The sequence below is a fragment of the Callorhinchus milii genome, unplaced genomic scaffold (genome assembly GCF_018977255.1).
Source record: "Callorhinchus milii isolate IMCB2004 unplaced genomic scaffold, IMCB_Cmil_1.0 Scaffold1, whole genome shotgun sequence".
NCBI classification, from domain to species: domain Eukaryota; kingdom Metazoa; phylum Chordata; class Chondrichthyes; order Chimaeriformes; family Callorhinchidae; genus Callorhinchus; species Callorhinchus milii.
Window position 1 is genome coordinate 57,717,694 of NW_024704742.1, and position 71,534 is coordinate 57,789,227.

Consider the following 71,534-nt stretch of genomic DNA (forward strand, 5'->3'; position numbering starts at 1 on the left):
ACCCACCCCCGGGGGGGAACCCCTCCCTCCCACCCACCCCGGGGGGAACCCCACCCCTCCCCACCCACCCCCGGGGGGAACCCCCCCCTCCCCACCCACCCCCGGGGGGAACCCCCACCCACCCCCGGGGGGAACCCCACCCACCCCCGGGGGGGAACCCCCCCTCCCCACCCACCCCCGGGGGGGAACCCCACCCACCCCCGGGGGGGAACCCCACCCCTCCCCACCCACCCCGGGGGGGGAACCCCTCCCCACCCACCCCCGGGGGGGAACCCCACCCCTCCCCACCCACCCCCGGGGGGAACCCCACCCCTCCCCACCCACCCCGGGGGGAACCCCACCCCTCCCCACCCACCCCCGGGGGGGAACCCCACCCACCCCCGGAGGGGAACCCCACCCCTCCCCACCCACCCCCGGGGGGGAACCCCACCCCTCCCCACCCACCCCCGGAGGGGGGGGGCAGTGGTCGCAGTGTCCGGGGCGGTGAGCGAGGCTGTGCGCGTGGCTCAGACTGACCGAGGTACTTGATGCCGAAGCTCTCGGGGGCTCTGAGCGACCTCCTGGTCCACGCTTCCCTGAGGGTTTCCAGGTGCGCCTCCTTGCCCTGGATGAGGAGGACGTGCTCGTCGATCCAGCCCAGGAAAAAAGCCTCGGAGATGGCGTCCGTCACTCGCTTGTTCCAGAAGTGCTGCATGTTTGCGGCTTTGAAGTCCGCAAAGATCTCGTGGCCCGAGTGCTGTCCGCGCCGGAGCCGCTCGGCCGTCCCGGTGGCACCCGCACCCGCACCCGTGCGGGTCAGCACGACAGCCAGAGAGTGGGGGGCGATCTGCAGAAACTTGTCCGTCTTCTGCGGCATTGCTCGGGCTCCGCTGCTCTGCGGCAGAGACGCCACCGACCGCTGTGCGCCACAGAGCGGCCGCACTCCGTGTGCGGTCAGTGTCCCGGAGTGTGAATCCCGCGGCATCAACCAATCAACCAATCAATCAATCAATTAATTAATTAATTCCCCGCAACACAACCCGATAAACGCATTCACACGAGCGGTGGGAGAGCGGTGTCTCCGCTTCGGTGCAATTGAATTCTCTAACGGCATTAACGCAAAGCGATCAATACGCACCGAAAGTTCACTCGGCGTCTCGGTCTCAGGTAAAATCCCTTCACTGGCGATGGATGCGACCCCCGGCCCCGGCCCCGGGTTACTCGCTAAGCGCCTCCCCCTCGCTCCGCGGCGTCGAGGTTGGGGCAGGGATTTTGCAACTATCTCCTGGTGCAAATGATAACATTGCAGAGCGGCGCCGACCTCCTCCACAGGTGCTGTACCCTCATCACAGTCTCTCTCTCTCTCTCTCTCTCTCTCTCCCCCCACACCCCACTCCCCGCCTTGTGTGGACCTGACCCTCACGGTGCAACCTCACAGCCAGTTTCTGACTCTAATTGCACATCCTCCCTCCACAACCCGCTTTGCGCTCGTCCTGACGGGGAGACTGAGCCCGGGTCAGGCTGCAGCTCTCGCTGCTGACCAGCGGCACAGCCCCGGGACACAGGTGTGCTCAGGTGAGCCAGCGAGCATGCGCGGGTGGGCACAGGTGTGCTCAGGTGAGACAGCGAGCATGCGCGGGTGGGCACAGGTGTGCTCAGGTGAGCCAGCGAGCATGCGCGGGTGGGCACAGGTGTGCTCAGGTGAGCCAGCGAGCATGCGCGGGTGGGCACAGGTGTGCTCAGGTGAGCCAGCGAGCATGCGCAGGTGGGCACAGGTGTGCTCAGGTGAGCCAGCGAGCATGCGCGGGTGGGCACAGGTGTGCTCAGGTGAGACAGCGAGCATGCGCGGGTGGGCACAGGTGTGCTCAGGTGAGCCAGCGAGCATGCGCGGGTGGGCACAGGTGTGCTCAGGTGAGACAGCGAGCATGCGCGGGTGGGCACAGGTGTGCTCAGGTGAGCCAGCGAGCATGCGCGGGTGGGCACAGGTGTGCTCAGGTGAGACAGCGAGCATGCGCGGGTGGGCACAGGTGTGCTCAGGTGAGCCAGCGAGCATGCGCGGGTGGGCACAGGTGTGCTCAGGTGAGACAGCGAGCATGCGCGGGTGGGCACAGGTGTGCTCAGGTGAGCCAGCGAGCATGCGCGGGTGGGCACAGGTGTGCTCAGGTGAGACAGCGAGCATGCGCGGGTGGGCACAGGTGTGCTCAGGTGAGCCAGCGAGCATGCGCGGGTGGGCACAGGTGTGCTCAGGTGAGCCAGCGAGCATGCGCGGGTGGGCACAGGTGTGCTCAGGTGAGCCAGCGAGCATGCGCGGGTGGGCACAGGTGTGCTCAGGTGAGACAGCGAGCATGCGCGGGTGGGCACAGGTGTGCTCAGGTGAGCCAGCGAGCATGCGCGGGTGGGCACAGGTGTGCTCAGGTGAGACAGCGAGCATGCGCGGGTGGGCACAGGTGTGCTCAGGTGAGCCAGCGAGCATGCGCGGGTGGGCACAGGTGTGCTCAGGTGAGACAGCGAGCATGCGCGGGTGGGCACAGGTGTGCTCAGGTGAGCCAGCGAGCATGCGCGGGTGGGCACAGGTGTGCTCAGGTGAGACAGCGAGCATGCGCGGGTGGGCACAGGTGTGCTCAGGTGAGACAGCGAGCATGCGCGGGTGGGCACAGGTGTGCTCAGGTGAGACAGCGAGCATGCGCGGGTGGGCACAGGTGTGCTCAGGTGAGCCAGCGAGCATGCGCGGGTGGGCACAGGTGTGCTCAGGTGAGCCAGCGAGCATGCGCGGGTGGGCACAGGTGTGCTCAGGTGAGACAGCGAGCATGCGCGGGTGGGCACAGGTGTGCTCAGGTGAGCCAGCGAGCATGCGCGGGTGGGCACAGGTGTGCTCAGGTGAGACAGCGAGCATGCGCGGGTGGGCACAGTTGTGCTCAGGTGAGCCAGCGAGCATGCGCGGGTGGGCACAGGTGTGCTCAGGTGAGCCAGCGAGCATGCGCGGGTGGGCTCAGGTGTGCTCAGGTGAGACAGCGAGCATGCGCGGGTGGGCACAGGTGTGCTCAGGTGAGACAGCGAGCATGCGCGGGTGGGCACAGGTGTGCTCAGGTGAGCCAGCGAGCATGCGCGGGTGGGCACAGGTGTGCTCAGGTGAGCCAGCGAGCATGCGCGGGTGGGCACAGGTGTGCTCAGGTGAGACAGCGAGCATGCGCGGGTGGGCACAGGTGTGCTCAGGTGAGACAGCGAGCATGCGCGGGTGGGCACAGGTGTGCTCAGGTGAGCCAGCGAGCATGCGCGGGTGGGCACAGGTGTGCTCAGGTGAGACAGTGAGCATGCGCGGGTGGGCACAGGTGTGCTCAGGTGAGACAGCGAGCATGCGCGGGTGGGCACAGGTGTGCTCAGGTGAGACAGCGAGCACGTGCACTCAGGTGGGATAGCAGGCAATGCAGGCGCGCTCAGGTCAATGGCAGGCAAAAGCAAAACACCCGCATGTGCATTCAGGTGAGCGGCAGATGAGAGCGAGCACGCAAAGACCCTCAGGTGACTGGCAGGTGAGAGAGGGCAGACGTGCGAGGGTGGGCTCAGGTGAGTGGCTGGTGAGAGAATAGCACAAACATGTGCGTTAATTTTTGGGGAGGGTCAGCCGGGTGTCTGACACCGTGAGGAAACCCATCACCGTGCTTAAGAGTATCCAAACCAAGTTGAGAGTTCCATGCATCCCACTTACATTTGAAAATCCCAGAGGTAGATTGTTGCAATGGAATGCGCACTGTAAGAATTTGGCTTAAAATCATTATTTTAATATCTCAATTTGTATAATAGAATTGATAAGAGACATTTTGGTTGATCTTAAGGTATGCGAGGGAGAGTTCCTTTCCAAGTCTTCTGGTTTTAGGTTCTGTGCCACATTTGATATGGATATGATATGGATTTGATATGTTGTTCCTTTCCTTATTTGGAAGATTGAGGTCTATCTGTAATGTGTGATATCCCTTGGATAGGACATTGTCCTGATTAATTTGAACTCTTGGTGGTCTGGTTGGGAGAAGATTTTATGACTTCAAGGTGTCAATTAAAACAATTAACTGGAGACGAGAAATTTTCACATTTATTATTGGAGGCTTGGAGAGGGAACTCCCAAATTCCTAAGATTAAACCTGGATAACCTATGGGGTACCCTGAGTAAGGAAATGTGATTGGATGAACCCAGTCTGGGGATACGATTGGCTATTCAAACTTTGGATTTGATCGGACAAAACAACCTTTCAATTCCACTTTTGGTTGTAAGGGTCACATGAGCTAAATTGGGACATAAATGAAAGAGGTAACTTTGGAATTATTGCAGTTGTGTGAAGGGTCAGCGCACTTCCCAGTGGAATCAATATTGATTCTACTGCATCTATGGTCTCAGTTTTAGGAATAAATTAAGCTATTTATATTACTTAATAAACCTTGGATTATTACACAACCGTATTGGTTGACTCCATCTGAAACTCTTACAACACTTTCTCCCTGGAGGGACGCAACCTGATTACCCAATTCTGGAACCTTCAGGGGTGAGAGTGGTTCCAACTAAGCCGGATGCACACAGTATAAATACACAGAGTGAGATCCACTCTGAATGCTGCCTTAAACTTCTTGGGTAGCCCCAAGGAGGTTAACAATGCAGTCTAATTTTCAAGTTGTATAAAGTATGCAAATGCACATGTAATTTCCAGCCTTTTGAGAAGGATTCCAGAATTAGTAGTGATTTATTCATTGCTTGCTAGTTAAACAATTCAAGGCACTTGTAATTCCCTCTGTTCCCAAGTAAACAGCTTATACCCTATTATTGATGAGGCAGTGGGATAATTTCAATAAACAAATAGGAAAGTTAAAAGTTAACCAGCTTGCACAGAGCTTTGATTGTATTCAGAGACAAATGCAGTCAGCAGCAAAATTCCAAATTGTTAGTCATTATTATTGGCGCAGCATATGAAACAAGTAACTCAACTACCAAATACTGTATTGCTGAAGAAGCAGTGCAGTTCTGGTGTTGATTACTTTCCCAGAATAAAGTAATTTTCTCCAAATTCATAATTCTTTTATTTAAAAAAGAGTGTATTGCAGCTGAATCCAGACAGCTGTCGAAAAATACTAACATTTTCAAGAAAGATTTCTCAATAGTGGTGTTGACAATTGTTGTTACCCGGATGCTCACCTTATCCTATCTTACTAGATATTTTATTGTTTTTAGAGATTAAAAATTAATTTTCTTGTAGTTTTCTTTATTCCATAAGTTACCTTGATTAAAGAGAACAAGAATGAGGATGGACTTTTCAGACTATCAATTATTGCTTATTAGTAGGTTGACATATGGGAGTTTTGCTGCAAATGGATAGCAAGTTTATAATTCTAGCAAGTTTTTACTTTTCTTCTTCATGCAAATCCAACCAACTTTACTGCACAAACTAGCAGTAAAAGCAATCATCACTGGTTCAGTGCAGTGCTTGTAGTAGAATGATGTAGACTACATTAGGAGGAACTCTGGCCCTTCACAAGATTTACTGTAAAACGTAGTGTGTATGTATTTTATAAGCAAATGCCAATTTACATATAGCAAATGTCCTATTGACCAGCCAATCGTGATTAAGTTTTTCAAGCAGTGGCCCACCAAAACACTTGCACCAGTCCAGACAAGTTCATGCCAAGTTTCCAGTAGCTACCGAGCCGAGATACTCCAAGGCACGGCCATAGATGGAGAAAAATTAAATAAAGAAAAATGAATTTGGTTGGCGACCAATGTGTTATGAGTACAACCAAGCCGAACTTGATACATGTTAGTTACATTCAGATTCATGCTTCAAGGGTAGCTATTCAAGAGGGCAGGACATGCCGTTTTCACCTACCTCCTAAGTCTGGGGTACTGAGTGAGACTGAGCAGAAGTTACCTGCAGAATTGTAGAATCCTGCAACTGCTACGTTAGTCTCCAGCAGTACCCCAATACACACTCTGGGGTCTCCAAGCCTTGGCTCTTGCCAACCTGCGCCTACAACAACAACAACAAAATTACATTTGTATAGCGCCTTTCACATCGGAAGGACGGCCCAAGGCGCTGGACAGTTAGAGTTTCGGAACCAAGCTGGGGGTCGGGATTGGGGAAGGTGGAAGACGGGGGGGGAAGCAGAATGATTGTGTTCAAATCCATTCACTCCCTGGCACCTTCCTACCTCTCCGACCTCCTCATTCCCCAGTCCATCACAGGGCACCTCCGCTCAAAAGCACTGGTCTCCTGCTCGTCCCTCGCACATTCCGCTCCACCATCAGCGGTCATGGTTTCAGCCACTATGCCCCAAAACTCTGCAACACACTCCCTCAATCCCCCGCCTTGGCCCCATGCCCCTCTTCTAAATCCTGCCTGAAAAATTTCCTGTTCGAATTTGCTTATGGCCACCTCCTCCTTCCCCCTGGCTCGGAGTCAGGCTCTGCCACTGTTACGCGCTACCCTGTATGGAGGATGCTATATAAGCGCAAGTTGTTGTTGTTGTAGATCAAAAGCACAGTCGAAGAGGAGGGTTTTGAGATGGGTCTTGAAGGAGGCAAGGGAGGAGGCAATGTAGAGGGATGGCGGATTGGCATTCCAGATGGTGGGACCAGAGTGGCAGAAGGCCCGCCCGCCAATAGGGGTCAAGTGACGTGAAGCAGGGCAGAGCCCGCTGAGCGGAGGAAGTGAGCAGGATGGTAGTGGGTTAGGAGGTCGCAGAGGTAACAGGGAGCAAGACTGTGGAAGGCTTTGAAGATGAGGACCAGGATCTTGAACTGTATCTTCTGTATTGGGAAGCCATTGGAGGCGGGCGAGGATGGGGGTGATAGTCATGGAGTCTGGTGCGGGAGAGGACGTGAGATGCAGAATTCTGGATGATCTGCAGCCTATGGAGGGAGGAGTTGGTGAGGCCGACAAGCAATGAGTTTGGATAGTCAAGCCTCGATGTAATGAAAGCATGTTTGAGAGTTTCGGCGGCCCTGCGGTGTGAGACAGTTTCGGAGCTGAGCAGTGTTGTGGAGGTGAGGGAAGGCAGAGCGGGTCATGGCACAGATGTGGGGTAGAAAGGATAATTGAGGGTCAAACAAGACACCAAGGTTCCGGACTGGCTTAGTAAGGTGTAGCTCAGTGGTTAGAGCACTCGCTTTGCAAGCGAGAGACCTGAGTTCAATTCCAGGCAGGGCGAAACCTTGGGCAAGTTTCCTTACTCCACACGCCTAATAATAATCCCCCCAAACCAAAAACAATAATAAATTGGTCATTTTCAATCCACGACTGTTTGTGGGACATTGCTGTGCGCAATTGGCTGCCGCGTTCGCCCACAAATATACAGTCAGTTCACTTTACAGTATATTCTGTGAAGCGCTTTGGGACGTCCTCCCGACGTGAAAAGCGCTATATCAAATGCAAGGATTATTATTATTATTATTATGGTGATGCTGTCAGCACCTGTGATGTGGAGGTGCTGACAGGATCCAATCAGGAGAACCTCGGTATTGTTGATGTTCAACTGAAGAAAACTAGCTCTCATCCAGGATTTGATGTCCATCAAGAACAGCAGTGGAGTCCTGGAGTCTAGGGTGGAGGCAGAGAGGTAGAGTTGGGTGTCATCCGCATACATGTGGAAGTTGACCACATGTCTGCGGGTGATGTCACCAAGAAGGAGAATATAGATATTGAAGAGGAGGGGACCAAAGACAGATCCCTGAGGAACGCTGCACAAGACGGTGTGGTGGCTAGAGGAGAAGCCGTTTTTTGGAGATGAAGTGGAGACGGTATGAGAGGTACGATCTAAATCAGTCAAGGACAGAGCCATGAAGGTTGAGGTGAGAGGAGAGGCGGTGGATGAGGATAGAGTGGTTGATGGTGTTGAAGGCAGCAGAGAGGTCAGGGAGAACATGGAGACAGAGGAAGCCCTGGTCACAGATAGCCAGAATGTCATTTGTCACTTTGACCAGGGCTGTTTTTGTGCTGTGGGTGGCACAGAAACCTGATTGGAGGGGTTCGTGAAGGGAGTGGCGGGAGAGGGAGCAAATTTGAGAAGCAACAACTCGTTCCAGGACCTTGGAGAGGAAAGAGAGGTACGAGACGGGCAGTAGTTTAGGAGTAGAGAAAAAAGTTTTTTTTAAGGATAGGAATGATGATGGTGGTTTTTAGTGGGGTGGCAACAGTACCAGTGAACAGGGAGAGATTTATGATGTCTTTGAGTAGAGGGGCAAGGAGGTGGAGCTGGGAGGTAAGGTTATGGGTAGGGATGGGATCGAGGGAACAGGTGGTCGGTTTCATGTGAGTTATAGTGGTGTTGAGAGAGGAGTGGGAGACAGGGTCAAAGGTGTGGAGGGAGGGAATTGTTAGGGGCCGGAGTGGGAGATGAGGAAGGCATAGCAGATGGAATGGTAAAGGCAACTGAGCGGATCCCCTCGATTTTGGATTAGAGGAAGTCCAGCATCGCCTCGCAATTGGTATTTGAGTTGAGGATGGGTGAGGCATGAGAGGGTAGGTGGAGGAGCCTGTTGGTGATGGAGAAGAGGAGCCTGGGGTTGTCCCTGGCCTCCAAGATTGTCTTGGAGTAGAACAACGATTTAGCGGAGGCGAGGATGGAGCAGTAAGATTTGATAAGGTCCAGCCAGATCTGTTGATGGACCATTAAGTTCGATTTAAGCTGGGTGCGTTCAGCGGCACACATCAGTGCTTTAAGGGAGCAGAGGAGGCTGGTGTACCATGGTGACTTGCACGAATAGGAGATGTTTCGAGAAGAGAGGCAAGCAAGGGAATCGAGAGTTGAGGAGAGGGAGCTGTGGAGAAGAGTGACCGAGGAGGATAGGTCATTGCGGGAGGAAGCCCAGTGGGGAAGGAGTTTAGATGACTTCAAGGCAGCCAGGGGATAGGGGAGATTTTTTTCCAGGTGCGGATTGGAGATGGAGGTGGATTGGATTTTGGTGGGGAGAGAGATTGAGGAGTTAAGGGAGATGAAGTGATGGTCCTAGATCGTTTTGCCGACGATGGGGAGATGAGATACGGTGAGGCCCCGAGTGATCACCAGGTCAAGGGGGTGACCGTGAACGTTGGTGGTGGAGTAGATGTGCAGGGAGAGGTTGAGGAAGGAGATAAGGGAGGAAAAGTCAGCAGAGGTAGAGCAGGAGGCATTGAAAGTTGAAGTCGCCTAGGATGACGAGGCGGTCAGAACAGAGGGAGAGGGATGATAGAAGCCTGGAGATATCGGGGGTGGAGGTGGGGGAAGGCTTGGAGGTGATGATAGATAAGGAGAATTTTGAGGGAAAGGGTGGAGGGGTGATAAAGGATAAGGTGCTCAAAGGAGGGGAAGGTTCCAGACGAATAAGGGTATAGGCTGAGTGGGGACCGGGAGATGAGAGCCACACCACTACGGCAGTTAGGTCGTGGGGTATGATGGAAGGTGTAACCAGGTGATGTGGCCTCTATCAGGGGGAAGGTGTCTCCTGGAGTGATCCAGGTTTCAGTGAGGGGGAGAATGTCTGTGTTTTTGTCGACAATGTCTTGGATGGTGAGTGTTTTGTTGGAGAGAGAGCGGACATTTTATAAGCCGATGTGGAGGGGACAGGGCGAAAGTGGGGGGTGAGGGGCATTGGGGGGGTGGGGGGAACTAACAGGGAGGGTGGGGACGTGGATCAGGGAGGAGAGGTTGGCCCCCATGGTCAGGGACCGATGAACCTTGCGGCGAGAATGGGGGACAGGCAGTCAGAGTGACTGCTGTTGGACAACCAGCGGCGTCTGCCACGGTGGGCCCGACGGAGGATTTGCAGACTGGAGGAGTGGGAGGCTGTGGGACGGTCGAGCAGGGATAGGAGTCGGAGGGCGGTGGGAGAGGAGGACCAAGCGGGAGTAGTGGAAGGTAGAGGACAGGGGTGGGAGCATTTTGGAGAAGCAGCTCGGGTCGGTGGCGAGCATGCCGAGACTAGGAGCGAATGGCGGGTGTGGTAGGGCCTAATACTTGGAGAAAGGAAAATTAGTTAATGTTTCAGGGTAACTGATCCAATATCATACCAAGTGGAGAATTTACAACAACAACTTGGATTTATATAGCGCCCTCCACGCCGAACAGTGTCTCAGAATGCTTCACAGTAACGGATCCTGGGGCCGAGCTAGGGGGAGGAAAGTGACCAAAGGGGCGGTCGAAAAGAAAGGTCTTCAGCAGAGACCTGAAAATAAGAGAGGGAGAGAGGCGAAGGGAGTGAGTTCCAGAGCCTCAGGGTGTAGTGTCTGAAAGCACAGCCACGAAGGATGGAGCGTAGGACTCTGGGGACAAGGAGGAGGCCAGACCCAATTCTATATCTGTGTTGAGTCAAGGTAACAAAATTTAAACCGATATTATAATAATAATATAATAATCCTTGCATTTGATATAGCGCTTTTCACGTCGGGAGGACGTCCCAAAGCGCTTCACAGAACACACTGTAAAGTGAATTGACTGTATATTTGTGGGCGAACGCGGCAGCCAATTGCGCACAGCAATGTCCCACAAACAGTCGTGGATTGAAAATGACCAATTTATTATTGTTTTTTTTTTGGGTTTTGGAGGGATTATTATTAGGCGTGTGGAGTAAGGAAACTTGCCCAAGGTTTCGCGCTGCCTGGAATTGAACTCAGGTCTCTCGCTTGCAAAGCCGAGTGCTCAACCACTGAGCTACAGGACTCCACATATTAAAAAAAATTGTTGTCTTCAAACAACAATTGTTGTTTCAAAGACAATTGCTGTCTTCTTGTCTTCAAATCCCTCCACTCCTCTGCACCCCCCCCCCCCCCCCACCCACCCCACCTCTCTGATCTCCTCTCTCCTCTCAACAGTGCCTGTTAACGTTCGTTCCACCGGGTCTGGCCTCCTCCTTGTCCCCAGAGTCCTTGCCCCACATATCACAGACATGGTCAACCTGTCCCTCTCCTCTGGGTCTGTTCCCGTTCCCTTAAAAACTGCCACCATCACTCCCACCTTGAAAGAACCATCCCTTGATGCGTCGCAGCTATCAAGCTACCGGCCCATCTCCAATCTCCCCTTCCTGTCCAAGGTCCTGGAACGAGTTGTCGCCTCCCAGCTGCGCTCTTTCCTCTCACCCATTCATTATTCGAACCCCTTCAGTCGGGTTTCCGTGCTGCCCATAGCACAGAAACTGCCCTGGTCAAGGTCACCAATGACATCCTGACCAACTGTGACCAGGGCTCCCTCTGCCTCCTCGTCCTCCTCGACCTATCGGCAGCATTAGATACGGTCGACCATGCTATCCTCCTCCACCGCTTGTCCTCCCACCTAAACCTTCAAGGCCCTGTCCTTGAGTGGTTTAGGTCGTACCTCTCCCACCGTCTTCACTTTGTCTCCACGAATGTTTTTTCCTCCAGCCCCTGCACTGTCTCGTGCGGTGTCCCTCAAGGCTCTGTCCTCAGTCCCCTCCTCTTCATCCTCTATATGCTCCCCCTGGTGACATCATCCGCAAACATGGGGTTAACTTCCACATGTATGCGGATGACACCCAACTCTACCTTTCCTCCTCTACCCTCAACTCCACGACCACCGATGTCCTGACAGCTGCCTGTCCGACATCGAGTCCTGGACGAGAGATAACTTTCTCCAGCTCAACGTGCGCAAAACTGAGGCCCTCCTGATTGGCTCACGTCAGCGCCTCTGCACCTCAGGCGCTGACAGCATCAGCATCCAAGGCTGCACTCTCCACCTCTCAAAGCCGGTCAGGAACCTCGGGGTTCTGTTCGACCCTGAGCTGTCCTTTCTCCCTCATATCCGCACCACAACTGGCACCACCTTCCATCACCTCCGGAACATCGCCAGACTACGGCACTACCTCACCCCTCACGCGGCTGAAACCCTGGTTCACGCCTTTATCACCTCAAGGCTGGACTATGGGAACTCTCTCCTCGCCGGCCTTCCCGGCACCTCCCTCCACAAGCTGCAGGTCATTCAGAACTCTGCAGCTCGTGTACTGTCCCGCACCAGGACCACATCACTCCCACCCTCGCTCGCCTCCACCGGCTCCCCATCCCCCAGAGGATTGAATTCGAGATCCTCATCCTCACCTACAAGGCCATTCACGGCCTTGCTCCCTCCTACCTCTCCGACCTACTATCCCCCTACCTACCTGCCCGTAACCTCCGTTCCTCTGGCTCCAATCTGCTCCACATCCACCGCCCCAACCGCCCTACCATCGGTGGCCGGGCCTTCAGCCTCTCAGCCCCGAGGCTCTGGAACTGTATCCCCCAGTGCCTTCGCCGCCTCCTCCCTTTCCTCCTTCAAGGCCAGTCTCAAGACCTTTCTCTTTGACCGTGCCTTCAGATCCCCTCTCGACTCTCTACCCCCTCCTCGCTCCTTCCCTCCCCTCACCCTGACCATTTCCCCCCTGCTCGGGTCCTGACCCAACTGTACAGCGCCTTGGGACGTCCTCCCAACGTGAAAGGCGCTCAATAAATGGAATCTTGTTGTTGCTGTTGTTGTAAGAGCAAATTAACACAAAGAACTTTATTAATTTATTAGTTTTTTGTGCCATGAACAATAAAAAAACTTATCGTAAGATTTCTATTGTTTAAAATTCAATTGTACACAGGAGTTAAATAAACAATTGGCAGACAACATATGACCAATTAGTACATTAGTACTGACCAAAATTTCAATTAGAAAGGCTGATTCTCATTTGTGTTATAATTAGATTAATGTCACTGAAACATTATTTAGATATGTTTAAATTATGAAGCTCACATTAGTAAACATTTCATACGGACAGACTAATACAGGATATTGTTGTGTGCCAATTGGCTGCCATCTTTGCAGTCACTACTGTCTACAATAAATCCTTTGAAGCACTTTGAGACGTTTCAATGAAAAGTTAAGGCTCTATATCAATTGCAAGAATTCATTTAAATATTCACGTTGAAGGGGTGAAAGAAATACATTTCACAAGAAGAATGTAAGCTTCGGCATCCGATTAAAGTAAAAACAAAAACAATTCCAACTTTATTAGAATTTACATCTGAAGAGCAAGCTTTCTAGAAAAATGCAATGCAAGATATTTTGACTGGAAAGGTTATTGTACCAGGAACCGTTTCATTGCTTTACCTTTCATAAGCAACTAGCAGATGTAGTTTGCTTGAAATAATTGCGTATGTTAACATGAAGATAAAGCAGTTTTGCCCTGAAAACCAATGAAACGGATCTAGAATACATCTAAGCACTCTTAAGTAGGAATTTGTAAAATAAAAATTTATATCCCTTTGGGCAAATTCTGATAACAAGCTGACCAGGAGATCTAAGCATCAATACAAGATATATTATGGTTGGAAGAGGTCTTTATTTTTCAGCCATACCACCAATTTCTTTTACTATCTTGCTACGTAAGCCATCTCGTCATTCAAGGCCAATGATGGCAATGGTGTCTTGATTATAGCCAGAAGCATGTTTAGACGATGAAATATCTGATGTTGTATTAAGTACATTTGTGCGTCTCTATTTCTAAACAATTATATAATAGCAATGTACAGGATTGCAAAATACTGTCAGTCAATCTATCTGGTTCCAAAGTAAACAGTAATTCATACACTAACATTATTTCTTTCCAAATAACAATTTAATTCCCTCTTGAATTTTCTGAAACCTACCACAGCTTCTCTGGCTAGTCACCTCCACAATCGGTGTGTGAAGTAACTAAATACATACTGTTTGTTTATCTTCCCTCTTGATCTCAAGTCCATACCTTTTAGTAGTTTGTGACTATTCATAGAATCATACAGCACAGAAAGAGGCCATTCGATCCATCGCATCTGCGCCGGCTCCTAAAAGAGCAATCCAACTCAATTCCACTGGCCCGCTTTCTCTCCATAGCCCTGTAATCCTGTCCTCTTACGGCAAGTCTTTATCATATATAATGTATGCAAATAAGCCAATATTCCTGATAAATATGATTATATGTAAACATATTTATATAATATAGTAGTGGGATCTGAAACATGACTATTTTTCAAATCGTGTTCAATAATTGAAAAACCCAAGTGTACATCACCTCAATTTATGGGAATTCACTCAGACACCATCTATCTTCAGATGGACTTCACTTGAGTCATCATGATTTACTTCATTAAGTTACCTGAAGGCATTTCCATTTGAATCCCATTTGAAGTTGCAGCATAGACATTAAATTATTACCGAGTTCCATCATGGTGGTTCAGTGTGTAATTTGATACTAAAAGTAGCGTGGAGTCCAAACTTCGCTGATTGCTTCTCTTTGAAAGAGACACCATTAGTCTGGAACAGCACCTAATAAATCCACAGAATATGCTTGGACACATCTGTATCAGTCAATTATTTAGAGAATCATATAACACTTATTGCATAGCTGTCTATGGTGAGGCTTATTATCTTGTGCCATGCTAATAAACATTGTGAAGCCCTATTGACAAAAATAATTTGATTATTTTATGTGATTTTTTTCCCCCCAAAACATATACTATTCTAGCTTTTAAGGATACATTCCTGTGCCTACAACTATTGCAAATCTTAGCTCCAATTTTCACTAAGAATGCAAAATAGACGCCATGCTCTGGTGTTCAATTGTTGATCTTTTTCAGTTCTGCCTCATTGTTGGTCTCAATGATCATTGCTCTGATTTCAGGTTATATCTCTGTGAACAAAAATGTAAATACAGAAAAATTAATTATTTATTATGCTCTTAGCAACTGGGGAAGGTAAAGCACACTATTAAATATAATTATTTTACCACTGATTTTTTAAAAATATAAATGTTCTAAATTTAATGTGTCCAATTTGTTTTTATCTCCACTCGCATGTGCTTCTCTGCTCCTTGTCCTTAGCCTCCTCTTACTGGGAGGCAGTTCCATGGGCAGTTGCCCTCCAGTAACTCACCCAAATATCCAATGTTCATCTGGTATGTCTTTGTGAAGTGTCAATAGGACATTCAGCTGTAGAGGATGTCACAGCCAAGCCTAACCTCTCTTCATCCAGCAACCAAATATACACTCTACTACTTGTATGTTGTAGAGGATGTTGTAGAAAGACAACAATAATAAAAAATTGAATTAAATACCGCATTTCACATCAGGAAGACGTCCCAAGGGGCTGGACAGCCAAGGTATGTTTTTACCACGAGCACTGAGGCTGCCCTGCGTATAATTTTTTTTATTTGACTAATTCTAACACATAAAAAGTAATTGTGTTTGTTAAAACTGATGCACATAATATTTTACCTGAAGGCAAAGGCATTTTTAAAATTTTCCATTATTTGGATAGGTTAGATGAATAAAACTGCCCTTAGCAAACTAAGATAAAAGTATGGACAGAGCAAACACTCATGAAAGCAGATCCTTTGTGATGTTTTTGACGGGTTTGGAATTTGCCAATAGTGAAAGAACCTTCACGGTTATGCTATCCAGAGCTGTCAACTCAGCACAATAGCAATCACTGTCATGCATGCAAGGCAACAATACTGTAAATATAGACCAATGGCACAGGATTACAGCCCTCAAGTTGCTGAAATTTTTCTGCATCTACTCCACCGAATAGCGTTAAAATGAATTGAATGAGTTTTATTAAGGATTGGTTCAGCATAACGGTCAGAAGAATGTGAAGTGGAAACCCTCAATACAGCAGTGGGTTACCCAATCTTGGTCTTACGGATGGTCATTCTTCTTGAAGAATGTAAACAAAAAAAATTACCTCACACAAGCTGCATATTACATTAAAGTGAATATTACACAAAGCTTTCCCTCTCTCATTTTTTAAATATCACAAATCCATACTTATAAGTTTGTTGATTTCCAAACAGATACAAGTTTATTTTTAATTCACAGCTATACTACTAATTTTTGTATTCAATAATTGTGTGACAATAGTTACATTTTAGCTGAATTGCTGAAACTAGGCCAATGCTGCTAGTAGTTGCTAGTATTCTGCATTCAAACTTATACCATACTCATGCACGACTTCTCTTTAATGCATTGTACTAGGTTATTTAAATGTTTAAGTAGAAATGATAATGCTTCAAGTAAAATTCTGTTGCAGAAAATAAAATTAGGTACTTTACTGTAAAGTTTACAACATTTATTGTATATAGCGGCCTTCACATGGGATAGCGTCTCAGAGTGCTTAGCAGTGATGGAGCTTGACACCAAGCCAGCGAGCGTGGGGAGGTGACCTTAGACCTCCTCCCCTCTCTGGCGACCGTCAAAGAGGAAGTTCTTCAGGTGTGATCTTAAGACAGACAAAGAGGGGGCAAGGCAGAGGGATTTAGGCAGAGAGATCCACAATATTGGGGTGTAGTGGCTGAAAGCATAGTTGCCGATGTTAGAGCAGAAGGGATGAGGGACGTGTAGGGGGTCAGAGCCAACTGAGCGAAGGGGGCGGATAGAGGAGTGTAAGCAGGTTGGAAAGGGATGTGTCAGGACATGAAGTGATCTCCATGTGAGTGTGAGGATCTTGTAATCAATCCGTTCTGCAATAGGGTACCTGGCAAGGACTGGGGTGATGGAGGTGCAAAGTTTAATATGGGTGAGGATATGGACTCAGACTTTTTAATTTATCGAAATTTATGAATGGTGTAGCTATGATGAATGGCAAGGAGGATATAGGCCCAATTACATAAATAAATGTTATTGAAAAATAGCCTGAAGTATCTAGGCAGAAAAGTTAATAATTAAAAGGTCACTGTACTGCCACAGTTCTCTGAGGTCTGTATTTTACCTCTTTATCTCACCCACGATAATACAAAGTCAATGGACTCTACAGTGTATTCTGTAAAGGGCTTTAAGACATCCTCCACACTAGCTGACAGGTGCTATTTCAAAGATTATTATTAGCTTTGTGTTCTTCAGTTAGGAAATTCATCCAGTGACGTGTCTTCCTTGGATGGATGACCAGATTTCTCCAAGTGACAACCAGGAAGTCAGTCAGTTTTAGGACTAGAAGCCAGCCATTCAAGTCTAATAGGGACCTATATGCACCTAATCAGTTCTGATAAGTCCACATGAGTCCACATTAGACCCAGGCTAATAAGCGAGACAACGTTCTATCAAAGGGCACTATTACAAGGTTGCCCGGTAGTTAGTCAAGAGGCTTCTTAGATTCACGGTGGAGTCCTGTAGCTCAGTGGTAAGAGTACATGCCTCACAAGTGAGAGGACCTGGGTTTGATTCCCGGAAGAGCGAAACGTTGGGCAAGTTTCCTTACTCCACATGCCTTTGTTTACCTAGCAGTAAGTAGGAACCCGATTGATTAGCGGATTACTTTTCCGGGGATAATAATTCCTTCCAAAAAAAAAATAATTTGGTCACTCAATCCACGACTGTTGGTTGGGCACTGTTATGTGTAATTGGCTGTCACCTTTTGCCTACAAAATACACAGTCAATTCACCTTAGTGTATTCTGTGAAGTGTTTTGAGACACCTCAAAGACGTGATTAAGCGCTTAATCAAATTTAAGGATGATTATTATTATAATAATCCTTGCATTTAATATAGCGCTTTTTACGTCTTCTCGACATCTCTTAGCCCTTCATAGAATATGCTGTAAAGTGAATTGACTGTATATTTGTGGGAGAAACGCGGCAGCTAATTGCGCACAGCGGTGTCCCACAAACAGTCGTGGATTGAAAATGACCAATTTATTATTGTTTTGTTTAGGAGGGATTATTATTAGGTGTTTGGAGTAAGGAAATTTGCCCAAGGTTTCGCCCTGCCTGGAATTGAACCCAGGTGTCTCGTTTGCAAGGCGAGTGCTCGAACCACTGAGCTACAAGACTCTACATTATAGGTATGACATTCCCATTATTGAAACAATACATGATAGGCTACTAAAAAGGTGCACCACAGAAAACAGAAGAACCACCACAGTTCTGATGATAAAATGGACTCCCGGTACTGCAGTAGGAACAAGAGCAATGTACTTCACACATGTTCATGTTTTTCATGCAGAAAAGCGTCACAATGTGTCTTTTTGGGTGTCTACATCTAAAGGACATTGGTGAATTGGAGAGAGTTAAATGGGTATGTGGAAGAAAATTGGGAAGAAATCTAAAATAATATACAACAGGTCAAGTATAATTGCACGAATATTGTTGAAAGGAGTGCACTTGATGAATCAAATGGCTTTTTATAGCACAGTGCTTTCATCGGTTCTGATATAGTGAATACGAAAAAGAAGGATTCTGTTCATATCACACAGTTAATTCAAGTATGGATTCTACCCTCCAGCTATTTTCACACTGAATGGGAACTGACATTTTGTTCCTAAAGTAATCCGTGTCGAGATGCGCTTTGTTCTCAGATTATAAACTCAAGGGGGACTACTTAAAAAGATAGTCACCAGTCTCCAAATCAACAGCTTTCAATATAGTTGAGTTTTCAGGAGTCAAACACTTTGCCAATGGAAGTATAATAGCTGTGACGATCAATTTAAGAGTGTTTTTTCTCTCCAAATTCTATGTAAATGAGGGAGAATATCACCTTTGCTGAACACTTTGTCATGATAGCAGTTCCCCTTTAAATCTGATATGGCTGAGAGCCAGGGGCATGGAGTACAAATGTGGCTCCAAGCATCTAATGAGGGGAGGAGGGGAGAATGGAAAGAAAAAGAAAAGTCATGTAAAACACAAAGAGAGAAAAGAATAAATCTTAAAAAAAAAAGTTTTTTTTCGGTAAGAATGCTTGAATGAGGCATATCATTTCACAGGTTGCAGTTTATCATAGGTTGTTTGCTGGACTGCTCACAGACATCCATCTTTTCACTGTTGACGAACAGCATAATCCCACTTTTCAAAACTTTGAGATGAACATCAAGAATGCTAAAACAAATATGAACTGACAAATATTCTTTGAAGTTATGTAGGAAATATTGACATGTCCATTTGCTACTGACAGTAACTATGTTACAGAACAGATAGATTACTCAGAATGCATAATTGAGGCTATGTGTCTCTATAGGCAATGAAAGATTTGCCCTTTGGGTCAGAGCACCTGCAGGATTATGTGACACAACTAGGTAAGTAATGGTTTCATTGTTACCATAAAAAGTACATTAAAAAAATGAAACACGTTTATGTTCACATCATCAGTTGATCTGGGATGAAATCCCCCATTGTGTTATAATCTGGAGTAAAGCTTGATGCGGGCAGGAATGTTATTATGCCTGCTTTTCCCAGAGCACTTGGCAGGATGTTACTTTGAAATGTACCTCTTTTATGTAGGGGTAGCAAGTGTATACCAGCAACAGCTCAAAAACAACAAGATCAATGACTAAACTTAACCTGCTTTTTTGGTGAATTTGGATAAGCAGACTATTGAGCAGGATAATACCACTGGCTGATAATATAAAGATAGCTTCACAAATATATACTTCCAAAATATTGCTCTCACCGTAGTGTAGTCACACACGCCCAATAATAATCCCTCCAAAAAAAAAATAATAAATTGGTCATTTTCAATCCATGACTGTTTGTGGGACACTGCTGTGCGCAATTGGCTGCCGCGTTCGCCCACAAATATACAGTCAATTCACTTTACTGTATATTCTGTGAAGCGCTTTGAGACGTGAAGAAGACGTGAAAAGCGCAATATCAAATGCAAGGATTATTATTAACATGAAGAGCAGAGAATAGAGTCAAACAGCCTTCCAGCTAAATGCAATATCGCCAATTTTTCTCCTCCCCATGTGAAGGTATTTTGACTCCCTTTTCCTTCTGTTTGCGAAGTTATATAGGCATATGTTGCCCTTTGTGCAAGCAATCACATGGTGTTATGTAACATTCCTGTTCACATCAAGCTATACTACAGATTAATCATCCATAAGGAAGAGTGTCACAGCCGAGCCTGATCAGGTTCTCACCCAACAAAAAAAATTCTCCTCACTCCCCTCTGTTTCTTTTAACAACTATTTTAAATCGGTGCCCTCGGGTTACTGACCCACCCACCAGTGGAAATAGTTTCTCCTCATTCACCCTATTGAATCCCTTCATAATTTTGACCTGGCGACTCCCTACCAACCTGCCTGCTCCCTCCGTTCAGCGGGCTCTGGCCTGCTCCATGTCTCCCGCCCGACCCGCCCTACCATCAGTAGCCGAGTTTTCAACCTCTCTGCCCCCACACTCTGGAACTCCATCCCACAGTCCCTTCACCTCGCTTCCTCCCTTGCCTCCTTCAAGTCTCCTCTTAACCTTCTCTGCTCCAAGGAGAATAATCCTAGCTTCTCTCATCTCTCTCTATAACTGAAGTCCCTCGTTCCTGGTACTATCCTGGTAAATCTCCTTTGCCACGGTCTCCAAAGCCTTGACATCTTTCCTGAAGTGTGATGAACTGAACACAGTCTCTAGCTGAGGCCTAACCAGGTTCATCATAACTTCCTGACTTTTGTATTCTATACCCCTACTTATAAAGCCTAGTAACCTGTATGCTTTTTTAACAGCTTCATCTACATGTGTTGCCACCTTCAAAGATATATGAACCCCCAGGTCTCTCTGTTCTTTCACTGGTTTTAAAATTGTACCATCTAGCTTATATTGCGTCTCTTTATTCTTCCTCCTAAAATGCATCACTTCACATTTCTCCACATCAAACGTCATCTGCCACGTGTCTGCCCATTTTACCTGTTTATCGATGTTCTTTTGCAGTCTACTACTATCCTCCTCACTGTTTACTACTCTTCCTAGTTTAATATCATCTGCAAACGTGGAAATTGTACTCCCTATTCCCAAATCCGGGTCATTTATATAGATCAAAAACAGCAGTGGTCCCAATACTGACCCCTGGGGGACACCACTGCACACATCCCTCCAATCAGAAAAACAACCGTTCACCACCACTCTCTGTTTTCTGTATCCCAGTCAGTTCTGTATCCATGCTGCCACTGTCCATTTAATACCGTGAGCTTCTATTTTGCTTAAAATTGGCGACATTGAAGGCTGTTTGACTCTATTCAGAGACAGAGAATCGAATTCAAGATCCTAGTCCTCACTTTCAAGGCCATCCATGGTCTTGCCCCCTCCTACGTCTCTGACCTGCTGACTCCCTACCAACCTGCCCGCTCCCTCCGTTCAGAGGGCTCTGGCCTGCTCCATGTCTCCTGCCTGACCCGCCCTACCATCGGTAGCCGATCTTTCAACCTCTTTGCCCCACACTCTGGAACTCCATCCCACGGTCCCTTTGCCTCGCTTCCTCCCTTGCCTCCTTCAAGGCCTGTCTCAAGACACTCCTCTTCGATTGTGCTTTCTGTCAGCTTCCCACCTCTCTGCCTTCCCTTACCACTACCCCACCCCTCCCCCATCCTCGGGTCCTGAACCCTGACTGTCCAGTGCCTTGGGACATCCACCCGACATGAAAGGTGCTCCATAAATGTAATTTTGTTGTTGTTGTTGCTTTCAAGTCTCTAATGTGGCACTTTATCAAACGCCTTTTGAAAATCCATATAAACTACATCAACTGCATTACCTCAGCCACCCTCTCCGTTACTTCATCAAAAAACTCTATCAGGTTTGTTAGAAATGATTTGCCTTTAATAAATCCATGCTGGCTGAACTTTATTACTCCATATTTTTAATTCTGTCATGGATTATAGTCTCTAGAAGTCTCTCAACTACTGACATTAGGCTGACTGGCCTGTACTTCCTGGGTTTATCCTTCTGCCCCTTTTTCTATATTAATAGTAATATTTGCAACCCTCCAGTCCTCTGTGGTGTCCAAGAAGGATTAAAAGATTGTGGCCAGATACTCCACTATTTCCACCCTTACTTCCCTCAGTAACCTAGGATGCATCCTTTCTGAACTGGGTGACTTACTTACCTTGAGCACCAACAAACTTTTTAGTACCTCCTCTCTGTTTATTCTTATCCTATCCAATTTCTCTACCTTCTCCTCTGATACTGTGCAGTGGCTGCATCCTCTTCTTTTGTGAAGACAGATGCAAAGTACTCATTCAGTACGTGAGCCATGCCCTCTACCTCTTCTTTGGTCCCTAATTGGCCCCTCCCTACCTTTGATTAACCTTTAATTATTCACATGCTTATAAAATACCTTATGTTTATGTTACCCGCTAAGCTTTTCTCATACAATCTCTTTGCCCCTCTTATTTCCTTTCTTAGTTCTCCTCTGTACTTTCTTTATTCTATTTGATTATCTGCTGTATTTTGGACATGACATTTATCCTTTTTGTGTTTTATTTTAATCCCAATTTCCTTAGTCATCCAGGGAGTTTTGGATGCCCTACCTTTCCTCTTTGTGGGAATGCATTTGTTCTGTCCCCAAATTATTTCCTCCTTAAAGGCTTCCCATTGCTCGTTAGTTGTTTTTCCTGAGTCTTTCTTTCCAGTCCACCTCGTCTAGGTCCCTTTTTAACTAATTGAAATGAGCCCTCTTCCAGTTGAGTATCTTTACCTGTGCAGCTTCCCGTGAGTTTCTGGATAACCAGAGCCAGGCTGATCCTCTCTTCACTAACCTAGCGAAAGTGAGGCTAACTGTATTCCTGGCTAAGATCAGCCAACTCAGGACTGATTAAGATTTGAATGTGCAACCCTCTGGAGTGGAATTGAAAGTTTTTTTTGTGTTGCACATTCTCTTATATTTTTAAACACCAGGGTCTGAATGACTTAGGCAAAATGCTTGTCAACATGCAACCTTCTTCCTTCATCATTTTGTGACATATCTATCATTCAAAACTGCTTGAAGAATTGACTCTCCATCAGTGTCTGACTCTGGATTCTGTGGAAACATTCTGACTTTTATTGTTTAGTCGATTCACAACAGCAAAAGCAACAATTGCACATGTAAGATTACATGGTTATATAATAATCCTTGCATTAGATTTAGGGCCTTATCAAGTCATCAGGACTTCTCAAAGCACTTCACAGAATATACTGTAAAATGATTAATTGTACATTTTGTGGGTGAAACCTATCAGCCAATCACACATAGCAGTGTCCCACAAGCAGTCGTAGATTGAGTGACCAACATTTTTTTGGGAGGGATAGTTGTTTATACGTAGTCATTTAGGGCTTAATTTTTGGCTGCCATACCTTTCTCAATGGTTAGGGAAGTTCTGTACAATCCTGCAAAGGAGACAAACAACATAATTAATTACTGGACTGCACTGCCAGACAAGGATGCAAACTGCTTTTGGCTTTAGTGTTAGTTTATCTTTTGGCAGCTCCCATGGGGAGCATGCAGAATCCAGCACTTTAGGGATATCTCTGAATGCTTTTGAAGCAAAAGCACTGCATTGTTTACTTTCTCGTACTATTGGCAAAGTCAAGGTTGCTGTTAGAGTGAAGGCTGCTATTCAGATCAATACTACAAAAATAAGTGCATAAAAGAACTTAATTTAATACAGAAACGAAAAAAAAATCAAATCAACAATGAAATTAATGACCTATTTTTACCTGGCGATTGAATAAGTACCATGGAATCTTTAGTATCCACCCGAACAGGCAAATGCGACCTTAGATTAATATCTTATCTGAAGAACCGTATCTCCAACAATCCAGCAACCCTCAACATTGTATTGCATTTCATCTTAGACTATATGAGTTTTATTATTATTATTTTAGTATTTCAAGTCCTGACATGGAGTTTGATCCCACAACCTTCTGACACAGAGATGAGAGCGCTATTAGATGAGCCAGGCTGACACAATCAATGAGTGGATGGTGACCTACCTTGTAATGCTCTCCCATGCCTCATAGGAGTGGCATCCTGAATAAACAACAGTGTACATTTACATCAGTGGTCGCCAATCCCTTTGGTTGGCCAACAAAATAAATGTTTCTTGATTTATGGCATAAATCTATGCTGTTTATTTCTATGATTATTTTGTTGCCCAACCCAAAAGTTGCCACCACTGATTTACAAACAGCCCTTCACACAGAATGTTTCAAAACCCTTTATAGACACAGAGGTAGAGCCCAAGCAAGGTGGAAGATGGTCAATAATAATAATTATAATCCTTGCATTTGACACAGCACCTTATCATGTCGTTGAGGCTTCTTAAAGTGCTTCACAGGATATACTGTAAAATGGAGTGTGTGTATTTTGTGGGCGAAACAACAACAACAACAACTGGGATTTATATAGCGCCCTCTACGCCAGACGGCATCTCAGGGCCAAGCCAGGGGGAGGGGAGGAAGGTAACCAAAGGCGCGGTCAAAAAGAAATGTCTTCAGCAGAGACCTGAAAATAGGAAAGAGGGAGCGAGACGAAGGGAGTGAGGAAGGGAGTTCCAGAACCTTGGGGCATAGTGGACAGGAAAGAGGGACTGGTTGATGACGTCAACCAGTAGTGGGCAGAGAAGGGAGAGCTGGATAACCAGCAAGTTGGTGGGAAGGGTTCGAGGTAGCAGGTGGTGGCTTTCATGGAGATGATGGTGGGTGAGAAGGAGGAGGGAGAGATGGGGAGGAAGAAATATAGGATGGGGGTGGTGGTAGGAGCAAATGATGGAGAGGGTGAGGGGGACAGAGAGGGCTTGGTGGTGGGTGACAAGAGGCAGGTGGATGAGGCTCCCTGGCGGATGTTATGTATTTTAGATGAAAAGAAGTCCATGACCTCCTCGCACTTGGCATTTGATATGAAGATTGAGGAGGTCTGAGGGGGTCACGGAGGAAGTAGTGTGTGGTGGAAAAAAGGATTTTGGGGTTGTGTTTAGCCTCCAAGATGATGTTGGAGTAGAAGGCCGTTTTTGCCCATGTCAAAGAATGACGGTAGCTGTGGAGATGGTTGAGCCACAGTTGGTGGTGAACTGTCAGGCCAGGTTTTCGCCATCTGCGCAAGCAGCCGAGTTTGTTTTTTTGGTGGTGGATATGGTTGTTGTATTAGGGGGATCGGGTGCGTTTGGAGATGGTCCTGGGTTTTAGGGAGACGAGAGAGTTGAAGGCGGAGAAGTGATCATGGAGCAGCTGGATGGCTAATTCAGGATCTCTGCGGGTGGAGGGCCAGAGGGATAGGATATTTGATGATGTGAGGGCTTTTGTGAGGGTCTCAGGGGGTAGCCTTTTCCAAGGGTGGTAGAGGACGGTTGAGGACTTGGTGGAGGAGAGAGGGATGTGAGAGGAGAAGAAGATGAGGAAGTGGTCCGAGATGGCCTTGTCCACTATGCTGAGGTCGGAAATGTCGAGGCCATGGGTGATAACAAGGTCAAAGGCATGATCATGGTTGTGGGTAGGTGAATTTATATGAAGGATGAGGTATAGGGAGGAGAGGAGGGCAGTGAAGTCAGCAGAAATAGTGCAAGGGGAGTTTCGGTGAAGGTTGAAATCGCCCATTTTGAGCAGGCGTTCGGAGCAGAGGGACAAGAAAGAGAGGAGAGTAGAGATGTCTGTGTGGAAGGAGCCGGGGGGCTTATGGGGGCGGTACACAAGGAGGATTTTCAATGGGAGGAGAGGGGTGAGATGCTCGAAGGAGGGGAAGCAGCCAGAGGAGTAGGGGGTAAGACTAAGAGAGGCTTTGGAAATGAGGGCCACGCCGCCACCACGTTGGTTTGGAAGGTGTAGCCTGGAGGGGAGACTTCCACTAGGGGGACGGGGTCATTGGGGGAGAGCCAGGTTTCGGTGAGCCCAAGAATGTCAAGGTGCTCGTCCAGGATGAGGTCGTGGATGGTGAGGGATTTGTTTGAGAGGGAATGGACATTTTGGAGGGAAATACGGGTGAGTTTGCTGGAGGGAGGGGAGGGAGGAGAGAGAGGAGAGAGTGATACGGAGAGGATTTTGGGATGTACAGGAGATGGTTGTAGAGAGTGGTGTGAGTGGAGAGTTGGGGAGGGTATGTATGAGGGAGGGCAATTTGGGTTTGCCTTAAGGAGGCGGTTTGAGCGGAGGCAATGAATGATTGGACACGTGGGGTTGCTGCTCTGGGACAGCCAGTGCCGGGAGCCATGATGGGCCCGGCGGAGGATGCCCAGGATGGAGCAAAGAGAAGTGGTGATGGGGTCAAGGAGAGAGAGGTGGTGAGGGCGGTGGGAAGGACAGAGGGGAGTGGCGGATAGAAGGGGTGGGAGGAGAGACTTTTAGAGTGGAGTAGGAGAGGGAGGCTCGGGAGCCAAAACGCGCACGCAGAGACCGGGAGCAAGCGATCAGCGGGACGGCATCAGCCCGCAGGCTGTGTGGTCATGGCTGGGATGGGAGTGGCAGCGGTTGCCAGGCCGTCGTTGTTGTTGTTGTTGGTTTTTTAACTATGACGTCACGCCGATGTCACTTTGTGAATCGTGCCACTCCGTCACTTCCCTCCCCCCCGCGCTCTCCTGACTCCCCTCCCGCCTGAGTGGCTCAGTCACAGAAACACAGCAGCTAAAGGCACAGTCTTAAGAACTACTAATATTCAGGAGCAGGTCATATTGTACTTTCTTGATAGATGGAAAGAATGAACAAAGAGGAAGGAGATGTGCTTACATATGCCAAGGTAGATGCTGGTGCTATTGGTTGTAGTTCAGCTGTAGAGGCAGGTGAAAAAATGTTGCTGTTTTGGAGCACAGTTGTCTGGATAGTGGAAGGCCTAAGACCTGACAACCTGGCAGAGAACCAGCAGCTTAAACAAAGAAGCAAGATTTTAAAAAGGTGTTTTTGAGTAACATGCATTTACTTATTTCCACACTGCAGTGTCAACTTTATTAAAAAAATCTATATGAAACTATTTAATTGTGTAGTGAGACAGTGATACTTTATTTTGTTATATTTTTCTCACTTATCTTATAATAATACTTGCATTTTATATAGTGCCTTATCATGTCTTTGAGACGTCTCAAAGTGCTTCACAGACTATACTGTAAAGTGTACTGGCTGTGTATTTTGTAGGAGAAACTTGACTGCCTTACATCTTCAGCAAATGAAATGTAAGGCAACCCACGAATAAGTTTTGTAGATCCCTGAGATGTTGAACCCACAACAGTAATAAGAAACTGGTTGCAAACTGCAGATTTGTTACTCAGGTAATGCTTTTGTTTTCCCTTTTGAGCAGCATTAATAGTATACAGGGCTCTGTCCTCGGTCCCCTGCTCTTCGAACTCCACATGCTCCCCTTTGGTGATATCATCCGCAGACATGGGGTCAACTTCCACATGTTTCCAACTCTATCTTTCTGCCTCCACCCTCGATTCCAGGACAATTGATATCCTGACAGACTATCCGCCTGACCTCAAGTCATGGATGAGAGCCAACTTTCTATAGCTGAATGTCAGCCAGACTGAGGCCCTCCTGATTGGCTTGTGCTTGCACCTCAGCACCTCAGGCACTGGCAGTATCAGCATCCACAGATGCGCACTCCACTTCACCAAACCAGTCAGGAACCTAGGCCTCTTGTTCAACCCTCAACTGTCCTTTCTCCCCCCTATCTGTGCTATGACCTTCTCTGCCTTCCCCCACCTCCACAACTTTGCCCGACTCCGCCACTGCCTCATTCCTTAGGCCGCCGATACCCTCAAACACGTATTCGTCACCTCAAGGCTCGACTCCTTGTAATCCTCCCCACGCTTCCCTCCACAAGCTGCAGATCATCCTGAACTCTGCAGCTCGTGTCCTCTCCCGCGCCCGGCTTTGTGACCCCATCACCCCCACCCTCCACTGGCTTCACTGGCTCCCCGACCCTCAGAGGATAGAATTCAAAATCTTCATCCTCACTTTCAAGGCCCTCCAAGGCCTTGCCCCTTCCTACCTCTCTGACCTGCTGACCCCCTATCAACCTGTCCGCTCCCTCCGTTCAGCAGGCTCTGACCTGCTCCATGTCTCCCACCCGACCCGCCCTACCATCGGCGGCCAGGCTTTCAGCTTTTCTGCCCCCACTCATTGGAACTCCATCCACAGTCACTTCGCCTTGCTCCCTCTCTTGCCTCCTTCAAGGTATGACTCAAGACCCTCCTTTTTGACCATGCTTTCAGCCGCCGTGAAAAGCGCTTCACAAATGTAAGTTTGTCGTCGTTGTTGTTGAATGTTAGTATTATTACGTATGTGAATTTTTCCTCAGTAAAAAGTGATTTTACTGATGAAACCTTGCATCTCTGCTAAATGCTAATGTTGGTCTTTGATCCATCATTCTTGTTACAGGCTTTCTATGATAATGCCACCCTAAACTGGAACACAACGTCTATAGGTCTCCTAAAATGGACAGATGAATAAAGGCATCAACCAGTGGAGCACTATCAAAAGTTCAAATCTGTTCTGAATTATCTAATCTCAGCTGGGAAATTGGTGATACTTGGTGGGTGGGATTTCCTGTCACCTCAAGGGAATAATCCATTCACTTTACACATCCATCTTAAAGACTTGAATTTTAAATTTTTTTTTAAATAATTCTTATATTTGGTTTGTTTTTCAAGTTTAGCACTGACACATGCCATTCTTTAACCTAACTTAATTCACTGCAAGCCTTCTGTGATGCTCCCAGGTTTCAATGGAGCAGCAAAGGGAGATGCAGGGAGACAAAGACAAGCAAAGCCTCCAACAGCCAAAATGTAATTGAGTCTTAGCCTATAAGACTGTTTTAACTTAAAATTTAAGGTCTTGCAATCTTAATTTGGAAGCTAGTTTTCAGCAGTTCTTATAAACAGACTTCTTCCAAATGAGGACTGAATTCAATAATTTTCCACTATTTTGGAAAATTTTATATTTTATGATAAAATGGTGTAATTATGGACCTCTTGAATGCTGGCTCCAATTGGGAATTCAGCCAATTTATGGCAAGCTTTAAACCAATGCTGCAACAGCAAAAACAACAAAAAGAAGTTACATTTGTATAGGGCCTTTCACGTCGGGAGGACGTCCCAAGGTGCTGGACAGTGTACAACATTTCAGCCTAAGCTGGGGTCAGGGAGGGAGAAGGGAGGGGAGGGGAAGTGGTGTGGCCGATGGCATGGTCAAAGAGGAGGGTCTTGAGGCAAAACTTGAAGGAGGCTAAGGAGGGGGCGAGGCAGAGTGATTGGGCGATGAAATTCCAGAGGTTGGGGGCAGAGAGGCTGAAGGCTCTCCCGCCAATGGTGGGTCGGGGGATGTGGAGCAGGCTGGAGCTGGCTGAGCGGAGGGAGCGAGTGGGTTGGTAGGGGGTTAGGAGGTCGCAGAGGTAGGATAGGACGAGGCCATGGAGGGATTGTAGTTGAGGACCAGAATCTTGAATTGGACCTCTAAAGGATAGGGAGCCAATGGAATCGGGTGAGAGTGGGGGAGATGGGGTCATGGAGTTTGGTGCGGGAGAGGACACGGGCTGCAGAGTTCTGGATTATCTGCAGCCTGTGAAGGGAGGAGTTGGGAAGGCCGACAAACAGGATGTTTGCATAGTCGAGCCTGGAGGTGATGAAGGCATGAACAAGAGTTTCAGCGGCCTGAGGGGTGAGGTAGTGGCGGAGTCGGGCAATGTTACGGAACAGTGTGTGCAACTTCCACATACTGGGCTATCTGTTCAGAGGACTACTTAAATTGGGTCTTAACCTGGAATACTTTTAGGATTAAATTTTTTCCCATGAAATATGTTTGCAGGTTTCAAAATACAAGTCAAAAGATGCACTGTGTGAGGGATTCAACACATAGTCTTCCCAACTATTATAACATTCAACTTTAAAAAATATTGACTTTGTTTTTTTCCCCTACAACGGCTTATTTTAGACAGGCCTTTGTTGAGTGCATGTCCCCTCTGAAAATATGTTTTGGTGCACTGTGTGAGGGATTCTAGTTATTTAGTTACCAAGACAAGGTAAAGTGTCTGTAATCTTCCGAAAACCTTTACGGAGGGTTCCAAGTCAATTGCTGAATGATATAAAGTAGGATGTGTAAGTAGTGCAGAACTTCTAAGAGTGGGAGTGTACTTAAACCATTGTTGACTAAGATTGTGAAGGGTTATTATAGGGTAAATGGTAATAGATTATTTGCTCTGGTCAGTGGTGCAGTAACAAGAGGCCATAAATTTAAAATAGTCACAAAATGAATTAAAAGGGAGATAATAAAGACGTTTTTTACAAAAGAATGTTTGGAATATGGACATCTCTACCCAAACTCTTGTTGAAGCAGAGCCCAACATTTCCATTAAAATGGAATTCAATGTTTAAAAAAGAATTTTGGAATTTTTAGCTAAGCATAATGTTGGGCCCTACAGCCGATTGTGTCAAAAAATAATCAGTGTTTTAAACCAGGTTTTACTGTAGGACTTCATTCTTTACAGACTAGCTCAGTCAGTCTCTCTTGTCTCTGGTTCAAGCCCAATGTCAGACTTGGAACGCCTATGGAATTGGAACCATCTGAATATAAGCCAGAAAAATTATCAAGTTCAAGCTTCCAACCCAATATCAGAATATAGCGTGTATGGATTCCTCATGCCACAGACATACCAATTAATTGACTGTGTTTGCTGTATCATCTCCGGGAGAGGGTGGTCTCGGGTTTCTGGTAGCATTAAGCTAAACATTCCAGCTGTTAACATCAGGGTGCCCATCAGCATGAAGGGCAACACTTCATCATACATTACTAAAAGTAAGAAAGAGACAACAAAATGCAACATACAGAAAATCTGCTTTCTGATATACATTATTCACAAATAAATGAATGCAAGCATTATATACGATTATTCTAAATTCAAAACAATACATTACTTCATTTTTGATCAGCTGGGTGTCTGGCACATACAATACTTATAATATCCACCCACCCATAATTTGTCCTCATTAAGGTGAAACATGTCTCCGAGTATCAACAAAAAGCATTCCCTGCTCATGTGCTGAGCCGCTCCTATTTGTCTTAATTCATTTCAGAGGTTGTGTTGCAGTGTTCAAACTGAACATGGGGTTCACATAATTAAAAATTTGGTTTCAGTGTTCAGGACTGAGACATATTTTATTTTGAGACATGAATTCAGCAAAATTTGTGCAATTAACCATCAATGGAGTTTCAAAAATGCCCACCAAGGAAAACAGCAGGGTGAATTGTACCATGGGATACAAGGTGCATCTCCTGCAGAGAACCCCATGTACATCTTACCAAAATGTAAGAACTTGCCTTTGCCCTCAGATCTATCAGAGACAGATAAGAGTCCATGTGATGTTCTCTAGAGGAGACTCACTTTCCATGAAACCCACATCTCTTCTGCTCAATATGAATTGAGCCTTCATTTTGGGGGAGGGGCCACAGTCTGTGCCACAGGGGCCAGTGTAAAAGAAGCATAAATAACCTGTTTCATTGTATTTTCTATCTGATTAGTTGGCTTCAACTCAGGTTTTAATCAAACTTCTTAATGGAAATACCATGTAATGCAAATAAAATTTATAAAACAGTTGGATGAAGCTTCAAAATCACCCTTACCAAGATAAGCAAAGTATGGGGCGATCATGCTGCCAATCCTGGATGCCATGGAGCAGGCTCCAAGTCCCATGTTTCTCACCACAGTTGGATAGAGCTCAGCTGAATAAATATAGATTATAGTGAAGGCAGCTGTAACCCCAGATTTGCCAATCATCACAAATATTATGGTCATAATACGAAGAGCTGTGAAATCAAGATTAAAAATGTAATCTGTAATGACAAATGATTATTTGTATTATCAAAATTATTTGTATTTATGTACCGTTACATACTGTTTTGTATATGACTGAAATTCCAGAAATAAAAAATACTGCCCTGAGTTTTCCCCAGTTAAGCTTATTGTAAATCTACAATACAACAATACAAATTTACAATACAAATGTGCATTTATATATTGCCTTTCACATCTATGTCCCTCTCCACAGCACTATTTGGTACTTTGAATCATTCAACTATCAAGGTTCTTGAGAAGCAAAACATTTAATCCTGATTTTGTAGCCATGTTAAGATCAGTCACTGTGTACAATCCCAGTTAGGTTATTTCTATCTCTGGGGATCTCAATATACCAGGTCAGCTTCCAATAAGGCAAGTGATTTATTTGAGAATAATTTTTCACCAGTAAACAGCACATGCACCAATGAATAAAAATAAAATTAGTAGAGGGTATATACAGAACATTATTTAACAATTTATGTTAGCTTTTCTCCTTCCCTGAGGTTGCCAGCAACAAGAGGTGCTGTTAGAATTTGGGGTTGGCGATGGAATTGAGGAACTATAATAATAATAATCTTTGCATTTCATATAGCATCTTATCATTTTGCTGAGACGTCTCAATGCACTTCAAGAATATATTGTAAAGTGGATTGACTGTGCAGTTTGTGTGCCAATTTTCCTGTGAGCATCCCCGATGGGTCTTGGACCTTTTCCGATTTTTCCTATCTTTGCATCTAGGTCAATATTGCAACCCAACTTTTCTTTTAAAAAAACATGATTTAATAAAGTTGAATTCATCTTTCTGTGGGAAAATGCTATGGGCAGATTCCAGTTGCACAATTAAGCTGGGCTGAAATTTAAATAATAATAATTCTTTCATTTGATATAGCACCTTATCACATCAAGATGTCTCACAAAGTGCTTCACAAGACCTTCTATAACGAGTAGTGACTCTGTACTCACATCTAGGCTTGACTATGTCACCTCTGTTCACCGGACTTTCCATCTCTTCCCTCCACAAGCTGCAGATCATTCAGAACTCTGCAGCTTGTGTCCTCTCCTGCACTAGGCTCCACAAACCTATTATTCATATCCTTACCCAACTCCACTTATTCCCCAACCCCCAGCGGATCAAGTTCAAGATCCTCATCCTCACTTTTCAAGACCTCAATGATATTGCCCCATCCCTACCTCTGTGACCTTCAAAACCTACTAACCTACCCATTCCTTCTGTTAGGTGGCACTGGCCTGCTTCTCTCCATACCTGCTCCACTTTTCCCCAGTTGGCTCTTCAACCTTTCTTTTTTTTTGGATTAATAATAATCCCTCCAAAACAAAACAATAATAAATTGGTCATATTCAATCCATGACTGTTTGTGGGACACTGCTGTGCGCAATTGGCTGCCGCCTTTCACCCACAAATATACAGTCAATTCACTTTACAGCATATTCTGTGAAGCTCTTTGAGACGTCTAGAAGACGTGAAAAGTGCTATATCAAATGCAAGGATTATTATCATTATTTCTGCCTCCACCGTCTGGAACTCCATCCCGGAGCCCCTTTGCCTCGCTCCTTCCCTCACCTCTTTAATGCCTGTCTCAAGGGCTTCTTCTTTGGCCACGCATTCATTCATCTTCCCACCCCCACACCTCTTGACTCCAACCCCCAGGTCAGGTGCAAACCCTTGATTATACAGCGCCTTGGGATGTCCTGCTGATGTGAAAGGCACTCTACAAATGCAATTTGTTGTGTATTTATAGGAAATCACAGCAGCCAATTTGCAGACAGCAATGTTCCACAAGCATGCATTGAAGTAAATGACCAATTTTATCTGCGGGATTGTTGGTCAGGACACCGAGTGTAACCCTTGTCTTTTTTTTAATAGTGCCGCATGATTGCTGTCGTCCACCTGAACAAACAAACAGGAAATCGGATTGACATCTCATCTGATGGACAGCATCTCTGACAATGCAGCTTGCCCGCAATGTTTCAGTTTTCTTATGAAAATTGTTAAAGGAACCTGAATAACTTTAATATTGAAGCATACTTTTTTAAAAACTCTTACTTTTAGGAACACATTGGACCAAAAGTAGAACACTACCACTAAGAAAGAGCATGGAAGCTGTGACAATCCGCCGAGGTGTTGTGTGCATAAACCACCAGCACATCACGTAGACCACAATTTCAGTGGCTGCACTGATAAAGCAATTGATGTAGGGGTCTCCATGTAAATTAGCCATGTTGAAAGATAACCCATAATAACCAATGGTTATAATCATCCTGCAAAAAAAAAATACTATTGTTCAAAACTCTTAACATTCAGTAAAATAAAATCACTTGTAGAAAAGGCAAGCAATTTAAAGACATTTTTTAATTACTTTTAGTTGGTGTTAATTTCAAACATACTTTAAAATGTCATTATAAAAAATATACTAATGAAAGGAAGAAACACAAACGAGAATCTCGGTGGTAAGGAGAATGTTTACCAATGCTTTCATCCTGATGTTACTATACTGGTAGAGAGACTTAATGGCAATGATAGAGCTTAGTATTCAAGTTCAGCTCAAATTTCCAACAGACTCCTCTATAGTTCATACTCATGAAGTTAAGTTAAAGTTTGTAAGTTATATCGCTATCTCACCTCCAACACAACCAAAACCCTCAACTATACTGTGTTACTTCCTGATTCAAATCCTCCAATAGCCTGCTTGTCAGTCTCTAACCAGATCCACTGATTCCCTATCCTACTGTGATCAATTAAGATTCTCAATCTCATCATCAAATGCCTCCATGGCCTTGCCACACCCTCTCTCCGGTAATTTTTGCAAAACCACTCTGCACACCCCTTGCACTTCACCAACTTTGGCCCACTCCATCCCACCACATTGGCTAATGTAGGATTGAAATCTGAAAATCTTGCATTTCACGTACAATAATGTCTCAGTGGGCTGTATAGTAGCAGGGTTGGATGCTGAACAAGGGAGAATAGGGTTGACCATAGACATGATCAAAGAGGTTGCTGTTTAGCAGCATTTAAAGATAGATAAAGAGCAACAAGGAAGAGGGATTGAGGCTTGGAGTTCCAGAGAGTAAGGGAATAGTGGCTGAAGGCTCGGACAACCGTTGGTGGCATGGAGAGACAGAGACGTGCAGCAGGTTTGTATTAGCTGAGCGAAGGAGGCAGGCTGAGGAGTGGAGTACAAGCAGGTCAGAGAGATCGTGAGGTATTGGGGCATAAAGCAATTTGTATGTGAAGGTGAGGATCTGACGATGATCTGTTCAGAGTCTGGGAAGCCTAGCGAGGATTGGATTGATGAGTGTGCAGTTGAAGATAATAAATAAGTTTCTTTTATTATCAACTGCACCTTGTGGGTGGTGGACAATAACAACAATAACATTACATTTGTCTAGAGCCCTTCACGTCGGGAGGACATCCCAAAGTCCTGTGACAGCCAGTGTTTCAGATCCGAGTTGGGGTTCAGGATTGGGGAGAGTGGAGGGTGAGGAAGAAGGAGGGTGATCAAAATCACGGTCGGAAAGAATGGTCTTGAGATGGTTCTTGAAGGAGGCAAGGGAGGGGGCGAAGTGAAGGGACAGCAGGATGGAGTTCAATAGAGTGGGGGCGGAGTGGCTGAAGGCTCACCTGCCAATGGTGGGGCGAGTGAGATGGGGGACGTGAAGCAGGGGAGGATTGGGGTGATAGGCTCACGGAACCTGGTGTGGAAGAGGACATGGGCTGCAGATTTCTGGATAATCTGCAGCCTATGGGGGGAGGAGCTGGGGAAGCCGACAAGTAGGGAGTTTGCAAAGTTAAGCCTGGATGTTATGAATGTATGTATGAGGGTTTTGGCCTCCTGCGGTATGAGACAGTAATGGAGCCGGGTGATGTTGTGGAGGTGGGGGAAGGCAGAGCAGGTTATGACATGGATTTGGGGTAGAAAGGATAGTTGAGGGTCAGACAAGATGCCCAAGGTTCCGGACTGGCTTAGTAAGGTGTGGAGTTGCTAACAGGAACCAATCAGGAGGGTCTCCCTGGTCCTGTTCATTGAGAACTGCTGCCGTGACATCGGCCGTGTCCATTTCTCCACTCCCCTCTCCCACTCAAATCTTTCTCCTTCTGAACGTGCTGCACTCCACTCTCTCAGGACTAATCCTGACATCATTGACAAACCCGCTAACAAGGAAGACACTTTCGTCATCTGGCGAAAGGACCTCTACCTGGCAGAGGCTGAACACCAACTCTCTTGACAACTCCTCCTACCTCCCCCTGGACGATGATCCAACAACTGAACACCAAGCCATCATCACCGAGACAGTCAATGATCTCATCTCCTCTGGGGAGCTTCCTCCCACCCTCCAACCTCATAGCCCCACAACCCTGCATGGACAATCTCTACCTCCTCCCCAAGATCCACAAACGGGGGGACCTATTGGGTCAACCTGTTCCTGCCCCACCAAACTGATCCTCCTCATATCTGGACTCCATTTTTGCTCCTCTTGTCCGGGTCCTACCAACCTACATCCATGACTCTTCTGACGCCCTCCACCACTTCAACAATTTCCAGTTCCCTGGCCCTGACCGTCTTCTATTTACAATGACCGTTCAATTCCTCTACACCTTCATCCCCCACAAGCAAAACCTGCAGGCCCTCCACTTCAACCTCGAACAGTGGCCCAACCAGTCTCCATCCACCACTACCCTCCTCCACCTGGCTGAATTTGACATTCACCTTCAACCACTTCCTACAAGTAAAAGGTGTCACTATAGGAACCCACAGGGGTCCCAGCTACACCTTCTTGTTTATTGGCCACCTGGAACACTCTTTGTTCTGGGCCTACTCAGGTCCGCTCCCTGACCTGTTCCTCAGATACATTGACAACTGTGTTGGGGCTGCTTCCTGCTCTCGCAGTGAGCTGGAAAAATTCACCAATTTCGCTTTCACCTTCCACCCCTCCATAACATTCACATGCTCTGACTCTTCCCTTCCCTTCCTTGAGTTCACCATTTCCATCTCGGGGCACAGATTATCTTCAGATATCTTTTACAAGCCCTCCAACTCCCACAGTTACCTGGACTACACCTTCTCTAACCCCGCCTCCTGTAAAGACTCCATTCCCTTTTCCCAGTTCCTCTGCCTCTGCCACATCTGCTGACGAGGCCACCTTTCACACCAGAGTAACTGAAATGTCCTCCTTTTTCCTCGACCGTGGATTCCCATCCACTGTAGTAGGCAGGGCCCTTGATGGTTTCTGTCCTATTTCCCGCATCTCTGCTCTCATCCCTTTCCCGTTTCTGCCCTATTTCCCGCATTTCTGCCCTCATGGCTTCCCCCTCTTCCCAGAACTGTGTTGCAGTCCCCTTAGTTCTCACTTTCCACCCACCAGCCTCAACATCCAACAAATAATTCTCTGCCATTTCCGGCACCTCCAGCATGATCCAACCACCAAACATATCTTTCCCTCCCCTCCCATCTCAGCATTCTGAAGGGACTATTCCCTCCGTGACTCCCTGGTTCATTCCTTCATCGCAACCAACAATTCCTCTCCTCCCCCCAGCACCTTCCCATGCCAGCTCAGGAAATGCAATATCTGTCCTTTCACCTCCTCCCATACCACCATCCAAGGCCTCAAACACAGTTATCAAGTAAGACAGCGATTTCCGTGTACTACCACCAAAGTATTTTACTGCATTCGCTGCTCACAATTTGGTCTCCTCTACACTGGGGAGACCAAATACAGATTGGGTGATCGATTTGCCGAACACCTCTGTTCTGTCCGGAAGCACAACCCTGAACTTCCGGTTTCTTGCCACTTCAACTTTCCCTCCCACTCGCACTCTGACCTCTACATCCATGGTCTCCTACGTTGTTCCAATGAGCCACAGTGCAAACTTGAGGAACAGCACCTCATTTATCTGCTTGGTACCGTACAGCCCTCTGGACTCGATATTGATTTCAATAATTTCAGACCATAACACCACACATTCTCCCTCCCCCTCTTCTGTGACCATTACCACATCATCTGGGTCCCAGGCACACCTTTTCTCTCTCTGGTCTGCCTGAATCAACGTGCGTAAAACTGAGGCCCTCCTGATTGGCTCACGTCAGTGCCTCTGCACCTCTGGCGCTGACAGCATCAGCATCCAAGGCTGCACTCTCCACCTCTCAAAGCCGTCAGGAACCTCAGTGTTGTGTTCGACCCTGAGCTGTCCTTTCTCCCTCATATCCGCACCACAACGGGCACCGCCTTCCATCACCTCCAGAACATCGCCAGACTACGGCACTACCTCACCCCTCACGCTGCTGAAACTCTGGTCCACGCCTTTATCACCTCAAGGCTGGACTATGGGAACTCTCTCCTCGTCGGCCTTCCCGGCACCTCCCTCCACAATGCAGGTCATTCAGAACTCTGCAGCTTGTGTACTGTCCCGCACCAGGCTTCGGGACCACATCACTCCCACCCTCGCTCGCCTCCACTGGCTCCCCATCCCCCAGAGGATCGAATTCAAGATCCTCATCCTCACCTACAAGGCCATTCACGGCCTTGCTCCCTCCTACCTCTCCGACCTACTATCCCCCTACATACCTGTCCATACCCTCCGTTCCTCTGGCTCCGGTCTGCTCCACATCCCCCGCCCCAACCGCCCTACCATTGGTGGCCGGGCCTTCAGCCTCTCAGCCCCGAGGCTCTGGAACTCTATCCCCAGTGCCTTCGCTTTGCTTCTTCCCTTTCCTCCTTCAATGCCGGTCTCAAGACCTTTCTCTTTGACCGTGCCTTCAGCTCCCCTCTCGACTCTCTACCCCCTCCTCGCTCCCTCCCTTCCCTCCCCTCACCCTGACCATTTACCCCCTGCTCGGGTCCTGACCCAACTGTACAGCACCTTGGGACGTCCCCCCGACGTGAAAGGCGCTCTATAAATAGAATCTTGTTGTTGTTGTTCTTGTATTGTTGCAGTTCCCTCCAACCTCCTTTGTTTTGCATTATTAACTCCTCTTTTCCCGTTTTGTTGCAATCCCCCTCTTTGTTTTGCATCATTAACAGTTCTTGAAATCATCATCCCATGTCCTTTACCCCATTTTCTCTTTTGTCTTCCTTGCACTGCCTCCCCCTTCTCTATTAGTCCTTAAAAGCCTCTCCCTCCCAACATGCCCCAGTTCTGACAAAGGGTCGTGGACCCGAGACATTGACTCACTTTTCTTTCTCCATAGATGCTGCCTGACCTGCTGAATGTTCCCAGCGACTTCTGTTTTTGTTTCAGGGGACAGAACCAGAAAGATTGTTGTGGGAGGAGAGGGGGTGGATGAGGATAGAGTTGTCAACAGTATAGAAGGCAGCAGAGTGGTCAAGGAGGATGAGGAGGCAGAGGGAGCCCTGATCACAGATGGACAGAATGTCATTTGTCCAGCGAGGAGTGCATTTGAGAAATCGAGGCATGTGGGGCAATGTGGCAGAGGTGGAGGAAAGCAATCCTGGTCAGGGACTAAGTGTAAATAGGAAGGACAGCTGAGGATTGAATGGATTCTGAGGTTGTGCACTCTTTGGCTATGTTTGGCTATAGGTCAGGGAGGTTGGAGGTCAGAGGCAGAAATGAGGAGCCGAAGAAGAAGGCTTCTGTCTTCTCCATGTTAAGCTACAGAAAGTTGGTACTCATCCAGGCCTTGATGTCTGACAGGCTGTGCATCGCTTTTCAGGATTGATTTGTTTAACTCTGGATCATACACAGATTACGTTTTTAATGTTGCTCAAAAAATTGCACTAAACAATAGGAAGATGCGTGAAATAGTTTGGGAGTTCTTTGTGCCTAAGTTGCGACTCACCATAATAAAAAAGATATCACGGTGATGTTCCTTATGTTGTTCGTTCTAATCAAATCCAAGTAATTGTGCATATCCGTATGTCTAGTTGCAAGATTCTGGAGTTAAAAATTAAACAGAAACCAATTCAATGCCAAAATGACAACAATGTACATAATTAGATAGAATGTACAACACAGAAGCAGCCATTCAGCCCAACTAGTCCAAGCTGGTGCATATATTCCACCCACACCTCACCCTACTAATCCCTCCTCCCTCATGAGTACATCTAGAGTAGAACAAAACAACAACAAAATTACATTTATATAGTGCTTTGCACGTCGGGAGTACGTCCCAAGGTCTTGGACCAACAGAGTTTCAAACCCAAGCTGGGAGTCGGGGTGGGTGGAGGGCAGGGGGGAAGCAGGGTGATCGAAGGCAAAGTTGAAAAGGAGGGTCTTGAGATGGGTCTTGAAGGTGGCAAAGGAGGGGGCGAGGGGAGGGACTGTGGGATGGAGTTCCAGAGGGTGGGGGCAGAGTGACTGAAGGCTAGCCTGCCAATAGTGGGTCGAGAGAGGTGGGTGATATGAAACAGGCTGGAGTCCGCTGAACGGAGGAAGTGAGCAGGATGGTAGGGGGTTAGGATGTCGCAGTAGGGGGGGAGCAAGACTATGGAGGGCTTTGAAGGTGACGACCAAGACCTTGAACTGTATTCTCTGTGTGATGGAAAGTCAGTGGAGTCGGGCAAGGATTGGGGTGATAGGGTCGCAGAGCCTAGTGTGGGAGAGGATGCGGGCTGCAGAGTTCTGGATGATCTGCAGCCTGTGGAGGGAGGAGTTGGGGAGACCGACAAGCAATGAGTTTGCATGTTCAAGCCTCGATGTAATGAATGCATGTATGAGGGTTTCGGCAGCCCTGCGATGTGAGACAGTGGCGGAGCCAAGCGATGTGCGGAGGTGGGGGTTGGCAGAGTGGATCATAGTGCACATGTGGGGTAAAAAGGATAGTTATGGGTCAAACAAGTCGCCAACGCTCCTCACTGACATAGCAAGGTGGAGTGTGCAACCATGGATGTTGATGCTGTCAGCGCTTGACGTGAGGAGGCGCTAATGGGAGCCAATCAGGGGAGACACGGTCTTGTTGACATTCAACTGAAGAAAATTTGTTCTCATTCAGGACTTGAATTCCGACAGACATTCTGTCAGTCCTTGAGTCAAAGGTGGAGGCAGAGAGGTACAGTTGGGTGTCATCTGCATCCATGTGGAAGTTGACCCCATGTCTGCAGATGATGTCACCAAGAGGGAGCATATAGATATTGAACAGGAAGGAACCAAGGACAGAGCCCTGAGGAACACTGCACGAGACGGTGCGAGGGCTAGAGGAGAAATTGTTTGTGGAGATGAAGTGGAGGCGGTGTGAGAGGTACGATCTGAACCAGTCAAGGACAGAGCAGTGAAGATTGAGGTGAGAGGAGAGGCGTGGATGAAGATAGAGTGCTCGATGGTGTCAAAGGCAGCAGAGAGGTCAAGGAGGACGTGGAGACAGAGGGAGCCATGGCTGCAGATGAGCAGAATGTCATTTGCCACTTTGACCAAAGCTGTTTCTGTGCTGTGGGCAGAGGGGTTGGTGAAAGGAATGGCGGGAGAGAAAGGAGCGAAGCTAAGAAGCAACAATTCGTTCCAAGTTCTTGGAGAGGAAAGGGGTTGAATGTGGGTCGGTAGTTTGGGAGTAAAGATGGGTCCAGGGAGGGTTTTTTAAGAATGGGAGTGATAACAGCGTTTTTTAATGGGTTGGAACAGTGCCAGAGGACTTAAAGTTTGAGCCTTTATTTGTGCAAAGCCCAACTGACAGTCAGAGAGTAATTATATTTGTATAAATATCAGAAAAACTGAACTTTCTCCCCCCCCAATTCTATTACAATTGAGGCTAAAATTTGTGACAAGTTATCAACCTCAGTCCAAACTATTCCCCTTCCACTTCATCAACCTCTTTATATGTCAGATTCTTCTGCTATTTCCACAATTGTATCAATTTAGTTCCATGTACTCAATATTTAATCGCACTGAATGGAAGGGTCCTTCTCCACTCCCTCCCCCACCCACCGACTCTAATCTCAAAGGTGAGATTAAGCCCAGCAAATAGCTTGGCAGCTTTCAGAGTTCCGTTTGGGGAATATTTGCTTGTTACTAAACAGGAGAAAATGTTTTCCACAAATTGGTTCTCAAAACTGAGTGCAGGAATGCAGAGGATGACAGGAGCACATGGATAGGTTAGTGCATACCTTTGACACCATGGATCACTCAATCCTCCTCCACCTCCTCTCCTCCCACCTCTAACTTACAGGTTCTGTCCTTGACTGGTTCAGATCCTACCTTTCACACCGTCTCCACTTCGTTTCAGCTAACGGCTTCTCCTCCAGCCCCCGCACCGTCTCCTGCAGTGTTCCTCAGGGCTTTGTCCTCAGTTCCCTCCTCTTCACCTCCCCTTACATGCTCACCCTTGATAACATCATCCGCAGACATGGGGTAAATTTCCACATGTATACGGATGACACCCAACTCTACCTCTCTGCCTCCATCCTGAACTCCAGGACTACTAGCATCCTGACTGACTGACTGCCTCTCCGACAGCAAGTCCTGGACAAGGGCCAACTTTCTCCAACTCAACATCAGCAAGACTGAGACCCTCCTGATTGGCTTGCTCCAGCGCCTCTGCACCTCAGGCGCTGGAAGCATCAGCCTCCACGGCTGTACACTCAACCTCACTAAGCCAGTCAGGAACCTGGGTATCTTGTTTGACCCTGAACTGTCCTTTCTCCCTCACATTCGCGCCATGACCGGCACTGCCTACCACCACCTCCTCAACATTGCCAGACTCCGCCACTGCCTCACCCCTCAGGCTGCCTAAACCCTCACCCACGCATTCGTCACATCAAGGCTTGATTACGGGAACTCCCTCCTCATCGGCCTTCCCAACTCTTCCCTTCACGAGCTGTAGATCGTGTACTCTCACACACCAGGCTCCATGACCCCATCACTTCCACCCTTGCCTGACTCCACTGGCTCCCCATCCCCCAGAGGATCGAGCCCAAGTTCCTCGTCCTCACCTTTAAGGCCATCCATGGCCTTATCCCCTCCTACCTCTCTGACCTGCTGACTCTCTACCAACCTGCCCACTCCCTTCGTTCAGCGGGCTCCGGCCTGCTCCATGTCTCCCGCCCGACCCGCCCTACCATCGGTGGCCGGACTTTCAACCTCTCTGCCCCCACACTCTGGAACTTCATCCCACAGTCCCTTCACCTCGCTTCCTCCCTTGCTTCCTTCAAGGCTGGTCTCAAGACCCTTCTTTTCAATCGTGCCTTTGGTCTCTCTCCCACCTCTCTGCCTTCCCTCACCCTACACCACCCCTCCCCCATGCTCGGGCCCCGACACCTGACTGTTCAGCGCTTTGGGACCTCCTCCCAACGTGAAAGTCACTCTATTAATGTAATTTTGTTGTTGTTGTTATGATAGTATGTCACAGAGGCAGGGTGTAGCAAGACCATGCCAGGCTTTCAAGGTGAAAATGATTAATTACTCCGTGGGTTGCGCCATCATTATTCTCAAATCTCATCCCAGTGCATTTAATGTCATTTTGCTTAGCAGCAGCTTTCACTATCGCCTCCACTTCTTCCACTTGACCCTGGGAGAGCAGCCACCTGGGAGACTCGGGTATAAACCTGTAGTGAAAAATACAACAAAGGAACTGTGTTTCACACTGTCTTTTTACCTGTGGAACTAAGTTGCAAACAAGCCCACATTGATGCGATGAAAATCTGTTTTATTTGCTGTAAGGGTTATTAGTTTAGGCATTCTCTGAATTGTGGAAGACACAAGTATAGAGTGATACAGGACATTTGGCCCAACTTGCCGTGTTGATGTTTATACTTCAGAAAGTCCCTGTCTCTCCTATTTCTTTCATCTATACTTCTCTGTTCCCTTCTCCCTCATCTAAGTATCAAGTTTTCTCTTAAATACATTGATATTATTTTCTTCAACCAGAGCTTCAACAACGAGTTCCACATTGACACTAACACTGATGTTCAATTTTGTAACAAACAACAACAAAATTATATCAGCATCTTTCACATCGGGAGGACATCCCAAGGGGCTGAAATGCTGGAGAGATCAGGTCCGAGTGTGGGAGGCAGGATCCGAGCATGGGTGGCAGGGTTGGGATGAGGGAGGGCAGAGATGCAGGAGGGCAGCTGAAAGCATGGTCATAAAGCAGGATCTTGAGTCGTATCTTGAAGGAGGCAAGAGAGGGAGCAAGGCAAAGGGATTGTGTGATGGAGTTCCAGAGAATAGGGGCAGAGATGCTGAAAGCCCAGCCGCAGATGGTAGGGTGGATCAGGCGGGAGACATGGAGCAGGCCGGAGCCTGCTGAGCGGAGGGAGCAGACAGGATGATAGGGGGTCAACCAGTCAGAGAGATAGGAAGGGGCAAGGCCGTGGAGAGCCTTGAAAATGAGGACAAGGATTTTGAATTCCATCCTCTGAGGGATGGGGAGCCAGTGGAGCCAGGTGAGGGTGGGGATGATGGGGTCACGGAGCCTGGTGCAGGAGAGCACATGAGCTGCAGAGTTCTGGATGATCTGTAGCTTGTGGAGGGAAGAGTTGGGGAAGCCGACAACGAGGGAGTTTCCTCGAGCCTTGAGGTGACGAATGCATTCCTGAGGGTTGAGGCTGTGGTAGAATTGGGCAATGATGTGGAGGTGCGGGAAGGCATAGCGGCTCATGCCACTGTATAAATCATTGGTTAAACCATATTTAGATTACTGTGTACAGTTCTGGTCGCCACAGTACAAAAAGCATATTGGAGAAATCAAGAAGATTCAGAGGAGGGCAACCAAAATGATTAAGGGAATGGAAGGACTGGACTATGAGGAGCAACTAAGTAAATTGGCCATGTTCACATTGGAAAAGAGAAGATTGAGAGACATGATTGCAGTCTTCTTGAACTCCATCTCGCAGACCTTCCGCCTTGCCCCTTCCCTTCAAGACCCATCTCAAGATCCTCCTCTTCGACCGTGCTTTTGATCACGCTGCTTCCCCCCCTACCCTCCACCTCCCTAATCCCGACCCCCAGCTAGGGACTGAAACTGTGTCAGTCCAGCACCTTGGTACGTCCTCCTGACATGAAAGGCACTATACAAATGTAATTTTGTTGTTGAAGATTCTAAAGGGGCTAGACTATATAGCTAATGACAGACTGTTTCAACTTGTCCAGAATAGCAAAACCAGAGGACATAGCCTGCGATTGAAGGAGGGTAAATTCAGAACAAAACAAATCTATGCAAAGACTATTTCAGTGAGCGAATAGTGAACCTGTGGAACAGGCTCCTTAGTGAGATGGTTGAAGCAGGAAGTGTTGATTCCTTCAAATAAAGATTATATAGTTTTCTTTTAGGAAATAACATCATGGGATATAGTACATAGGTAGTTTGGGACATATGTGCATGCGACCACCAGGAAGGTGGAAGGCAACCTGGATGGATCTTTTTTCTCGTCTAGCAATTCTTATGTTCTTTAATAATCATATTATTAATAATAATAATCCTTGCATTTGGTACAGCGCCTTTCATGTCAGGAAGATATCTCAGAGCGCTTCATAGAATTTAATGTGAAATGGAGTATATAGTGACTGTATTTGTAGGCAAGCATGGCAGCCCAGTTGCGCACAGCAATACCCCAAGTGAATGACCAATTTTATTTGGGGGAATGTTGGCTGGTACTATTCTGAGTAGTGTCACAGGATCTTTATCATCAACCTGAACAGGAAGACAGGACTTTGGCTTAATGTTTCATCTACAATGCGGAAAAATTTAGGTAAATGGGAGGGGGGTGCGCGCTGGAATGAACTGGCTCCAATGAGACATGTCTAATAGGCCAGCGATAATCCTATTCCTTTGCAGAATAGAAGCAAAATGTGCCGGATGGTCATTGGTGGACAAGCACTGTGCTATGTAGTTACCAATGCATATTATGTATAAATCGTAATTTGCCACGTAATGTGGACAATTCATAGTTAGTTACTACAGCTATGTGTAATAATTGATTTTACCTTTTCTAAATAATAAGTGAATAATCAGAACAAAACTCACCACCAGAAAGGCAAAACAAGAATTTCTGGGACAGTCAAAGCTAGTAATAACATCTTCCAATCTGGGATAAGATATGCAAATAGGGACAGACAAATGTAGCCGATGGCATAGAATATGCCAACACCAATTGTTGAGTAAACAATCCTCGCAGACTTGATAAGCACCTCAGTACCTGTTGAAGCAATAAAAAACACTTGTCATTGAATGAAATCATTTACATATAATGAACCAATACAACAATAACAACCTTGCATATGATATAGTGCCTTATCACCTCTTCGAGAATATACTGTAAAGTGAATTGACTGTTTATATTAGTGGGTGAAACGTGGCAGCCAATAGCAACGTCCCACAAACATTTGTGAATTGAGTGTTTGTGGGACAATTTTTAAAAAAAAAGATTTTTATCCATCGAAAAGTAATCCACCAATCGACTAACAACCGGGTTACTAGTTACTGCTAGGTAACTAGAGGCGTGTGGAGTAAGAAAACTTGCCTAAGGTTTCACCCTGCCCAGGAATCGAACCCAGGTCCTCTGACTTGCAAGGCAAGTGCTCTAACTAATACTACAGGACTCCAATACTCTACAGGACTCATGACGAGTACATCTCCATTGTTAATACTGTATTTTTTTGTGAATGAGTTTATTCTGCTTAAAGATTGTGAGGTAGCCTCCTTTTCATAAATAAAATCTGTTGTTTTAAACTGGTGAGGGTTGACAAGTGCATTTTCAGGACAACAAGCTGTGAAGAGGGACTACAACACAGGCACCTTTCAGAGCTCACAGAACATTCAAAATATTTTCCTTACTCTAAGTAAAACCCCACTACAGTTATGCTCGTTGGTAATTTACAATATAATGCAAATTTACAATTATATTGCCTTTCACATTGGGAGGATGTTCCAAAGCCCTCAACAGCGCTGGCTAGGCACCTTCCCTAAGGGTGGAAGTCAATGGGGGTGGAGAGGAAAAGATGACCAAAAACACAGTCAAGTTAGATCTTGAGATGGATCTTGAACAAGGCGAGGAAAGGAATGAGTCAGATGAACTCTAGCCCAGAAAGGTTGAAAACCCACCTGCCAATGGCAGGCTGGACAGTGAAAAAACAGATAATCGTAATGAGCCAGGGCTGGTCATCATCCTGTGCATGCTCTGCCCCCCACCCCCCTCCCCCCCAGATGTTATAGGCTCCATATAAATGGATTAGATTATAAGAAAGCGGTGTTAAGATCTACAAAAGAGAAAATGGAAAAAAACAATAGAAACCGACAACTGGTGAACGGCTCCACTTTAATTTATGACAGAGTACCACTCATTGGAAAGCGGAGAAGAAACTGGAAGGACAGTGCCACCACATGGTCTGAAAAAGAACTGCTTTTATTTTAGAAAACTGCAGTGAATAAGGCCAGCAAAAGCTTAGTTAGGAATAATAATAATAATCGTTGCATTTGATATAGCGCCTTATCATGTCTTCGAGACGTCTCAAAGCACTTCACAGAATATACTGCAAAATACAGTGATAGTATATTTTGTGGGAGAAACGAGACAGCCAATTGCACACAGCAATAATAATATGGTAAAAACTCACATAAATCTTATCTTTATATATTGCACATCCTAAATCGTATAGGCACCTGAGTCCCATTCAGTTTATATGTTTATTGTATAAAATCAGACTTATACAAGTTTGCATGTAACTCATTCTTCACGCAAGTCATATTAAATGTTATGGCCCAGACTGATATGACTTATGCGAGTTTTACTGGAATAATAATCCTTACATTGATATAGTGCCTTTCATGTTGTGGTAAGAAGATAGATGTACCTCTCAGTGAAAATGACTGATTTGCAGGATAGTTATTTTTTATACGTGTACTCAAATACAATATGGATGCATAAACATTTTAGCACAAACCCAAGTAAGACAAAGAGCAGAGAATAATCTTTATACGCTAGTGTGCTAATATCACAGCAGTCTATCTGAAAAGGCGCTCAGAGCTACAAACAAATCCTGAAGGAAGTTAAGACGTACTAAATGCATAAAGAATTAATATTTTGAACATGGAATATACCAAAAATTGTACCAACAACAACTTGCACTTATATAGTGTTCAGGGTAGCGTCTCACATTAACAGTGGCGGAGCCTGAATCCGAGCCGTGGGTGGGGGAGGGGGGGGGGGTTGGGGTGTGGAGGTGGCTGTAAGCATGAAAAGGAAGGTTTTCAGGCAGAACTTGAAAAAGGGGAGAGAGGGGACAAGGCAGAGGGATTGAGGGAGAGTGTTCCTGAGTTTCAGGGCATAGTGGCTGAAAGTGCAACCTCCAACGTGGAGCGGAGGGCATGAGGCACAAGCAGGAGGCCTGTGCCAATCAAGTGGAGGAGCCACGTGGTGAATTGGGGAGTGAGGAGTGAGGAGAAATAGAGAGGTGTCAGGGAGTGAAGGGATTTGAAAATAGAGAAAATAAGACATGGGCGGGGTCGGGGGGTGCAGGGGGGGCGATGGGGGTTGTTGGGGGGAAAGAAGAAGTTTGTTTTGGGTCTAGATTTACTCCATTCTTTACCATTTCATAGAGTGCAGAATTTGGCAAATTGTTGAATTCACTCATAACTTGGGAACAGGTTTTCTGCAGTTGTTGAATTTTTTTTTGAAAAGGCAGCTTCAAAGTTGAGACAATGTCAGAATTGGTATTTCGACTTCAAAATTCATTTGTCAGTCTAGCTAAGTTGGTAGCACTCTTGCCTCCAAATTAGAAGGTTGTGGGTTCAAGTCCCAAATCAGGATTTGGATTTAAATAGTCTAAGATGACACTCCAATGCATTGCTGGTGGTGTGCTGCATTGTTAGAGGTGCTGTGTTTTGGATGAATTGTTAAATTGTCTACCTGTTCAGGTGGACACTAAAGATCCAATGGCACTATTCAAAATGAGAAGAGAGTTTCTCCCGACGTGCTCCAGACATGAAAAGGCTCTATTTATGCCAAATACAAGGATGATTATTATGTGTCACTTATTCTTAGGAAGGATATTATTGTCTTTGAGCTTGTGAGAAATTGTTAAGAAGGTTGGCTTTATTTTTTCTTTGGAGAAAGAGGAAATATTGAGGCAATCTGAGTTAAATATATATTATTATGAATGGAATCAATAGTCAAACCAGGCAAATTGTCTACGATTCTGTCAGATGGATACAATAGGAATGCAAAACAGAAATAGAGGGAAACCATAAAAGCAAACTCACCAAGAACAAAAGCCGCAATATAATTTGAGATATCACCAATGCCAATAAAAAAGGACAGTACACAGAACATCTCCCAGCTGGTACAGGCCACTTGAATGAAACTGAAGATTGTCTGCATTGCAATACCTCCAAAAAGAACAACTTTTCTTCCGTACCTGTAGAACAACAAAAAGATTCCACTATATTTCAGTCATTGACATGATTCAGTGCGAAACATTTCATACTCCTAATTAACATATTTATATCCATTTTGTCTTTGTAATCGCACGTAATAGGTCCTGTATATTTTTGTCATGTTACTGATTTTTTTTATTGTTGCGCCCATCCTGCTTCAAATGGGAATTTGAACCCAGGAGGTTTTGTGAGGTATACTTCAAAATTTAATCAACAGAGCTGCTTACAGAAGAGGGCAGTGTTAAATAACAACAAAAAAAAGCAAAAAAAAACTAAAAAAAAACTAAAAAACTCATTAGAGCGAGAAAAAGGAGTATGAGGGTAAGCTAGCTAGGAACATTAAGTCTGATTGTAAAAGTTTTTACAAATACATAAACAGGAATAGGCTAGTGAGGGTAAATGTAGGTCCTCTTCAGTCAGAGATGGGAGAAGTTGTAATGGGGGATAAGGACATGGCAGAGTCCCTAAATGGGTACTTTGCATCTGTCTTCACCCGAGAAGACAGAACAAGTCTGCCAACAATAGGGATGCACCAAGGGGATAAGTACAGGGAGCAACTTAGGGAAATTTTCATTAGCAGAGAATTGGTGCTAGGAAAACGTAGCACTAAAAAGTGACAAATCCTCTGGTCCGGATGGCTTGCATTCCAGGGTTTTAACATTAATAGCTTATGAGATAGTGGAGGCCTTGTGTCTGATCTTCCAAAGTTCCTTGGATTCTGGAACAGTCCCCATGGATTGGAAGATTGCAAATGTCACACCACTATTTAAAAAAGGTGGAAAGGAAAAGATGGGGAACTATAGGCCAGTTAGTCTCACATCAGTGATCGGAAAAATTTAGAATCATTGATTAAGGATGTGGTAGTGCAGTATTCAGGGGAGCACAATATAATTAGGCCAAGTCAACATGGCTTTACAAAAGGGAAGTCATTTTTGACAAATTTCATAGACTTTTTTTAGGGTATTTCCAGTAAACTAGATAAGGGTGTATCAGTGGATGTGGTCTATTTGGACTTCCAGAAGGCATTCTATAAGGTGCCGCATAAAAGGTTAGTCCAAAAGATAAGGGCCCATGACATTAGGGGGAGCATATTAACATGGATTGGGGAATGGTTAACGGGTAGGAAACAAAGAGTAGGGAAAAACGGGTTCTTTTCAGATTGGTGGGATGTGACTTGTGGAGTGCCACAAGGATTAGTCCTTGGGCCTCAGGTATTTACCATCTACATCAACGATTTAGATGAGGGCATTGAAGTTAATATATCCAAATTTGCGGATGACACAAAACTAGGAGGAAGTGTCAACACAGAGGATGACATTAAAAAAATGCATCGAGACATAGATAGGTTAGATGATTGGGCAGGTAGGTGGCAGATGAAGTATAATGTAGGGAAGTGTGAAGTCATCCACCTAGGTAGCAAAAAACAGTAGAGTGGGTTATTTTTTAGAAGGGGAGAGATTAGTCTGCAGGTGCAGCAGCAATTAGGAAGGTGAACGGTATGTTAGCATTCATTATGAAAGGATTAGAGTATAAGAGTAGGGAAGTCTTGCTGCAACTGCATAGGGCCCTGGTGAGACCACACCTAGAATACTGTGTGCAGTTTTGGTCTCCCTATTTAAGGAAGGATGTACTTGCCTTGGAGGGGGTGCAGCATAGATTTACTGGGTTAGTACCAGGGATGAAGGGGATGAGTTACGAGGGTAGGCTGATCAATTTGGGCCTATATTCTCTAGAATATAGAAGAATTAGAGGGGATCTTATAGAAACCTAAAAGATCATCAAAAGGCATGATAGAGTAGATAGTGAGAGATTGTTTCCCCTGGTTGGAGAAACTAAAACCAGGGGTCACAACCTTAAAATCAGAGGCCAGCCCTTTCACACTGAGTTGAGGAAGAACTTCTTCACTCAAAGGATTGTGAATGTATGGAACTCACTACCCCAAAGGGCTGTTGACCCTCAGTTCTTGAACAGATATATTTCTTATTGCAAAAGGGATTAAGGGATATGGGGATAAGGCAGGGTTAGGTTATTAGCTGGTGTTAGATTAGAAGATCAGCCATGATTGAATGGCGGGGCAGACTCGAAGGGCCGAATGGCCTACTCCTGCTCCTATATGTTATGTTAGGTTAACAACAACTGGCACTTACGTAGCACCCTCCACGCAGGGCAACATCTCAATGCGCTTAAGAGTGGCGGAGCTTGACTCCGAGCCGGGGGAGCAGGGGGGAGGTGGCCGTAAGCACGATCAAAGAGGAAAGTTTTCAGGCGGGACTTGAAAAAGGGGAGAAATGGGGCAAGACGGAGGGAATGTGGGAGAGTGTTCCAGATTTTTGGTGTGTAGTGGCTGAAAATGTGACCTTTGATGGCGGGGTGGGGGTGCGAGGGATGAGCAGGAGGCCGGTGCCAGTTGAGTGGAGGCGCCGGTTGGTGGATTGCGGAGTGAGGATGTCAGAGAGGTAGGGAGGTGCCAGGGAGTGAATAGATTTGAACACGAGTGTGAGGATCTTGAAGTCGATCCGTTCAGTGATGGGGAGCCAGTGGAGCCTGGCCAGAACTGGTGAGAAGTGGGTTGGAATAATCCAAGAGGGAGGTGACAAACGCATGCACGAGGGATTCGGCTGCATTTGGGGTAAGGTACAGTCGTAGATGGACAATGTGGCAGAGGTGGAAGAAATCGGTCCTGGTCAGGGACCGGACGTGGCAGAGGAAGGACAGTTGGGGGTCGAACCGGATGCCTAGGTTGCGCACTGGTTCAGTGAGTCTGAGGGAGAGCCCAGGGAGGTTGAGGAGTTTAGATCTGCAGGATGTAAACTGACTAGTTAAAGTACTTTGTTTACTCTTGCACCTGTCTGAAACGTGTCCTGAGATTATTGAGCCAAACAGAGCCCCTAGGAAAAACACAGACGAGGTAAATGGTCCTTTCCAGTTATTGTCACAGACTAGATCCCACTGCAAAGGAAAAAAATATAAGTAATTGAATCCAAACAAACACATATCTGCTTTGATAATTGATTAACTAAAATGAAATAAATGATATACTGCCTTTTACGTCAGGAAGACATTTCCAAGTGATTCACAGGATTTGCTGCAAAATGCAGTGATAGTCGAATGTGGCTGCCAATTTATGCACAGCAATGTCTCACAAACAGCCATGAAGTGAAGTGATGATTTTTTTATTTGCATTTGTTGGCCAGGACACTGGGAGAAACTCCTCTTTTCAAATAATAATAATAATTCTCGCATTTAATATAGGCCCTTATCATGTCTTCCCGAGACATCTCAAAGGGCTTCACAGAATATACTGCAAAATGAATTGACTGTATATTTTGTAAGTGAAACACGTCAGGCAATTGCGCACAGCAGTGGCTTACAAACAGTGTGGATTGAGTGACCAAATTATTATTTTATTTTAAAAAGGATTATTACCCCTCGAAAAGCGTTCCGCCAATCCACTTACTGCTAATTTACCTATCAGTAAGTTTCTACTTACTGCTAGGTAAACAAGGTGTGTGGAGTAAGGAAACTTGCCCAACTTGCCCAAATAGTGCCATGGGATGTTTAACAACAAAAACAACAACAAAATTACATTTGTATAGCGCCTTTCACGTTGGGAGGATGTCCCAAGGTGCTGGACAGACAGAGATATGGACCCGAGCTGAGGGTCAGGGTGGGGGAGGGGGGAGGGCGGGGGAAAGCAGGGAGATTGAAAGCACGGTTGAAAAGGAGGGTCTTGAGGTGGTTCTTGAAGGTGGCGAGGGAGGGGCGAGACAGAGGGACTGTGGGATGGAGTTCCAGAGGATGGGTGCAGAGTGGCGGTAGGCCCGCCCGCTGATAGTGGGGCGAGCAAGGCAGGGACATGAAGCAGGCTGGAGCCCACTGAGCGGAGGGAGCGAACAGGGTGTTAGGGGATTAGGAAGTCGGAGAGATAGTGAAGAGCAAGACCATGGAGGGCTTTGAAGGTGAGGACCAGGATCTTGAATTGTATCCTCTGTGCGATGGGAAGCTAGTGGAGTTGGGCGAGGATGGGGGTGATAGGGTCGCAGTGCCTGGTGCGGGAGAGGAAATGGGCTGCAGAGTTCTGGATGATCTGCAGCCTGTGAAGGGAGTTGTTGGGGAGGCCGACAAACAGTGAGTTTGCATAGTCGAGCCTCAATGTAATGAAGGCATGTATGAGGGTTTTGGCGGCCTGCGGTGTGAGACAGTGTCAGAGCTGGGTGATGTTGCGGAGGTGGGAGAAGGCAGATGTGCAAATGTGGGGTAGAAAGGATAGTTGAGGGTCAAACAAGAACCCCAAGATTCCAGAGTGGTTTAGCAAGGTGGAGTGTGCAACCATGGATGGTGATGCTGTCAGCACTTGAGGTGAGGACGGGAGCCAATCAGGAGAGCCTCGGTCTTGTTGATGTACAACTGAAGAAAGTTAGTTCTCATCCAGAACTTGATGTCTGACAGACATTCTGTCAGCACAGCAGTGGTCCTGGTCAAAGGTGGAGGCAGAGAGGTGGAGTTGGGTGTCATCCGCATACATGTGGAAGTCGACCCCAATGTCTGTGGATAATGTCACCAAGAAGAAGGAGCATATAGATATTGAAGGGGAGGGGACCAAGGACAGATTCCTGAGGAACACCACACTAGACGGTCCAGGGGCTTGAGGAGAAAAGATCCACCTCAATGGATAGATTTAAAATCCCTCAGAGTTTAACATTTCATCTGAAGGACTCCATTTTGAATAATGCAGCACACACTGAAGGGTCAACTTAGACTATACAAGTTCCAAGTCTTGGCATGGGGATTGAACCCACAACATTCTGACAAAGAAGTGAGATTTCTACAACTGAGCCGGGCTGACACACATTTAAACGCTTTCATTGTCTCTGGAATTGAATGAGGACACAGATCCTGACTATCATGGAAAGGCTCTTTTTCTACTTCACATAAATTTACAGGCCAGCGGATCCTTTATATCCCTGTACTCTTCACCCCACCAAAATATAGCACATAATATATAAGGTTAGCTATTATCAGGAACAAGTGGTCACTGGGTATCAAGGGCACATGGGCTGATAACTGACAAATGAGGTCCTATGTGTAGTACGTTGCATTAACTTGTATTAAACCAATTCACTGACTGCATTTGCAAATAAATGCAAGGTACTACACATACGATCCAAGAATAGGGAACACAAGTACTCAATGTACTCAAAAACAACTGAACTTGTTTTGTTCGTGGAGTCCTGTAGCTCAGTGGTTAGAGCACTCGCTTTGCAAGCGAGAGACCTGAGTTCAATTCCAGGCAGAGGGCGAAACCTTGGGCAAGTTTCCTTACTCCACACGACTAATAATAATCCCTCCAAAAACAAAAAACAATAATAAATTGGTCATTTTCAATCTACGACTGTTTGTGGGACATTGCTGTGCGCAATTGGCTGCCGCGTTCGCCCACAAATATACAGTCAATTCACTTTACAGTGTGTTCTGTGAAGCGCTTTGGGACGTCCTCCCGACGTAAAAAGCGCTATATCAAATGCAAGGATTATTATTATTATTATTATTATTATTTGTTTCTTGCCAAGTGGGAAGCTGAAAGTGATCTAGGGGTGTTTGTTGATTTGTTGGTCACGATGTCAAAACAATGTAAAGCAACAATAAACATGGCAAAAAAGGACAACAAAAACAACAACAAATTGTATTTAGGTTTCTGGGCTATATGATTAAATCGGTTGAGTTTAGATCCCCAGATGTCATAATCAGACTGTGCAGGGCTCTGTCAGACCGTACTTTGAATACTGCAGACAGTTCTGGTCACCACACATAAGGGGGCTGCCCAGATCTTAGAGTCAGTACAGAAGCCAGAAGACAGTAACGAGGATGATCCTTAATGGTAGAGGAATGAGCTATAATATAGAGGAGTGAGCTATGATCATCTATTAGGTAAACCTGGGCTATTCAGTCTTAAAAGAAGACAACTCATAGGGGAGCTCATTGAACAGAGATCGAGTTAACGCAAAATCGTGCATGTATCGTGCAACACTACCATGTATACAATTTATTTTTACAATCCAAGATTTGTCAGTCAAGGTTCTTTGTTGTCTCATATATCTGACTGTCTGATTGATAGATCTTGGGCGGATGGACTAAAATGAAACATGCTTGTTGATTGGTCTGTGTTACACATGATCATTTAGGAAAGTTTGCATACCCATGCGTCCAGGGTATGCATTTTTAAAAACCCTGACTCTAGCGATTTCTGTAGAGGTGTACAGAATTTTAAATGGGATTGAAAAGATACCATAGATCAATACTTTGACATGTATCATTACCTTAGAACAAGAGGACATAGGTACAGAGCTAAAAAGGGCAATTTCAGGATACATTTTTAAGAGAATTTTAAAAGCTGGGAGAGAAATAGCAACGCAACACGATTTTGGAAGAATATTCCAGAGGACAAGAGCTGAAGGCTTGCCCACCAATGGTCGAACAAAAGGAGTGAGGAAGGAGCATTAAATGGAAAAGTGAAGAATATGGTTTAAAATTATTTCATTGGTGAGGTGGTGCAAGCGAAGAGCGATTGAGAAACAAGGATCCACATCTCACAGGTGACGTGATTTACAACAATCTTTAATCTATGATTCAAAACGGATTCTGCATTGTGACTTTGTTTTTTCTAAGTACACGAACCTGTGTCCTTTCGCACTACTCAATAATAGCCTACAACTTTTATATAATCTATGTCTCATCACCAAATCTGTATCAAGTCCCCTTCCTCCAATTTCCTTTCTCTAAGGATAGCAAGTTCAGCTCTGTGAGCCTTTACATCTAACTGACATCTAACCTCTGGAAACTTCCTTTTGGTTCTTTGAATTCTCTCCAGTACAGTATTTTTTGGAAAGCAGCTTGCCCACAACTACATAAGATATACCAACTGTGGCAACATCAATAAGATCTGCATTTTTAACTCAGTCTCCAGGCTATGTTCCCAAATGACTGCCAATCCTAAACTTGGATCATAAAACAGTGATCACAGAAACTGTGATCAATGAAGCAACAACAACAGCAATTTGTATTTTTCTCTTTGACCGTGCCTTCAGCTCCCCTCATTTATCTGCTTGGTACCGTACAGCCCTCTGGACTCGATATTGATTTCAATAATTTCAGACCATAACACCACACATTCTCCCTCCCCCTCTTCTGTGATCATTACCACATCATCTGGGTCCCAGGCACAACTTTTCTCTCTCTGGTCTGCCTGTATCAACGTGCGTAAAACTGAGGCCCTCCTGATTGGCTCACGTCAGTGCCTCTGCACCTCTGGCGCTGACAGCATCAGCATCCAAGGCTGCACTCTCCACCTCTCAAAGCCGTCAGGAACCTTAGGGTTCTGTTCGACCCTGAGCTGTCCTTTCTCCCTCATATCTGCGCCACAACTGGCACCGCCTTCCATCACCTCCGGAACATTGCCAGACTACGGCACTACCTCACCCCTCACGCGGCTGAAACTCTGGTCCACGCCTTTATCACCTCAAGGCTGGACTATGGGAACTCTCTCCTCGTCGGCCTTCCCGGCACCTCCCTCCACACTGCAGGTCATTCAGAACTCTGCAGCTCGTGTACTGTCCCACACCAGGACCACATCACTCCCACCCTCGCTCGCCTCCACTGGCTCCCCATCCCCCAGAGGATCGAATTCAAGATCCTCATCCTCACCTACAAGGCCATTCACGGCCTCGCTCCCTCCTACCTCTCCGACCTTACTATCCCCCTACCTACCTGCCCGTACCCTCCGTTCCTCTGGCTCCGGTCTGCTCCACATCCCCCGCCCCAACCGCCCTACCATCGGTGGCCGGGCCTTCAGCCTCTCAGCCCCGAGGCTCTGGAACTCTATCCCCCAGTGCCTTCGCCGCCTCCTCCCTTTCCTCCTTCAAGGCCGGTCTCAAGACCTTTCTCTTCGACCGTGCCTTCAGCTCCCCTCTCGACTCTCTACCCCCTCCTCGCTCCCTCCCTTCCCTCCCCTCACCCTGACCATTTACCCCCTGCTCGGGTCCTGACCCAACTGTACAGCGCCTTGGGACGTCCTCCCGACGTGAAAGGCGCTCTATAAATGGAATCTTGTTGTTGTTGTTGTATTTGTATTGTGTCCTTCATGCAGGACAGTGCCTCAGAGCGAAGCAACTGGTGATGTTTGACTCATAAACAAACAAAATGTTAAATTTAGATAAATGCTGATACATGTTGAAATCAACATTCAGGTTTTGTAATACATGTAGTTTACTTTCAATGACCTTTAATGCACCAATGTAAAATTACAATATTTTTTAAGTTCCTAGCCACTATCTAGAGCTTCTTCAAAATCACTATTTGATGCCAAGTCTCCTGAAGGTCATGGGTTTGAATCCTTTCCAAGCATTTGTGTAATTCAAATTGCAAATATTCAGCCAACTACCAGGAAAATGACCACAGCACTGTCAGAAAAAACTACTTTTGAAATCTGTAATCTTGGCCCAGTCTGGTCTGCACACAACTGCAGTCAAGAATAGTTGATTTTTAACAACCTCTGCTGTGGGCAACAGGTCACTCAGTCAGGGTAAACAGCAATGGGCAATACACATAGGTCTTGCCAGCTTCGCCTACATCTCCAGATGAACAAAAAAAGGAAAAATATATAAATATACAAAAAGATTGAAAATTCCTACCTGAGTGACAATAGTAGAGATGTACCTGTCAGTGCTGTACTCCCAGCCATCCACACAGGGCTCAGTCTCACGTGTTGTGTCATTTAAATCATCTGTTACAGGAGTTTTGTATCTTCTACATCGACTGTAGATCATCTCACCATCCACCTCCTCTACAGGCAGCAGTGAACTCAGATTAGCTTCTCCAGTGGTTCCATTCAGAGAGTCAGGCAGATGGCAGTGGTGCTGAGGGGTGTCTGCCAGAAACACCATAGATAGAGTCACGTAGCCATTTGGGATGATAGTGACACATAAGAAAAAGAAAATTCTTCTCTGGAAGGGTCCCCATTCTCCAAGGAAAGCTGTGGCTTCATCATAATCCTGCATTTTCACTTTTTGTTTCCCCCTTCTGTATCTGGTAGTTCTGCAGAATGGGCCCAAAACTGCTTATTTTCATAAAGATTCTACTGAGGGAAAAAATTAAGTCATTATTTCAAGGAAGAGTGACTAAATCACACACAGCATAATTTTTTCAACACCTTTTAAACAAAAACAACAACAAATTACATTTGTCTAGAGCCTTTCATGTCAGGAGGATGTACCAAGGCGCTGGGACAGTCAGGGATTTGTACCCAATCAGTGGGTTGGAATAGGGGGAAGGGCAAGGAGTAGGAGGGTGACCAAAGGCATGGTCGAAAGAGGGAGGGTCTTGAGAGTGGCCTTGAAAGAGGCAACGGAAGGATGAGACAAAGGGACTGTGGGATGTTGTTTCAAATAGTGGAAGCAGAACAATTGAAGACCCGAATATTGTCGGTGGGGCAGACCGGGCGGGTGACATGGAGCAGGGCAGAGCCCTCTGAGCGGAGGGAGTGGACAGGTCTACATGGAGTTACCAGGTCACAGAGGTAGGGAGGAGCAAGGCCATGGAAGGAGGGTTTTGAAGGTGAGAATTTTGAACTCTATCCTCAAAACCAAACAGCTTTTTAAACTCAAACAATTTGAGAATGAATCTTCATACCCGATTAAGAAGCTCATATACACACATATATATATAGTGGCAGGTCATGTATAATGACGTTGTGTGTAAGATGAATTTGAAAGTTGATTTCTGACACATGCAGAAGCCCATTTTAAAACACCATGCTTAAAAGTATCAACGTTAATCAAAAGCATCAAAACTATTGGGATGGTACATCCTGCTCACTTGATCCCAGAAAGTGTCAGACACAGGATGGCTCCACCGATCAGCCACTGAAGTACTAATGTAATTTGACGAATTAAAACCAAATAACTTTTTGTTAAAAGTTGTTAAAACTAGCAAGCTTCATTACTTATCCGCCCTGTACCACCCTTTAACACGTTTCTCCAAAGCTGAGCACCAGTTTCGTAATCAAGTTTTAACTTTTTACTTTAACTGAAACAGGATCAAAATATTTTTCTAGTGTGTGTGTGTGGGGGGGAGGGGTTGTGGTATATTGCAATGCCTTCCAAATAAAATTAACAGCTGCAAAGCATGTTGGCTAACTGACAGTTTTAAAGGTTAACAAAACAACTGCAGCTGCTGAAAATCTGTAAACACAAACAGAAGTGGCTGGGAACACTCAGCAGGTCAGGAGTGACTTGCTGAGTGTTCCCAACGACTTCTGTTTTTGTTTTCAGTTTTAAAGACTCAACTGGGAAAGGAATTTTGCTGCTAATCTGAACGTTGACCATAACGGTTATAACATGCGCTGCACAAAGCACTGGTCATCGATTCTGCCTTATAAAATGGAACAAACAACAATCAACAAATAATAATCAAGAAAAATAATAATCCTGACAACACACAAATTCCTGAAGCGACAAGCGGGAACAAAATTCTACTGCAAAACAATCCACTAACACCGGTGGCCCCACAACCTTAACAAAAGCAAGTGTTATTCGTGAACACTTTTTCCTGTTTCCAGCATCTGCAGTATTTTGCCTTTTGTTGAGTGTTATTCAAAATGCTGAATTAAAACACGCTTTTCTGGGTCCTATTAACAATGCCTCAATGCAATGAGGAAAACAGTGGTAAGTGGCAGACACAGAAAGTTGGTTTTGTTGCAGAAGATTGTTTTATCCGCCATCTGGTCCCTTAATTATCATTATTACACTCCCTCAATCCCTCCCTCTGCAGTTTCTCTCACTCAACCAATCACTCGAGTCTCTCTGTCCATTTCACTCACTCATTCCCTCTCTCACTCAGTGCCTCTCTCTCTCACTCATTCCCTCTCTCACTCAGTGCCTCTCTCTCTCACTCATTCCCTCTCTCACTCATTCCCTCTCTCACTCAGTGCTTCTCTCTCTCACTCATTCCCTCTCTCACTCATTCCCTCTCTCACTCAGTGCCTCTCTCTCTCTCACTCATTCCCTCTCTCACTCACTGCCTCTCTCTCACTCATTCCCTCTCTCACTCAGTGCCTCTCTCTCTCTCTCTCTCACTCATTCCCTCTCTCACTCATTCCCTCTCTCACTCAGTGCCTCTCTCTCTCTCATTCCCTCTCTCTCTCACTCATTCCCTCTCTCACTCAGTGCCTCTCTCTCTCTCTCACTCATTCCCTCTCTCACTCATTCCCTCTCTCACTCAGTGCCTCTCTCTCTCTCATTCCCTCTCTCTCTCTCTCACTCATTCCCTCTCCCACTCAGTGCCTCTCTCTCTCTCTCTCTCTCTCACTCATTCCCTCTCTCACTCATTCCCTCTCTCACTCAGTGCCTCTCTCTCACTCATTCCCTCTCTCACTCACTCACTCACTCACTCAGCTCCTCAGTTGTTGTTGTTGTCTCTCACTGTCCCCAGTGTCAGCTCCTCATTGATCAGGACACAGGTTGTATGCTCTCCTTAAGTTGGGCACTGCTGCTGATAGGCTGCAGGGCTGTGCGGTTGCCTCAATCCAAGTGCTCAGCCTGTTCCTGGCACCGCATGGGCTGGTTGCGTGCCCTGTGTGGCGTGGTCAATGATGTGGTGTTTTTCGAATGTAATTGGGAACTACCCTCACAAGATGTACGCAATGTACAGACAACAACTTTCCTTTATATAGTGCCCCTCACACAGGGCACAGTCCCAGAGTGCTCATCCTGTCACCAAAGAGTGTCCCGCAAATGTGCGCACACTGCACATTGCACATGTGGTAAATCTGTCCGTGTCCCCCATAAATGAGGAAATGACAGAGAGGAGCGACAAGACCCACCATGTAACTGGGCACTAGCTGGACAAGCAGCCAGACAGCAATATCAATGGCAAGCTATGCAGTTTTAACTGGTTAGACTACAGCAGTACCACAATGCACACTCTGGGGTCCCCAAGCCTTAACTCTTGCCAACCTACACCTAATACTTTCTGGAATTAGGTAACAACCACAACAAAATTACATTTGTATGGCGCCTTTCATATCTGGAGGACGTCTCAAGGCGCTAGACAGACAGTTTCAGAGCTGAGCTGGGGGTCCAGATTGGGGAGGGTGGAGGTGAGGGAAGGCAGAGCGGGTCATGGCACAGATATGGGGTAGAAAGGATAGTTGAGGGTCAAACAAGACCCCAAGGTTACAGATAGGCTTAGTAAGGTGGAGTGTGCAACCATGGGTGGTGATGCTGTCAGCACTGTCAGGTAAGCAGGATGCATCCCTCCAGGGAAAGAGAGTGCATTCCGTTCCAATAATCTATCTCTGGGATTTCCACGTGTAGGTGGGATGCATGGAATTCTCAGTTTAGTTTGGATACTATTAAGTATGGTGATGGGTTTCCGCATGTGTTGACCCCAAAAAAATTGTTTGCATTGGGCAGTATGAATGAGTTGCTGGAAGTGGGAGGACCAAATGAAATCAAAAAGAGTAGGGTACAACACCATTCACAGTTATACCCTGACATTAACTGTAATTGCTTCGATATAAAGTCCTTACACATTTGCAGGATTCAGATGCAGCCTGAATTACTCCACACACCTAATAATAATCCCTCCAAAAACAAAAACAATAATAAATTGGTCATTTTCAATCCAAGACTGTTTGTGGGACACTGCTGTGCGCTATTGGCTGCCGCGTTTCGCCCACAAATATATGGTCAATTCAATTCAAATACAGCATATTCTATCAATAATAATAATAATAATCCTTGCATTTGATATAGGGCTTTTCACGTCGGGAGGACATCCCAAAGCGCTTCACAGAACACACTGTAAAGTGAATTGACTGTATATTTGTGGGCGAACGCAGCAGCCAATGCGCACAGCAATGTCCCACAAAAAGTCGTAGATTGAAAATGACCAATTTATTATTGTTTTTGGTTTTGGAGGGATTATTATTAGGCTCTGTGTGGAGTAAGGAAACTTGCCCAAGGTTTCGCCTTGCCTGGAATTGAACTCAGCTCTCTCGCTTGCAAAGCGAGTGCTCTAACCACTGAGCTACAGGACTCCTATGAAGAGCTTTGAGACGTCGAGAAGACATGAAAAGGGTTATATCAAATGCAAGGATTATTTATTATTATATAATTGCCTGATCTGCAGGTAGAAATGTATTGATAACAAGGAGTAAGTTGGGGAAAGAGGAGAGAATTGAGAACAAGAGTTAAATAGGATGAACAAAGCAGAAGTTATTTCTAATAATAACAATCATCCTTGCATTTGAAATAGCCCGTGATCACATCTTCGAGACGTCTCACAGCGCTTCACAGAATATAACAACAAAAACTTGAAACATGAATACAGCACCCCTCAAGCATGGTAGCGTCCCAGAGTGCTTGACAGTGGCTGAGCATAGTAGGCACGGTCGAAGAGGAAGGTTTCAGGCGCGAGAAGGAAGGAAGGGACAAGTAGGAAGAACAGAGAAAGAATGTTCCAGAGTTTGTGGCATAGTGGCTGAAAGCACAGTCACCAGTGGTGGAACAGAGGGCACTAGGGATATGCAGGAGGCTAGAGCCAGTCGAGCGGAGGCAGCGGTAGTGGGTTGGGGAGTAAGCAGGTTGGAGAAGTAGAGAGGTACAAGGGTATGAAGGGATTTGAAAGCGAATGTAAGGATCTTGAAATCAATCAATTCAGCAATAGGGAGCCAAAATTGAGCTTGGCTGGAACTGGTGTGATGCAGGTATGGAGTTTAGTACGGGTGAGTAAGCGAGTGGCGGAGTTTTGGATCAGCTGGATTCTGTGGATAGTGGAACTGGGGAGACTTGCAAGGAAGCCATTGAAAAGTCAAGGCGGGGTGTGACAAACACGTGGATAGGTTTTGTGTCTGCATCTGGAATAAGGTACGATCGGAGGCGGACAATGTGGCAGAGGTAGAGGAAGGTGGTCCTGGTCAGGGACCGGATGTGGGGAAGAAAGGACAGCTGTGGGTGAAACCTGATGCCTAGGTTACGCACCAGTTCGGGGAGTCTGAGGGATAGGTCGAGGAGGTTGATCCACAGGACTGAAAATGTTGACGGGAGTCAAGGAGTATAGCTTCCGTCTTGTCAACATTTAGTGCTAAATGTTTGCACTAATCCAGGCCCTGATGTCTACCAGACAAGCCGACAGAACATCGGTAGACCTGGAGTGCCAGTTGGAGGACGAGAAGTAGATTTGTTAGTCATCTGTGGAATTTTACCTCATGTCTACGGATGAGATTCCTAAGAGGGAGCATGTGGATGAGGAAGAGGAGGGATCCAAGGATGGAGCCCAGTGGTATGCCACAGGGTGGGGACGGGAGAAGAAACCGTTTGATTATACTGTAAAGTGAATTGATTGTATATGTTGTGGGTGAAACGCGGCAGCCAATTGTAGTATCATGGATTGAGGGACCAAATTATTATTTTAAAAAATATTTTTTGAAAAGATTATTACCCTTTTAATTTTATTACTGGGTGTTTTGAGTCATGGGGAGCAGATTAACATCAAGGAGTAAACTGAAGGGGTCAAGTAAAGAAAGGCATGAGCTGGTTTATTTCTAGGCTGGGCTGTAGAAATGGGTAAAGAATAAAAATTGAAGTGGGAGCATCTGGAATGGAAGAACGTTTGTGAAATATTGTGAAGGCGGAGAATGCAAAATATGCAAAGGCTGAGAATGTGAGGAATTAATTAAGTAAAACTTGTATGCGGAAATTAAAACAAGACTGAGATGGTTGATTCATTGATGAAGTGATATTAACAATAGAAACTATTGAATCATGAATTTACTGCAGGGAGAAATACCTGATAACATGCCAGTTTTTTTGTGTAATGTTCTTCATTTTACTCCTCAAATTGCTTGTGAGATGAGTACTCCGATCAATGCACTACAGGACTTTTCAGTAATTCTTATGAAGCACTTTGAGACATCGCGAGAACATGATAAAGTGCAATATCCAATGTAAGTACTATTTATTATTATATTACTCAATGTGTCACTTGGACTCTTGCATAAGTTGGCCATTAACCATACAACGTAAAAAAAAATTATCAAAATCTCGAAGAGGTCCTGGAATGAGAATAAATGAAATGTTGAATTGAAACAAAAGTAAATTCTTATTGAGCATGGTATTGACAAGTTTGTAATGAGTGTGGCAAACAATTTGAGAGTTGTGCACATTACAAACTTAATACCTCCTTGACACCCTGTAATTCAGTCCTCCATTTTGTTTTGTAACGTTCTGGCAGCTACTTTTTCATAGTCTCAGGTTAACAACACTCCTGTCAGACTTTGTGACTGCTTCAGGTTGGTTTGGCATTCTATATTCTCATGTAAGTTTATCAAATTATAATTTACAAGAACTGAACTATGATAGAAGGTATGTAAGTTTTGCACAATACAATTGATTATAACTTATTGCTAAAATAATTCTGGCATTTGATATAGCGGCTTATCACATCTTTAAGACGTCTCAAAGAGCTGCACAAAGTGCTGTATTCAGTATTCAAGATGTCAGTCAAGTGTAATTGCATGACAAAGTGCTATATCAAATGCAAGGATTATTATTTTACTTCTGCGTCCATTTAAAGTGTGAAAAAATAAGAAGCGAGAGAGAGATACAGAGACACACGCAGACAGACAGATACTGCAGGGTTACTTAAAATCTATGACCCTGCAGTGAAGTATGAACTGACACAAACACTCAATTTGCTATAATTAGTAAATTTTAATAAAGGTTAGCAAGATTATAGATATCAAGGTTATACATTTTATACAATCAAAATAATGCTTATGACAGGTTAATGCAGTTCACTGAAATTAATTAATCGGATCAATTGTTGAGACCTGTAGCTCAGTTATTAGAGCAGTCACCTCGCAAGCGAGAAATCTGGATTTGATTCCCGGCAGGGCAAAATGTTGGGCAAGTTTCCTTTCTCCACACACCTCTGTTTATCTAGCAGTAAGTAGGAACCTGGTTGTTAGTCGATTGGTGGATCACTTTTCCGGGGGTAATAATTCCTTCAAAAAAAATAATAAATTGGTCACTCAATCCACGACTGTTTATGGGACACTGCTGTGCACAATTGGCTGCTGCGTTTCGCCCATAAAATATCCAGTCAATTAACTTTACAGTGTATTCTGTGAAGGGCTTTGAGACGTCTCGAAGACGTGATAAGGCGCTATTTCAAATGCAAGGATTATTATTATTAATACAGTGGCTTTGATGGAGCAATCAACTTGTTAACTTGTTGAGTCGATCCATGTTGATCATGTTATATCCCTCTTTCCTAGAGATTGGATGCGGTTAGCGGCACGTTGCTTCTATGTTCCAAAAATTCAGCTCTCTGGGTTTTTAATACCTTTTTGGTCACGTATACCAGTCTGTTCAATGTGTTGTTGTAGACACTAGCTGCAAAGCAAGGAAAACTTTATCTTCCATGGTGAAGAAAATCTTGTTCTTCCATTTGCCCTTGGCCTTCATCCATTTGTGTATATAGTGAGCCTTTATGAAGTAAACAAATTAAACAAATTTCTTTGGTCAAGTTAAGACAACCAAGAATTCTGGGATTGCTTACAATACAGAAATATACACAGAAAGAGAAAGAGAGAGACAAGTACAAAGGCACATACAGACAGAAAGAGGTACACACAGAGACACACACAGATACAGAGAGAGACACAGAGACAGATACCTCGGCAATGGCTGTATTATTATTTTAAATATTTAATGATTTTTTACATTGCCTATTTAAAGTTTGCATTATAACTAAAATATTGTGAAATTAAGTAATACCGTTACCCAATTTAAAAGCCAGGATTTCTGTAAGATTCTTACAGATTATTTTTCTGGAAGAGAAACACAAAACTCTTGCTTATGCTGCCCGCGGAAAATTCTCAAATCCGTGGGTGTGGGTAGAGGAAAGATGACCAAAGGAACTGTCATAGAGGAAGGTCATGAGATGGACCTTGAAATAGGTGAGGCTGGAGGAGAGTCTGAGGGACACTGGGATGGAGCTCCAGAGAGTGGGGGCAGAAAGGCGGATGATGAAAAAAGACTGGATAGTTTTTATATTGGAATGGTGCTGAAAAAGCATTGATAAAAATAATATTAATAATCGTTCCATTTGATACAGCGCCTTATCATGTCGAAATCATCCAAAGGATTTACTGCATAATGCAATGTGTTTAGCAATGTGTCACAAATAGCCATGAAGTGAATCACCAATTTTATCTGAGGATCATTGGTCAATAAATCCTGTTTATTAATAGTGCCATGGGGTTCTTACCTGAACAGGCAAATTAGATATTAGTTTAATATCTCATCGAAAAAAGGCACCTCGTCAGTCTCAGTGGAAGCTTTTGAGACTGACATACGCCAAACACAGCTAAAACATTCATCCATGTGTTCATCAGCCTCTGCCTCAACTTCTCAAATGTCCTCTTCACCGATCTCCCCAACTCCATTATTCACAAAATCCAGTTAATCCAAAACTCCCCCGCCCTCATACTCCTATGCACTAAACTCCATCCCCCCATCACACCATTCTAGCCAAGTTCCACTGGCTCCCTATCACCAAACGGATCGATTTGAAGATCCTCAAACTTGTTTTCAAATCCCTTCATGCTCTGGCACCTCCCTACCTCCAACTTGCTTACTCTCCTTTTGAATGTCTCTGGCCTCCTGCTTGTCCTGCGTGCCCTCTGTTCCACCATTGGTGGCTGCACTTTCAGAGTGACATTGGCAGAGACTCAAAGAACATTCAGCCATCGGTTTAGCTTCTTCCTGCACTAAACTAATGCCAAGTCTCTAGGCTAACCCCTCCCCACCTCCCCTTCACACCCTGGCTCTTACCCACCCATCCTTACATGCCCTCGACCCTGTCTCCCCCTGTTCCCTCACCTCCATCATCTCAAAATAAAACCCACCATCTGCTCCTTCAACCCCATCCCCACCCCTCTCCTTACCTCCCTGCTCCACCTCCTGGTCCCTCTTTTAACCAAATCATTAATCTCCCCTTAGCCATTGACACTGTTCCCAGCCCTCTTAAAACAGCTGTCATCACCTGCATTCTCAAAAAACCTTCCCTGAACTCATTACTACTCTCCAACTATTGCCCCATCTCCAACTTCCCTTTCCTCTCCAAGGCCCTGGAACTATTCGTCGCATCCCAGGTTCACTCTTTTCTCTCCAGCCACTCCCTTTATAAACTCCACCAATCAGATTTCCACGCTGTCCCTTGGTCAAAGTCATGAAAGACATTCTGTTCATCTATCACTGGGGCTCTCTGCCTCCCTGTCCTTCTAGACCTCTCTGCTGCCTTCGACACTGTCGACCATTCTACCCTCCTCCACCACCTCTCCTCTCAGCTCAACTTTCATGGACTTGCCCTTGTCTGGTTCGAATCCTACCTCTCACACCATCTCCACTTTGTTTCCACTAACAGCTTCCCCTCTAGCCCCCTCACCATCATATGCAGCATTCCTCAGGACTCTGTCCTTGGTCCCCTCCTCTTCAACATCTATATGCTCCCTCTTGGTGACATCATCTTCAGACATGGGGTCAACTTCCACATGTATATGGATGACACCCAACTCTATCTTTCTGCCTCCACCCTCAACTCCAGGACTACTGTTGTCCTGTCAGACATCAAGTCCTGGATGAGGGCTAACTTTCTACATCTCAAAAGACATTCAAGACCAAGGCTCTCCTGATTGGTTCCCGTCAGTGCTTCCACACCTCAGGTACTGACAGCATCAGCATCCGTGGATGCACCCTCCACCTCACCAAGCCAGTCAGGAATCTGGGCATCTTGTTCGACCCTCAACTGTCATTTCTCTCCCAAATCCGTGCTATGACCCGCTTTGCCTTCCCCCACTTCCGCAACGTTGCCCAACTCTGGCACTGCCTCAACCCTCAGGCAGCCTAAGCCCTCACACACGCATTTGTCACCTCAAGGCTCGACTACAGAAATTCCCTCCTTGTCAACCTCCCTAACTCTTCCCTCCAACAACAACAACAACAACAAGATTCCATTTATAGAGCGCCTTTCACGTCAGGAGGACGTCCCAAGGCGCTGCACAGTTGGGTCATGACCCGAGCAGGGGGGAAATGGTCAGGGTGAGGGGAGGGAAGGGAGGGAGAGAGGAGGGGGAAATGGTCAGGGTGAGGGGAGGGAAGGGAGGGAGCGAGGAGGAGGAAGAGAGTCGAGAGGGGAGCTGAAGGCACGGTCAAAGAGAAAGGTTTTGAGACCGGCCTTGAAGGAGGAAAGGGAGGAAGCAAGGCGAAGGCACTGGGGGATGGAGTTCCAGAGCCTCGGGGCTGAGAGGCTGAAGGCCCGACCACCGATAGTAGGGCGGTTGGGGCGGGGGACGTGGAGCAGACCGGAGCCAGAGGAACGGAGGGTACGGGCAGGTAGGTAGGGGGATAGTAGGTTGGAGAGGTAGGAGGGAGCAAGGCCGTGAATGGCCTTGTAGGTGAGGATGAGGATCTTGAAATCAATCCTCTGGGGGATGGGGAGCCAGTGGAGGCGAGCGAGGGTGGGAGTGATGTGGTCCCGAAGCCTGGTGCGGGACAGTACACGAGCTGCAGAGTTCTGAATGACCTGCAGCTTGTGGAGGGAGGTGGCGGGAAGGCCGGCGAGGAGAGAGTTCCCATAGTCCAGCCTTGAGGTGACAAAGGCGTGAACCAGGGTTTCAGCAGCGTGAGGGGTGAGGTAGTGCCGTAATCTGGCGATATTCCGGAGGTGATGGAAGGCGGTGCCAGTTGTGGTGCGGATGTGAGGGAGAAAGGACAGCTCAGGGTCGAACAAAACGCCGAGGTTCCTGACTGGCTTTGAGAGGTGGAGAGTGCAGCCTTGGATGCTGATGGTGTCAGCGCCTGAGGTGCGGAGGCGCTGACGTGAGCCAATCAGGAGGGCCTCGGTTTTTCGCACGTTGAGCTGAAGAAAGTTGTCTCTCGTCCAGGACTCGATGTCGGACAGGCAGGCTGTCAGGACATCGGTGGTCGTGGAGTTGAGAGTAGAGGAGGAAAGGTAGAGTTGGGTGTCATCCGCATACATGTGGAAGTTAACCCCATGTTTGCGGATGATGTCACCAAGGGGGAGCATATAGAGGGTGAAGAGGAGGGGACCGAGGACAGAGCCCTGAGGGACACCACATGAGACAGTACGGGGGGTGGAGGAGAAGCCATTCGTTGAGACGAAGTGAAGACGGTGGAAAGGTAAGAGCTAAACCATTCAAGGACAGTGCCTTGAAGGTTGAGGTGGGAGGACAAGCGGTGGAGTAGGATAGCGTGGTCGACCGTATCGAATGCTGCCGATAGGTCGAGGAGGACGAGGAGACAGAGGGAGCCCTGGTCACAGATGGTCAGGATATCATTGGTGACCTTGACCAGGGCAGTTTCTGTGCTATGAGCAGCACGGAAACCTGACTGAAGGGGTTCAAAAAGAGAATGGGTGGAGAGGAAAGAGCGCAGTTGGGAGGCGACAACTCTTTCCAAGACCTTGGAGAGAAAGGGGAGGTTGGAGATGGGCCGGTAGCTTGATAGCTGCGACGCATCAAGGGAGGGTTTTTTCAGGGTGGGCGTGATGATGGCAGTTTTTAATGGAATGGGGACAGAGCCAGAGGAGAGGGACAGGTTTATGATGTCAGTGATGTGTGGGGCAAGAAAATGGAGCTGGGAGATAAGGAGTGGAGTGGGGATGGGGTCAAGGGAGCAGGTGGTTGGTTTTAGGGATAGGATGAGTTCAGTGACAGAGGGTGGGGAAACGGGTACGAAGGTGTGTAGGGGAGGATGGGTAGGAGTCGGAGTGTGGGAGGGAAGGGGTGGGTGGTGGGTGGAAGTTGGAGGGGAAGTGACCGCGGAGCGGATTCCCTTGATCTTGGATTCAAGGAAATCCAGCATCTCCTCGCAGTGAAGGTTGGAGGAGATGACCTGCGCGGGGTGGCGGGGGGGACGGAGGAGTCGGGATGTGGTGGAAAACAGTAGCCTGGGGTTGTTCTTCGCCTCCAGGATTATCCTGGAGTAGAAGGACGACTTGGCCGAGGCTAGAGTGGAGCGGTAAATTTTGAGGAGGTCCAGCCAGATTTGTCGGTGGACCGTTAAGCCGGATTTGACAAAGGTGCGCTCAGCAGCCCGCACCTGGCATTTCAGTGAGCGGAGGTGGGTGGTGTACCAGGGGGAGGAGCGGGAGTAGGAGACAGTGCGGGAAGTGATGGGGGCAAGAGTATCGAGTGTGGAGGAGAGGATATTGTGGAGGAGGGAGAGAGGAGAAGAGGGGTCGGTGAGGGTTGAAGGCCAGAGGGAGAGGAGTTCAGAGGACTCCAAGGCATCGGTTAGGGATTGTGGGGGTAACTTCTTCCAAGGGCGGTAGAAGATGGTGGTGGGTCTGGTGGAGGTGGGGAGGGGGGTGGAGGTGGTGAAGGAGATGAAGTAGTGGTCGGAGATGGCCTTGTCGGTAATAGTGACATCCGAGACACTGAGGCCCCGGGTGATCACCAAATCGAGTGGGTGGCCGTGACTGTGAGTGGGGGAGTTTATGTGTAGGGAAAGGTTGAGTGAGGAGAGCAGGGAAGAGAAGTCTGTGGAGATGGAGCAGGAGGGGGTGAAGTGTAGGTTAAAGTCGCCCAGGATGATGAGGCGATCAGAGCAGAGGCAAAGAGATGTGAGGAGTGTTGAAATGTCAGAGATGAAGGTGGGAGAGGTTTTAGGGGGCCGGTAGAGGAGGAGGATTTTAAGGGAGAGGAATGAGGGGTGGGAGAGGGTGAGGTGCTCGAAGGAGGGGAAAGAGCCAGTGGAGTAGGGGGATAGGGCAAGTGGTGTCCTTGAGATAAGGGCAACACCACCGCCACGGCGGTTGGGGCGGGGGATGTGGTGGGAGGTGTAGCCGGGTGGCGTGGCCTCCGTGAGGGGGAAGGTGTCGCCTGGGGTGAGCCACGTTTCTGTCAAGGCCATGATATCAACGTTCTCATCAAGGATGAGATCGTTGATGACCAGGGCCTTGTTGCAGAGGGAGCGGACATTTTGCAGTCCGATGTGGAGGGAGCGGTTGACAGAAGGGTGTGTGGGAGGGGAGGGGGGTCCAGGTTGTGAGGCAGGGGTGGGGGAGATGGGGATGAGGGAGGAGAGGTTGACTCCCCGGGTCTGTGTCCGGGGTGGCTGGCGAGAGTGGTGGGGAATGGGGCAGTCGGTGTGGCTGCTGCTGGACAGCCAACGCCGAGTGCCACGGTGAGCCCGGCGGAGGATTCCCAGGCTGGAGCAGAGGGAGGTTGTGGGAGGGTCAAGTGGGGATAGAAGACGAGAGGGACGGAGAGAGAGGAGGAGAGAGCGGGAGAGATGCAGAGGGGGGAGGGTTTGGGGGGAGAGAGGAGGGGGGAGGGAGGGAGGGGGTGAGGGGGCTCGGGTCAAAGCGGCAGCCATAGTGCGCACGCGGGGACCGGGAGCGAGCGGTCAGGTGGATGGCATTATCCCGCAGATTGGGGCATCGAACCCAACAGGACCATAGTGGGCTCTGATGTGAGCCCTGGGGGGGGGGGGGGCGCAGAGGTTTTTTTTTTTTTTTTTTTTGTGCGCGCGCACTCACCTGAAAACTAATCTATGACGTCGCAGTTCCCCCGCTCCGCCCCCACACCTCCCTCCCCTCGCTGCCTAGCTGCACTCGCTCCGGCGTC

The 71,534-nt window shown here is 46.5% G+C and overlaps 1 protein-coding gene across 6 annotated transcripts; it reads right to left on the minus strand.

The window, feature by feature from the left end:
* Positions 1-14,578: 14,578 nt before the first annotated feature.
* Positions 14,579-60,509, minus strand: LOC103187399 (solute carrier family 22 member 5). 6 transcript variants are annotated; one of them, XM_042342478.1, is made up of 13 exons: positions 60,267-60,509; positions 57,511-57,953; positions 51,669-51,772; positions 48,650-48,828; positions 45,416-45,587; positions 42,851-42,992; positions 39,299-39,393; positions 33,547-33,761; positions 31,268-31,450; positions 30,301-30,436; positions 26,384-26,519; positions 23,024-23,056; positions 14,579-14,632 (listed from the first exon to the last, which is right to left on the minus strand). In XM_042342478.1, the coding sequence occupies exons 2-12, from the start codon at positions 57,874-57,876 to the stop codon at positions 23,036-23,038; spliced, it is 1,749 nt and encodes a 582-aa protein (XP_042198412.1). In that variant the 5' UTR covers positions 57,877-57,953; positions 60,267-60,509; the 3' UTR covers positions 14,579-14,632; positions 23,024-23,035. The 6 variants fall into 6 exon arrangements, with proteins under 6 accessions (XP_042198412.1, XP_007905063.1, XP_042198409.1 ...); XM_007906872.2 differs by having other exon boundaries at positions 48,650-48,804; positions 57,511-57,956; XM_042342475.1 differs by having other exon boundaries at positions 57,511-57,956.
* Between the last annotated feature and the right edge of the window lie 11,025 nt (positions 60,510-71,534).

Coding starts and splice junctions, on each gene's coding strand:
- LOC103187399 (XM_042342478.1), bottom strand. CDS start 57,876: ATGCAGGATTATGATGAAGCCACAGCTTTCCTTGGAGAATGGGGACCC. Junction 31,451..33,546: donor GGTCCAATGTGTTCCTAAAA/GTAAGAGTTTTT, acceptor TTGATTTCACAG/CTCTTCGTATTATGACCATA. Junction 26,520..30,300: donor CAAACACAGTCAATTAATTG/GTATGTCTGTGG, acceptor TCTTTGTTTAAG/CTGCTGGTTCTCTGCCAGGT.